This window comes from Dromiciops gliroides, chromosome 1, assembly GCF_019393635.1.
Source record: "Dromiciops gliroides isolate mDroGli1 chromosome 1, mDroGli1.pri, whole genome shotgun sequence".
Lineage (NCBI taxonomy): Eukaryota > Metazoa > Chordata > Mammalia > Microbiotheria > Microbiotheriidae > Dromiciops > Dromiciops gliroides.
Genome location: NC_057861.1, coordinates 30,139,481 through 30,211,569, shown reverse-complemented (window position 1 = coordinate 30,211,569; position 72,089 = coordinate 30,139,481). Strand labels below are relative to the sequence as shown.

Genomic DNA, 72,089 nt, shown 5'->3' with positions numbered 1-72,089 from the left:
CCAGGGTCATACGGCTAGTAAGTGTCAGGTGTCTGAGACCGGATTTGAACTCAGGTCCTTCTGAATCCAGGGCCAGTGCTTTATCCACTGAGCCACCTAGCTGCCCCAGGGAAGTTAATTATTAACAAGCTTGAGTGTATCGAGAGGATGGCAGCCAAGAAAATGAGGGATCTAGGAAGCATTGCACACATAATGGTTGATGGAATTAGGGACACAGTTTGCAGAATGGAAGATCTAAGGAAGACACGACTGTTTTAAAATAACTAAATTACTATGTAGGATGCATAATCATGCAGAAGAACGAGTAGATTTGTTCTAAATTGCCCCAAAGGACAGAAGAGGGACCAAGAAATCACTTAACTCCTGTCTGCCTTAGTTTCCTCCTCTGTAAGATGGGGATAATAAGAGCACTTGCCTCATAAGGTTCTTGTGAGGCTAAAATGAGATGATACTTTGTAAAGTTTTCTATATAAATACCAGCTATAGTTATGGAAAGTATCTGACAGTGCTAATGATAATTGATGACTTTCATATATTTATTTATTTGTTCAATATGAGCCTGTTTTTATTACTGTTTAAAAAATGGGAGTGGATATGTTTAACATAGTTATGGGGTTTTTTTCAACTGAAAATTCATAGGGGTCCTCTGATTTTAGGGGTGGACTCAGAGCATAAAAACAGGACTGTATAAAGTATTGAAAAGACATTGTGAAATTATATATTTTTTCAATCATGTACCTATCCACAGCTTACTACACTAGAGACTTTGGGGAATTTCCATTTGGGTGATGTCTGGGACTCTCTTATGGTTAAGATAAGTTATCTCTCTCCCATTGGAAAGTGATTTGTCCAAGGTCACACAGCTAATAAGTATCTGAGGCCACATTTGAACTCAGATTAAACTGCCTTTAATCTAAAAATGGTTTCCCCTAGACTAACAATATTTAAGGGCAACTAAGTGGTGCAGTGGATAGAGTGCCAGACCTGGAGTCAGGAAAACTCATCTTCCTGAGTTCAAATCTGACCTCAGACACTTATCAGCTGTGTGACCCTGGGAAAGTCAGTTAAACCCATTTGCCTCAGTTCCTCATCTGTAAAACGAGCTGGAGAAAGAAACAGGAAACCACTCCAGGATCTTTCACAATAAAACTCCAAATGGAGTCGCAAAGAATCAGACACAGCTGAAATGACTAAATAACAATAACTAAAATCATATTTAAGGGAGCAGAAAGATACTGTTCTAGCCTGGTACCCTTTCTCAGATAGGAGAGGAGTGGCTAGCCTTTGGCCCTAAGTTCCTGCTTTTCCTCCTGGCAGGAATCAAAATCTTCCTTAAAGATAACTAAAAGTTGGGGGCAACTAGGTGGTACAGTGGATAAAACATTTGGATTCAGGAGGACCTAAGTTCAAATCTGGCCTCAGACACTTGACATTTACTAGCTGTGTGACCCTGGGCAAGTCCCTTAACCCTCATTGCCCCACAAAAACAAAAAAAGATAACTAAAGGTAACATACTCTAGAGATAGTTGCTTCCCTTCAAGATTCATTTACACACACCCATTAGGACACACATAATCTACATGGGGAAAACAGCATGTGCATGTGCACGCGTGCACACACACACACACACACACACACACACACACACACACACACCCCGCCAACACACCCCTGCACAAGATAGCAAAGTTTTGCAGGAAAAAAAAATAAACAAACGAGCATTCAGAAGATATTGAAGAACCCAATCACCAAACACAAGTGCTTAAATGTGAGACATTTCAACTGAAGAGTAAGTTAGAAAAACAGATAAGGCAAAAGCCCACGTTTAAAAAGAAAAGTAACAAGTAACTCGTTGGATACATTTGAATTGTTAAAAGGTATTCAAAAGGAAACTGCTGCATTGAAACTATCTCTTAGGATACTGAAACTCTGCTTGTTTCTCAGGCCTCAAAGAGGGGCTGAGAAAAAGATGCTAGAAGAAAAACTGAAAAGCCACAGCTCTGGTAGAGTCTCAAAAAGGGCTGTTGTGAATTTATAACCTCAACTCACTTAAAGATGTAACAACCAATTGGACTCTTGACAATTAGACCTATCTAATCTATAAACAGTTTAAATGATGATGGTGCAGCAGTGGTTACTCCTTCAATGATGTGTAATTTATTGTTCAATTCTATGTAATGTGTTGTACTTTTTGAATGTTGTGCTTTATCAATGCATTGTTTTTTGTGGGGCAATGGGGGTTAAGTGACTTGCCCAGGGTCACACAGCTAGTAAGTGTCAAGTATCTGAGGCCGGATTTGAACCCAGGTACTCCTGAATCTAGGGCCGGTGCTTTATCTGCTGCACCACCTAGCCGCCCCCAATGCATTTTTTAAATAAACAATTATTGTAGTCATTTTAAAAAGATTGGATCTCTGTATCTCACTCAGGCTTCACTCATGGACCTGGGTGGGGTGGGGTTCCTGTTGAGTCTGACTCTTCATGACCCCATTTGGAGTTTTCTTGGCAAAGATACTGGAGTTGTTTGTCATTTCCTTCTTCAGCTCATTTTCCAGATAAGGAAACTGAAGCAAAAAAGGGTTAAGTGATTTTCCTGTGACCATCCAGTTAGTAAGTGGCTGAGACCATATTTGAATTCAGGAAGATGAGTCTTCCTGATTTCAAGCCCAGCACTCGATCCATTGTGCTGTCTAGCTGCCTGAAAATAATCTAAGGATATATCAAATCTGCCTTAATTTTTTTTTGTGAGGGTTAAGTGACTTGCCTAAGGTCACACAGCTAGTAAGTGTAAAGTGTCTGAGGCCGGATTTGAACTCAGGTCCTCCTGACTCCAGGGCTGGTGCTCTATCCACTGTGCCACCTAGCTGCCCAAATCTGCCTTAATATTAACATTACTACTTAAAATAATGTTGCTACTAAATATAGATCGTTGTTGTTTGGTCTGTGTTGTTTGGGGTCATCTTGGCAAAGGTACTGGAGTGATTTTGCCATTTCCTTCTCCAGCTCATTTTACAAGTGAGGAAACTGAGGCAAACAGGGTTAAGCGATGGAGTTACACAGTTAATAAGTGTCTGAGGCTGGGTTTGAACTCAGATTTTGCTGACTCCAAGCCCAGAACACTGGTGTGTGTGTGTGTGTGTGTGTGTGTGTGTGTAGGGGGTATTTTATCAACGACCCACGTGGTTCTATGATGACGTATAGACTAGGAAAGCAGACTTTTAAGAGTGGTAGCTTGAGAGAAGCTGACAAAATAGTTTCCTTTGAAAAGAATGTTATCTTAAAAATAAAAGAAATGAGGGGCAGTTAGGTGGTGCAGTAGATAAAGCACCGGCCCTGGATTCAGGAGGACCTGAGTTCAAATCCGGCTTCAGACATTCAGCATTTAACTAGCTATATGACCTTGGTTAAGTCACTTAACCCTCATTGCTCCACACAAAAAAATAATAAAATAAAGGAAATGGAGAGAGATACTTTTTGGAGGAAGTTGTGTTCAGTTTTAGCCCATGAAGAAAATGTAAAGGAAGAGAGTTTATTTCATCTCCTGAGGGTCATTGAATAGTATAATACATAATTTTCAGACAAGTGAAGAAGAGTCAACTTTGGCAACATGGAGGGGGTGGAGGTAATTGGATCTGTGATGTTGGCCATAACCAAAGTGTAAGTGATTACAGACGTATGATGGGGGGGAGGGGCAGAAGGGGCTAGCCCCTGAGCCCAGTCCTCATGAGCATGTAAGAACCCTGATGCAGTTCACTACAGGTAAGGTGCTAGGGATGCTGCTTCTTGATACTTTCGGTAACTGTTGCAGACCGCTAACCATATGGAAAAGCATCTTTGCAATTGCTGAGTCCCAGTTGATTCAAAAGGTATGAATTCCAGAGCTTTCCCTCTGATGAGTATTTGCTCTTTATCCTGTATGTAGCTTGTTTGTACATTCCTGTTTGCTTGTTGTCCCATCGTATTTTTGAGCTCCTTGAGAGCAGGCACTATCTTTTGCTTTCTTTGTATGCCCAGCTTTTAGCAAAGTGCCTGGTGCATGTTGTTGTATCATCGTTTCACTAGACTCCCAATGTTCATGACCCCATTTGGGGTTTTCTTGGCAGAGATAATGGAGTGGTTTTCGATTTCTTTCTCCAGGCCATTTTACAGATGAGGAAACTGAGGCAAACAGGGTTAAGTGACTTGCCCAGGGTCATACAGATAGTAAGTGTCTGAGGCCAGATTTGAACTCGGGAAGAGAAGCCCTCCTGATTCTAGGTCCATTGCCTACCCTAGCTTCCTGGTGCATAGTAAGCACTTAATAAATGAGTATTTATTGAATCAATGAATGACTATTTGGCCTTGTCCTCTTCCTTTGGTTTGACCCTTCTTTTCCTGTGACTTCTTCTGGCTGATAGCATCCAGGAAAAAAAAATACACAAGGAAAGAGACTTCAGGTTCTCTCCTCTTGAGGCCAATATATATATGGTCCATGAATATGAGCCTCGTGTTTTTTGCCTGCTCTTTCATTTTTTTAGTGAAGAATATTAATCTGTTGACTACAACCTTGAGAGTTTCTAAAAGTCAGGAGATTGAGCCACCTGCGATTCTGGAAGCGTGGGAGTGGAGTCCATGCCAGATTTTGTGCCAGACCACCTATGACACCTCAGGTAGTGCCTTTCAGGACCAGCCTAGCTATAGCTGAGTCAAGGCCTCATTCAGCAGCAATGCCACATTTTTATTTATACTTGGTGGTATCAAGGCTAAGTAAAAAATACACTAACTTTGAACCCATTCTCCCCAGTTGGAGAAAGTGTGTTTCTGAGGTGTTGTATTTCTATTTCTTGCTATATCTTTGAAGTAAATATCCCTTTGCAAAAGCTAATTGATATTAGTTGGTTAAATGGAATTGGCATTTAACAATGTGGGGAACACACCCAGAATAGGGACTCAAGCTAATAGTTTTAGAGAAAAAGCCAATTTACTACTCCTCAATGGTACCTCTAGAATACTAAAGGGGAGCTATAGCTGACATTGTCTTGAGAGAATGAGGTCAGAGACTACTTGCAGCATAAATGTTTATGTTCATTATAGAATCCATTTGTTAATAAATTATATGTATGGGGGCAGCTAGGTGGCACAGTGGATAAAGTACCTACCCTGGATTCAGGAGGACCTGAGTTCAAATCTGGCCTCAGACACTTGACACTTACTAGCTGTGTGACCCTGGGCAAGTCACTTAATAATAATTAATAATAATAATAAATTATATGTATTCAGCAATTTTATTATTTATTTAAGAATAATTTAATAGTTACTACTGAGAAAGTAGGTTTTTCTAGTTCATCAATCAATCAATAGACATTAAGCAGCAAAGTGGACTCCAGGCCTGGAGTCAAGAAGACCTGAGTTCAAATCCAGCCTCAGACACTTACTAGTTGTGTGACCCCCTCAAACAAGTCACTTTACCCTGTTTGTCTCAGTTTCCTTATCTGTAAAAATGATCTGGAGAGGGCAGCTAGATGGATGGCGCAGTGGGTGCTGGTCTTGGAGTCAGGAGTACCTGAGTTCAAATCCAGCCTCAGACACTTAACACTCACTAACTGTGTGACCCTGGGCAAGTCACTTAACCCCAATTGCCTCACAAAAAAAAAAAAAGATCTGGAGGAGGAAATGGCAAACCACTCCAGTATCTCTGCTGAGAAAACCCCAAACAGGGTCACAAAGGAGTCAGAAAAAACTGAGACAACAAAAACAACAAAATACTCTGTTAAGCACTGTGCTAATTAAACTCTGAGGATACAAAGAAAGGCAAAAATAATCCCTACCCTCAAGAAGGCTTACATTGTAGTGGATAAATGCATAAAAGATACTTATATCATGGGTGCAAGATAATGAGAAGAGAAAGGGAGGGAGGGAGGGAGGGAGGGAGGGAGCGGGAGGGAAATTGATTTGGGAAGACTGCCTATAGTTGAAAACTACCCTTACATGTAACTGGAAAAAATAAAATAAATGTTTGTTTCTAAAAAAAAAAAAAGAACTGATGCAGTATGGGTAGGGAAAAACTTGAGGCAGGCAGATCAAGTAGGCGTTTATTGCAATAATCTAGGCAAGAGGTGACCAGGACCTGAACAAGGGTGGTGGCTGTGTGAATGGAGAAGAGGGGATGTGTGTGAGAGATGGTGTGAAAATAGAAACAAGATTAGGTAGCAGATTGCATATGTGGAGCAAGTGCGAGTGTGAGTGAGGAGTTGAGGATGACACCAAGACTTTGAAACCGGGTGACTGGCAAAATGGCAGTGCCTTCCAAAGTAATAGATAATTCAAAAGACTGGAGGGCTTTAGGAGGGAAAAATAATGAGCTTGTTATCATTATGTTATGGTATCCATGCAACTTATGCAGCCCTAACCTTTCTCCTGAGCTGTGGGCTTATAGCTTCAATTGCCTACTGTACACCTTGAGCAGGATGCCCCATAAACATCATAAACTCATTGTGTCCAAAACTGAACTCACTGTCTTTCTTCCTACCTTTCCTATGACTGTTGAGAGCAGTGACATCTTCCCAGGCTCACACCAGGCTCACAATCCGAGTGTTTTTCTTGACTCTTCCCTTTATCCTATCCCCCATATCTCATCTGTTGCCAAGCCCTATTGATTCTACCTTTATAAAATCTCTCATAAATGTCCCCTTTTCTCCTCTGACACTGCCACCATCCTGGTGCATGCTCTTAGCATGTCATACCTGGATTCTTGAAATAGCCTTCAAATCAGTCTCCTGGTCTCATCCCATTCCAGTCCATGCTCCATTCTGCTGTCAAATGACTTTCCTAAAGCACAGTTCTAACCATGTTACCCTCCTAGTGAATACATCCCAGTGATTCCCTATTACTTCCAGAATAAAATCTCAAATCCTCTGTCTGGCTTGTAAAGCCTCCATGCCCTGCCCCCTTCTTACCTTTCCAGTCTTCTTACACCTTCCTCCCCTCCATACACTCTCCAATCCAGCTACACTGGCCTTTTTTTTTTTTGGTAGGGCAATGAGGGTTAAGTGACTTGCCCAGGGTCACACAGCTAGTACGTGTCAAGTGTCTGAGGCCATATTTGAACTCAGGTTCTCCTGAATCCAGGGCCAGTGCTTTATCCACTGGGCCACTTGGCTGCCCCCTCTCTTGCCTGTTTCTTGCACAAACACTCTATCTCCCAACTCCAGGCATTTTTAAGGGCTTGCCCTCATGCCTAAAATTCTCCTCCCTGAATTCCTTCAAGATCCAGTTAAAATCCTACCATCTGAAAGAAGCCTTTCCTGTTCTTCCTTCACATTAGTGACCTCCTTCTGAGGATGACTTAATTTATCTTGTATGTATTTGTTTGCTTGTTGGTCTCCCTCATTAGACTGTGAGCAACTTTAGAGCAGGAACTCTTATTTTGCCTTTCTTTGTATCCCCAGCATTTAACATAGTTCCTGGCACACAGTAGGTTCTTAAAAATGCTTGTTAACTTGATATGTTGAGTGCCAGATGCCTATGGGACTTTCAAGTTGAGAGGTCCAACATTCAACATTTGTTTTTATAAGATTTCTAGTTTCAAATTTTTCTCCCTCCCTCCCTTCCCTCTCCTGCCCCAAGACAGCAAGTAATCTGATATAGGTTATATATGTACAATCACATTAAACATATTTCTGCATTAGTCATGCTGTGAAAGAAGAATCAGAGCAAAAAGAAAAAACCTCAAAAAAGAAAAAAAAATAACAACAAAAACAATAGAAATTGTATGGTTCAATCTGCATCTAGATTCCACAGTTCTTTTTTTTTTCTTTTCAGGATTTAGAGAGCATTTTCCATGAGTCCTTTGGGACTATCTTGGACCATGGTATTACTGAGAATAATCAAGTCTATCACAGTTGATCAACATGTAATGTTGTTGATACTGTGTACAATGTTCTCCTGGTTCTGCCAATCTCACTCAGCAACAGTTCATGTAAGTCCTTCCAGGTTTCTCTGAAATCTGCCTGCACATCATTTCTTATAGCACAATAGTATTCCATTACATTCATATACCACAACTTGTTAAGCCATTCCCCAACTGATGGGCAACCCCTCAATTTCCAATTCCTTGCCACCACAAAAAGAGCAGCTATCAATATTTTTGTACATGTGGGTCCTTTTCCCTTTTTTATGACTGTTGGTTTCTACCCCTGCTTCACCTGAAGCACAATAGGTTTTACTCTAATTCCTTATTTTAACTCTGGATGAATCTTTTTATTTCAAACATGTTTCTTGAAAATGACAAATTGTTGGATTGTTTTCTAATACATTCTGTCACCCTTTTTCATTTTATGTGTAAATTCATCTCATTTGTGTCCACTGTTATGATTGTTAATTGTATATTTCCTCTTATACTCTTTCTTCCCTTTCCCCTCCCTTCCTTCCTCTTTACAAAGAAAAATAGAGTTGTGAGAGATGAGTGTGCTCAGTGCTAGTGATTTTTAATTCATGTGAGTTGCTTCTGTTCTCTTTCCCCTCTTCTCTTCCTTTTGTCCCAATCCTGATCACAGGTTCTTTTCTTTCTTTTTAATCCTCTCTTCACAATCTACCCATTGAAGTGTGAATTTGTTTTACTTATGACTAATTCCTCCCTGCATCTGTTTTTTTTTTGGGAGGGGAGGCAATTGGGGTTAAGTGACTTGCCCAGGGTCACACAGCTAGTAAGTGTCGAATATCTGATGCCGAATTTGAACTCAGGTCCTCCTGAATCCAGAGTCAGTGCTCTATCCACTGCCCCACCTAGCTGCCTCCCCCGCCCCCCCCCCACATCTATTCTTCCTCCTAATCCCTGCTCTTTCCTCTCTCTGTTCCTGCCTGTTTCCCTATTAAGTTTAATGCTGTCTTTTCTGAGGATCATTCAAGTAATTATAGCCTACATCATTGGTAGGCTAGCCACCTGGTGATGTCTTTGGCCATGGCATTCCATTAAACAGCTTTCAGTCCTTCAAGGTTCCCTTTTGTTTCTGCAATGATGGTGGCCACGGGGTAGGAAAGGGGGCAACAGATACTAAGAATCACACAGTTTTTAGGTCATCCATAAACTTCAATATGACAGCTAGATGGTGTGGTGGATAGGGCACTGGGCTTGGAATCAGGTAGATTCATGTTTATGAGTTCAAATCCAGCCTCAGATATTTACTAATGTGACCCTGGGCAAGTTGCTTAACCCCATTTGCCTCAGTTTCCTCATTTGTAAAATGAGCTAGAGAAGAAAATGGCAAACCACTCCAGTATCTTTGCAAAGAAAATCCCAAATGAAGTCACGGAGAGTCAGATACGACTGAAATGATTCAACAACAACAAAACCCTAAATATGAGATCCTTGTCCTACAACCAATGACTTGACATATCACTGGAGGAGCTGGACAATGTGAACTTTGATGTCATTGCTATGGATCCAGAGACACCTAAGACACAAACACAAAAGAAGAAAATAGCCCCATAACTAAGCAGAACCTCAAATGAAACTATAGATTGGCCAGAAGAGGGGAAATGAAGCTGATCACATTGCCCTTCCAGCTCAATGGGTTCCAGTACTTCCCTATTGCCTCCAGGTTCAAATATAAAATCCTGTTCTTAGCCCTTCATAACCTGGCACCTCTTCACTTTTCTAATCTCCTCATACTTTATTCCACTTATTCTGATTGTACTTGTAGTTGCTCAGACACATCATGCCATTTCCCACCTTTATGTCTCCACATTGGCTGTCCTTCATGCCTAGAATGTATCCCCCACACTTAGACCTCTTGGCTCCCCTGGTGTCTGTCAAGAATCAGTTCAAGGGAGCACAGTGGATAAAGCACTGGCCCTGGATTCAAGAGGACCTGAGTTCAAATCCGACCTCAGACACTTGACACTAACTAGCTGTGTGACCTTGGGCAAATCCCTTAACCCTCATTGCCCCACAAAAAATAGAGAAAAAAGAAACATCCCCCCCCCACACACACACACATTAGGACACCGAAGGTTTCTATCCAATATTAGAAAGATTTTTAAAATGATTTTTTTGTTAATAAGATAAATGACCATCAGGTAGTTCTACATAAAGCCATTTACATATTAGTCTTTATATTACAGTAGTCCACCCTACATTTGATTTTCCTATAATTAAGGAGAAGAATTTAATACATCTCAATTAACATAATACGATATATATATAGATTTAAACATGATTTATAGGCCCTACAAAATGGAAAGGCAACTTCAGGGAATATGGCCACTTTGGGGTACAGAGAAATGCAGCTTCTGGATTCTGTAAGGGCTTGGGGCCCAGAAGAGAGCTGCACACACCACAGGGGAAATTCATGAGGACTCTAGGAGGGGAGAAAAGCTCTTCCATCCAACCTAGATGAGTCACCCCTTTGCCATATGTGCTCTCTAGGCTTGAGACCACTTTCTCTTGGATTTTGGGGGGAATATCTTTCTACAATCTCTTCTCATGTTATCATTTCAGTGAATGCCCCCTTTAAAAATCTGGTTGGGTAAGAGCACACCTCTGTGGAGACTTCATTGGGGAGCACACCATTTTGTCAGCTGGTGGGTACCAGAGAAACTATTCCTACTCCTCAGGATTACTTTAGAACTAGAGGAGACCTAGTCTGGGGTATGCAGGAGACTAGCACCTCTAGTTTGAGGGATTGTTGAGTTCTTTTTAGGGCTGCTTGTCCACCTTTGGTGTCCACCTGATTCACCCAACTCCTATCTGTGGCTCCAAGAAGCTGTAGCATGTACGTCAAGGTACACTGTCTTGGCAGATAGCCAGGCCTCAAATAGGCCTTTGACAGGACTCAAACCCATTGGTGAGCTGGGGGATATATGACCCAAGAATGTGAAGATGTTTCCTGGTGGAATGGGTAGATAAGAACAATTTGTTCCAATGACCATCGAAGGCAGCTAAAGCAGATGCTGTGGAATACTGAGAGCTTGGGAAGACATCCAAGACCCCAAGGTCGCCCACTGCATCCCAGGCCATTGTCTTGATGTTTGTCCTATGACTCTGAAAGAGACAATGAGGCTGATGACCTTGTGGAACTCTACCTCATCCAATCCAATTTACACCCAAGTCAAGACTTCACCCTGCAATGTCATTGGTCCTCTTCAAAAACAAAGGACAAACAACAGTTAGTCATTCTCTGGTATTCCAGACTGGGAGTGACAGCAAATGCTGGAACAGTGGGGCCAGAGAAGGTGTGATAAATGCAAAGCTACGAGCTTATAAAAGCTCTCCAAATGGAGTGTCTTGGAACCTCATCATAATCACATGTGGCACTGAACACTACATTTAGTGCTTGTCTCAAAAATGTGCTAAAGTCTCTAAATAGTTCAGAATTTCTTTCAAAGTGGCGATATAGAAAGAGCAGAAAAAGCCAATCCTATTATTTGTCCCATGAAAGAAAAAAAAAAACATGGTTGAGGGGATCTACAGATCTATTGTTTAGGACTATACATCCCATCCCATAACTATCAATCCATCCCACCCTTCTGACAATCAGCCTTTAGAAAGGCTAGTGTTTGTGCAGAGGGTTTTAAAGGATGGGGGGAATTTCTGTATGTTTCAAAGCAGTGGGGAAAGAAGCAATGAATAAGAAGATAAATCAGAGAGAGAAAGGATTGATCAGATGGGCCAGGGAATGGAGCAAAGAGAGAGAGCCAAGGGTGATGGTGAAATGATTTGAAGCTTAGAATTAGGGAGAGGAAAGCATCTCTTGGAGTTTTTTGAGTAGTGCCTCAGGGTAAGTTCTTGACTTTGACAAAAGTGGAAGGAGGTGTTGCAGTTAGTTTGAGGAGGGAAGAGAGGTTTGAAATAGCATATTAAACCATAGAGATACTCAATAGACTTAAATATAGAAGGCAACAAACTAAAAATTCGAGGAGAATTGAAAGATATTTTTACACCTGTGGCTGGTGGATAAATAATTTTATTTTTTTATTTTTTTATTTTTTTTTAGTGAGGCAATTGGGGTTAAGTGACTTGCCCAGGGTCACACAGCTAGTAAGTGTGTGTTAAGTGTCTGAGGCCGGATTTGAACTCAGGTACTCCTGAATCCAGGGCCGGTGCTCTATCCACTGCGCCACCTAGCTGCCCCATGGATAAATAATTTTAAAAATTGCTATCTTTTGCTTTAGTATCACCTTCACTTCCTAATCTCTCCCTCACTCAGAGTCATCTCTTCTAACAAAGAACATAAAAGAAGGAAAGAAAGGACGTTCATCAAAGTAATCAACATATTTGCCGAATCTCACATTGTATTCAGTATTCTACAGTTATAATCTAAAGGATTATGAAGAAGGGAGGGAGGCATCTTTTCATATCTCTTCTTTGGGGAAAGCTTGGTCATCATAATTACACAGGGTTCATTTTCAATTTTTAAAAATTTATTTATTTGTTTACAATGTTGGAGTTACATACACACATGTATACATGCAAACAGCTGTGTGTGTGTGTGTGTGTGTGTGTGTGTGTGTGTGTGTGTGTGTGTGTGTGTATTTTGGAGACAGTCAGGGTTAAGTGACTTGCCCAGGGTCACACAGCTAGTAAGTGTCTGGGGCTAGATTTGAACTCAGGTCTTCCTGACTTCAGGGCCAGTGCTCTATCCACTGCACCACTTAGTTTCTATAGATAGATTAGATAGATAGATAGATAGATAGATAGATAGATAGATAGATAGATAGATAGATAGATAGATAGATAGATGCATATAGGCATACATGCATAGATAGATAGACAGTTAGATAGATGCATATAAGCATAATGCATAGATAGGCAGGTAGTTAGTTAGTTTCCATGGTTCTATTTACTTCATTTTGTATCTGTTCATTTAAGTCTTCCTAGACTTCTTAGAATCCTTCATAACTCATCATTTTTTCCCCAGAACAATAATATCTCTTGTACTAATATCTTATGTACTGCAATATGTTTGGCCTCTGCCCAACCGATGGGCATTTTTTTGTTTGTTTCTTGTTCTTTGGTACCACAAAAAAAATTCTGCTATAAATATTTTGATGTCTACGGTCCTGGTTGTGGAATGTTACATATACTTTTAGATATAATGGCCACATTGGTTGATTTTGCTTAGCTATAGAGGATAAATAGGAAACAATTAACAAAGGGAAGGTACTAGAATTAAGAGGGATTGGGGAGGAAGGCTTCCTGTAGAAGATGAGATTTGGGTTGGGATTTGAAGCCAGAGAGGTCCATTGTCAGAGAAGAGGAGGGAAAGAGGATGGAGGACAGCTGTAGAGAATGCCCAGAGCCAAGAGATGGAGTCTCAGGAAAGAGTTAACCATAGGCAGGTAGCCCCTAAGTGCTGCAGCTTCAGGTGCAAGCTTCACCCTGCACTTTGGAATGTCATTAATACCACTTTTTTACTCTAATCAGTGAAATTGCCTTCCCCCTGCACTGAAAATAATAAATTCATCCCCATCAAATTAATGTTCCTAAGGTGAAGATCTGACCACATCATTGCCCCTATTTGATAAAATCTAATGGTTCCTTGTCACCTCTAAGATTAAATATAAAATACTCTGATATCAAAGCCCTTCACAACCCATCCAACTCCTACCTTTCGAGGTTTCTGATACCTTGTTCCTCCTCTGTGAACCAGTGACACTGGCCTCCTTGCCATCTGCTGAACAAGTTACTAGATCTCCAGATTCCAGACATTTTCGGTGGTTTCCCCCCATGCCTAGAACACATTTCTTCACCATCTCTGCTTGCTGTTCTCCCTCCCACCCCAGCCTCTGTTTCCTTCAAGTTCCAGCTAAAATCCCATTTTCTACTAAGAAACCTTTCCTGATTCCCCTTAATGCTAGTGCCATCCTCTGTTGATGATCTCCAAATGATTATAGAATCTACCTGCCTGATTTGTACATAGTTGTTTGCCTGTTGTCTCCCCCATTAGATTGTAAGCTCCTTGAGGGTAAGGCCTTTCTTTGTACCCTGTGCTTAGCACAGTTCTTTGCGCACTTATTCGTGTTATTGTTCATGTTGTTTCAGCCATGTCCAACCCTTTGTGACTCCTTTTCAGATCTTCTTGGCAAAGACGCTGGAGTGGTTTGCCATTTCCTTCTCCAGCTCATTTGACAGTTGAGGAAACTGAGGCAAGCAAGGTTAAGTGACTTGCCCATCGTCACACAACTAGGATGTATCTGAGGCTGAATTTGAACTCAGGTCTTCCTGACTCCAGGCCAGGAACTCTATCTGATGTGCCACCTAGATGATCCATACTTAATAGTAGAGGCTTAATAAATGCTTGTTGACTGACAGCACAAATAACATGCAAGTGCCCTTAAATTACTGGGAAGAGATCTTGGACAAAAGCAGTTGCCACAGCTTTGCTGACATTGTTGACTGGGTCATTAATGGCAGAGTGCCCATCAAAAATTAGAACGTAAGCTATTTGGGAGTAGGGATTGTTTCATTGTATGCACTGTTAATGCTTATATATGTTAGGATATGCTTCATTTTTTAAAAATAGTATTTTATTTTATTTTTTACAATTATATGTAAAGATAGTTTTCAACATTCATTTTTGTAAGATTGTGAGTTCCAAATTTTACTCCCTCCCTTCCCTCCCCCCTCCCAAAGTCAGCAAACAATGTAATATAGGTTATACAATAGTAGGCTTCTGCCAGTCGTGGACGACCATAGATTAGTGCCTTGAAGAGCCACAGGCCGCTGTGTGGCTGTGCAGTCCTATACGGGAGCCACAGCTCCTGCTGCAATGAGGACATCGGAAAACTGTGCTCTCTGTTGCCCATCAATTCCTGCATCTCATTCGTTTTTCTTCCTCCAGAGCTTGGAGGCCCATCTTAGCTGCTCGCAAGCTGCTCCTGAGTACTGAACTCTGTAACGATTGGAACGATGCCACCTGCTGGAGACTTACTGTAGAAGAGTTCTGCCCATGAAATGAAGGTCTTTGAGGGCAAGACCAGGAGTCTTTTCTTTGGAAAAGGAAGTGACGCGGGCTAGTGGGAGGAGGAAGAGACTGGGGCTCTTTCCTGGGGACTCTGGCGGAGAAGGGAGCGAGAAATGTGCTCTCCCTTTAATAGATAGGAATCTAGGCTTTTCTCTCTTTTTACCAAATTCTTATTCTCCTTAATAAACGCTTAAAAGTCTAACTCTTGCTAAAGCTTATAATTTATTGGCGACCACTCATTAGATATTTTAGACAATTTAGCTAGAATTTTAGCCCTTAACAACTCCATTGGGTGCAGTCCTTGGCCATCTCCTCCCAGCTGCCAGTGTCTATTCCCAGAGCCCTCAAGTCTCGCTTGCATACATCTCTGTAGCGAAGCTGGGGGCATCCAACAGGTCTTTGGCCTGGGGCTAACTCGCCATAGAGTAGGTCTTTAGGAATGCGCCTGTCTTGCATGTGGTGCACATGACTGAGCCAGCGCAGCCATCTTTGTTTCAGTAGTGTGTAGATGCTCGGAAGTTGCACGCATTGGAGCACTTCTGTGTTGGTGATCCTATCTGATCAAGATATGCCAAGGATGTGCCGAAGGCAGCGCATGTGGAAGCTGTTAAGCTTCTTTTCTTGTCTAGTGTATATAGTCCATGTTTCGCTGCCATACAGTAAGGTATTCAGGACGCATGCTCTACAGAGGGCAAATTTGGTTTGTCTTGTCAGTTTACTGTTTGCCCAGACATGCTTGGCAAGCTTAGACATGTTTGAAGTAGCTTTCCCAATCCTCTGATTGATCTCAGAATCAAGTGACAAATTGTCACTGACAATAGAGCCAAGATACGAGAATTGTCTTACGACATCCAACTGGTAGCTACCGATGTGTATCAATGGAGGCGACATAGCACTCTGACACATGACTTTCGTCTTTTTAAGATTAATGGTTGGGGCAGCTAGGTGGCGCAGTGGATAGAGTACCAGCCTTGGAGTCAGGAGGACCTGAGTTCAAATCCGGCCTCAGACACTTAAGACTTACTAGCTGTGTGATCCTGGGCAAGTCACTTAACCCCAGTTGCCTCACTAAAAAAAAAAAAAAAAAAAAAGATTAATGGTTAGGGGGTGCAGCTAGGTGGCACAATGGATAAAACACCGGCCCTGAATTCAGGATGACCTGAGTTCAAATTCGGCCTCAGACACTTGACACTTACTAGCTGTGTGACCCTGGGCAAGTCACTTAACCCTCATTGCCCAGCCAAAAAAAAAAAAAGATTAATGGTTAGGTCAAAGTCCGTGCAAGGACTTATAACCAGTAACTGCCGCATCCCGTGTTGTATCTACCCCATAAGGAGTAGTTGGAGTGTCCTCTCCAGGGCGCTGGCCTGGGTGGATCAATATGGAAAACAAGCTGTTGCCCAGGCAGCAGGTTTTCCCTCTCCGTGACACTGGTGTATCCAAAGGAGAGGCAGAGCCAGTACAGTTTGGCACCAGTGCCACCGAAGGAGTTGCCAGAAGGATGTGATGTCCAACATCTAACTGCCTAAGGGACTCCGACTCCTGATTTTTCCTTGGGGTTAACTCACGAAGCCTTTCCCATAGATGGGTATAGCCGCAAGGCAGCGGAGGTTTAAAATCAGCGGTTGCCTGCCAAGGCTAACGAGCCCCACCTGCCAGAAGCGACTGGTTTTTTTAAGGCGCCAGTGACTCGCCTTCGCCCCTTCTCCTGTGAGTGGAAACAGTTCTACCATGAGAAGGCCAGGAGTTGGGCTTCAGTTGTCAGAGGCTATTTGAGACGCATGCCATTGGAGCATTTTATAGAGAGAGAGAACTTATCCCCACTCCCACCCCGGCATGACAACCTTTACAATACAATCATGTTAAACATATTTCCACATGAGTCATGTTGTAAAAGAAGAATCCGACTAAAAGGGAAAAACCACAAGAAAGAGGAAACAACAAAAAACCAACAGAAAAGTGAAACTAGTCTGCTTCAATCTGCATTCAGACTCCATAAATTCTTTTTCTGGATGTGGAGAGCATTTTCCATCATGAATCTTCTGGAATTGTCTTGGATCGTTATATTGCTGAGAAGAGCTAAGTCTATCACAATTGATTATCGCACAATGTTGCTGTTTCTGTGTAAAGTGTTCTGGTTCTGCTCACTTCACTCAGAGATGCTTCCTTTAGACAATCTAAATAATATATCACACATTCAGCTTCATCCTGCTTATAATTATTCACCTTCATCCAGTCTGTTTCCTTAAAACAGGCAACAGAGACTGCATTAAGCAATTTCTTTTCATCCTGAACTAGGGCACCTAGGTGGCAAAGTGGATAGAGTGCTGGGTTTGAAGTCAGGGAGACCCATCTTCCTGAATTCAAATCTGGCCTCAGACAATTAATTACTACTGACCTTGGGCAAGTCACTTCACCCTATCTGCCTCTGTTTCCCCATCTGTAAAATGAGCTGGAGAAGAAAACCACTGCAGTATCTCTGCCAAGAAAACCCCAAATGGGATCACAAAGAGTCTGACACAACTGAACAACAATCCACCCTAATCAAGGTTTTGACCTTGTCTGGGATTAATATTTGCCATCATGCCTCTTCCCAGGATCTTTGCTTGATTTCATTGAGCAAATTATTTTATTCTTTGTATTTGTGTTTCCAACTTTTAGCATAATACCTGGGCACATACGAGGTATTTAGTAAATGCTTTTTTTTGGCGGGGCAATGGGGGTTAGGTGAATAAATGCTTTTTGATTGGTTGATTTACATCTGGTGGGAGTGTCATAGCAACTAATGACATCAGTCAATTCTTCCCTTAACTTCTGAAGGGCCTCTCCTGTCAATTAGGAAATTCTTTAACCAAGTTGCAAAAGTCACATGGGGTCCAAAGGGCAAGAACTGGTTGCTCCTGGGAGTTAGCAGAAAGAGGGCAAAGTCATCATCTCATTCCCTTTTATTAATTCTTTATCAAGGAGCAAATTTTTTGGGGTGTCTAGCTTGATATGAATCTGGGAGAAAGCCCTGGTGAGACAGTGGAGTAGGGGAAGGTGGCTATCTTAGCTGAGCAGAGGGAGGTTATTAAGGAGGTCCTAGAGGGCTGGGAGAACCTTTATTGTGCCCTTTCAATGAAGTTGGTGGAATTCTAAAGGATCTACTCCTCTTTCCTCCTCTCCATTGGCAAGGGCCAAGCAAGGGTAAAGAGAAATAAGAGAAGGGGTACAAGACTGGCTTGGGAGCACTTTTTAAAAAAAAAAGGTTCTTGGGAAAAATTTTTTTAAAAATTAAAAAAAGTTCTTGGACTTGGGCTTTCTTTCACATTATTTTTAGAGTCTTCAAGGCTCAAGACTCTTGATGCTTTTGGGTAGCTTCTGCCTACCAACAATAATTATTATTGTTGTTGTTTGGTCCTGTTTGACTCTTTGTGACTCCAATTGGGGTTTTCTCAGCAAAAATATTGAAGCAGTTTTCGATTTCCTTCTCCATCTCATTTTACAGATGGGGAAACTGAGGCAAACACAGTGAAGTGACTTGCCCAGGGTCACACAGCTTGTAAGTGTCTGAATGCAGATTTGAACTCAGGATGATTAGTCTTTCTGACTCCAGGCACAGCACTCTATGAACTATGGCGCCACCTAGCAGCCCAAGCAATAATAATAAAACTAGCATTTCTATCATGCTTTAACTTTCCTCCTATAGGGGAAAAGGAACTATAATGGTACCTCCCTGACTGTAGTTATAGTAGTAGTGAGGATCAAATGGTATAATATTTGTAAAGCACTTTGTAGGGGCAGCTAGATGGCACAGTGGACAAAGCACCGGCTCTGGATTCAGGAGGACCTGAGTTCAAAACCGGCCTCAGACACTTGACACTTACTGGCTGTGTGACCCTGGGCAAGTCACTTAACCCTCATTGCCCCACCAAAAAGCACTTTGTAAATCATACAGGATATCATCACCGCCACCACCATCATCACGGACCAGTCCAAGACCATACTGACTTCAGTCTCAGCGCCATTTAATTGTGGAAGAAAAACTCTGTATTTTGCATTTCATCTAAAGTCTATTAGAGATGACTTGTTGATATTCAAGCATTTCTGTTTAAAGGGAGCTCCAAACTGGAGCTGTTTTCTCCACTAATTGGAATCTCCCCTGACCCAAGTTATATATTCCCTTACATTTTATAATGGCCCAAATCCCCCAAACAAAAATTCAGCATCAAGCTAAGACGAAAGTACAAAATTCAGGCTTAATTTTTTTTATTTGTAACATCAAGGTCAAGGTTTTTCGATTTGCTTAAACAAAACGGCAGCCACATCACGATCGGTGTAGCCTTGGAGAAATGACTGCCCGAAATGAAACCATTTGATCTGGTCAAGTGAACAAAGAGATACTGCCTTTAATTGGATTAACTGAAAAGATATCCCCCACTTGTAGTTTAGTCACCATGATAATTTCAGTTTCAGGGAATCAGGATTCCTTCCTGAACTTGACTCAGTCTTCTATTAAAAAGGAACTAGGTGAGGGGGCAGCTAGGTGGCCCAGTGAATAAAGCACTGGCCCTGGATTCAGAAGGACCTGAGTTCAAATCTGGTCTCAGACACTTGACAAACCCTTACTAGCTGTGTAACCTTGGGCAAGTCACTTAACCCTCATTGCCCTGCCAAAAAACAAACAAACAAAGGAACTAGGTGATGCAGTGGATAGAGTACTGGGCCTGGAGTCAGGAATACCTGAGATCAAATCCAACATCATATATTTCCTAGCCGGGTGACTTTGGCTTAAAAAGAACATAGAACCTCTGGGGATTTTTTTGTTTTTGTTTTTGTTTTTTAGTGAGGCAATTGGGGTTAAGTGACTTGCCCAGGGTCACACAGCTAGTAAGTGTCTGAGGGCAGATTTGAACTCAGGTCCTCCTGACTCCAGGTACTCTATCCACTGCACCACCTAGCTGCCCCAGAACCTCTGTTTCCTAACTATAAAATGGAGATAGTATTGTTGTAAATAAATGCTACAGTATGTGTAAAGTGCCTGACACATAGTAGGTACTACATAAAAGCTATGTTGATGATGGTGGTGGTATTACAAAAACTCATGATTTCAGAGCAGGCCATTGCTGCCTTGACATCTATTAGACCTTGATAGGGTTTTTCACTCTGGTGGGACTAATGGCTTCAGACCCAGACACCACACAATATTATTTCTTAATTTTAAAAAGAGATTTCCAGCCAAGATGGATACTTGAAAGGAAGGAGGCCTATACCTACTCCAGAAAACCAGACAAGTCACAGAATGAATGAGATCTTCTACTGGGAGCTCAATCAAGAAAGCCTCCAATCTTATCCAATGGGAAATTCCCATAAATCTGGGGATAGGAATATGATTGAGGTGCTACTTCCTCATGTCAGAGTTTTCCTAAGGTCTTTCCCTCCCTTCAGGGACCTAAAGAGAATCTGGAACCACATATCTTTTCTCAAAGCTGGAAACCAGAATACCAGGCTCTCTCCTCCTCCAAGCTCTTGCCAATTTGGTCCCTCACATAGAAGTACAGGATTGAGTAATCAAACTCTGCCAGTGAGGAGAGTCTTATGCAAATAGGTTTTAAGCAGAGCTTGTACCTAAAAATTACATCAAGCCAAATAATGATTGAGAAATCCAATGAGAAACTATAGTTAAGTGACTTCCAACCCATAACCACAAAAATTCAGCCAGAAGCCCCCCCGCAATAGAAAAAAAAATTCATTTTCAGTGGAACCAAGAGCTTCCGACCACCTGCCTCCCTTAATATTATTTCTCAATTATTTTTTTTGCAGGGCAATTGGGGTTAAGTGACTTGCCCAGTCTAGTAACTAGTAACTAGTAACTAGTAAGTGTTAAGTGTCTGAGGTTGGATTTGAACTCAGGTCCTCCTGAATCCAGGGCTGGTGCTTTATCCACTGTGCCACCTAGCTGCCCCCATTATTTCTCAATTTTTTTAAAAAAGAAAAAAACCTTAGTGGATATGTTTTTCACTTTTTTTGTGGGGAAATGAGGGTTAAGTGACTTGCCCAGGGTCACACAGCTAGTGAGTGTCAAGTGTCTGAGGCCAGATTTGAACTCAGGTTCTCTTGAATCCAGGGGCTGGTGCTTTATCCACTGTGCCACCTAGCTGCCCTCTAATGGATATGTTTTTACAGTTAGTTTTGCTGAAGAGTTTGGTTTTTTCCTCTCTTTTTTCTTTATAATAAGGGGAGAGAGCTAGAGGTGACATAAAAACAAAAGATGCCAATAATATTTATTTTTTCTCTAATGAGAAAAATGATAGTGTATTACCATACCCATGGCTAAACGAAACCAGGAATGTATCCATGCTGATGTAGCAATAACAAATCAGATACTGACCAGGAGAAGTCATTCATAAAATCCAGTTTACATCATCTAGAGGATGGTTTTGAGCCTGATTTATGGTCCCCACAAAATGGAGGCTGTGATGCTTCCTAGACTGTTGCTGGCAATAGTATTATTAAAAGCACATTTTTGAGCAGGATTCATTCATCTGGGAGGAAGGGTAGGGTAATTGGCACAGACAGCTGCAATCGGTACCAATGGCTGCAATCACACATCATGAGGTTGACTGAGTATTCATAGTTGATTATGACCTATATTGTGAAATGAAAACAATCTAGGAGATTGCATGGGGATGACCAAATGGGATTTATACCAGGAATACAGGGCTGGTTCAATATGAGGGAAAATATTAACAGAATTGATTATGTCAATAACAAAAGCAACAAAAATATTATGATTATATTGGTGCATACAAAAAAAGCTTTTGACAAAATACAACACTCATTTCTATTAAAAAAAAAACTCTTGAAAGCATAGGTATAAATGGATTTGTCCTTAAAATGATAAGAAGCATCTACTGAAAACCAACAGCAAGCATTATTGGTAACAGGAATAAGCTAGAAACCTTCCCAATAAGATCAGGAGGAAAACAGGGATGTCCATCATCACCAAAATCATTCAATATTCTATTAGAAATGATAGCAATAGTAAAAAGAAAAATAAATTGAAGGAACTAGAATGGGCAATGAGGAAATAAAACTATTTCTTTTTACAGATGATATGATAGTGTACTTGGAAAATCCTAGAGAGCAACTAAAATAGTTGAAACAAGAATTTTAGCAAAGTGTCAGGATATAAAATAAACCCACTTAAATCATAAGCATTTCTATAAATCATCAAACAGGCTCTGCAAGAAGAGGTAGCAAGAAATATTTCATTTAAAATAACCATAAATAATATAAAATACCTGGGAGCATAGCTGCTAAGATAAATTCAGGAATTATATGACACATTTATGAAACACTTTTTATACAAATAATGTTAGATTTAAATAATTAGAGAAATATTAATTATTCTTGGGTAGGCAAAGCCAATATAATCAAAATGACAATTCTACCTAAACTATTTTACTTATTCAACCAAAAAGTTATTTATTGAGCTAGAAAAATAATAACAAAATTCATTTGGAAGGTCAAGACTTTCAAAGGAATTAATGGAAAAAAATAAAGGAATGTGGGCAGTACCAGATCTTAAACTGTATTAGAAAGTAGTAATTATTAAAACTATCTGGTACTGGCTAAGAAATAGAATGGTGTATTAGTGGAATAGAGTAGGTATACAATACACAGTATTAAATGATTATTGTAATCTAGTGTTTGATAAACATAAAGATTTAAGTTTTGGGGATAAGAATTCACTATTCGGTAAAAAAAAATTACTGGGGAAACTGGAAAGCAGACTGGCAGAAACTAGGTATATGCCAATATCTTACACCATTTACCAAGATAAGGTCAAAATGGATGCATGACCTAGACACAAAGGGAGATATCATAAGTAAATTAGAAAACAATGCAACATATTAGCTTTCAGATTTACAGAGAGGAGAAGAATTTATGAATAAATAAGAGATAGAGATCATTATGGGATATAAAATGGATAATTTTTATTATGTTAAAATTTTTAAAACTTTGTACATATAAAACCAATATGTTCAAGATTAGAAGGAAAGCAGAAAGTTTTTTGGGGGGTGAATTTTTTTTTTTTTGCGGGGCAATGGGGGTTAAGTGACTTGCCCAGGGTCACACAGCTAGTAAGTGTCAAGTGTCTGAGGCCGGATTTGAACTCAGGTCCTCCTGAATCCAGGACCGGTAATTTATCCACTGCACCACCTAGCTGCCTGGGGTGGGGTGTGTGTGTGTGATTTTATAGACAGTTTCTGGGACAAAGGCCTCATATCTCAAAAAAATAGATAACTGAGTCAAATTTATAAGAACAAGTCATTCCCCAATTGATAAATGGTCAAAGGATATGAACAGGCAGTTTTTGGAAGAAGAAATCAAAGCTATATATAGACATAAGAAAAAAATGTTCTAAATCATTATTGATTAGAGAAATATAAATGAAAACATTGATTTACCATTTCATACCTATCAGATTGGCTAAAATAATAGGAGGTGGAAATGACAAATGTTGGAAGGGATGTGGAAAAACCGTGACACTAATACACTGTTGGTGAAACTGTAAACTGATCCAGCCATTTTAGAGAGCAATCTAGAATTATGCCCATTATGAAACTGATCTACCTTTTGACCCAGCAATACCACTTTTAGGTCTGTTTCCCAAGGTGATCAGGAAAAGGGAAAAGAGCCTATATGTTCTAAAACATTTACAGCAGATCTTTTTATGTGGACAAAGAATTGGAAATGGAGGGGATGCCCGTTAATTGGGGAATGGCTGGACAAGCTGTGGTATATGAATGTAACGGACTACTATTGTGCTATAAGAAATGATGAGCAGGCTGTTTTTAGAAAAACAACAACATAGAAAGACTTGCATGAAATAACGAAGAGTGAGATGAGCAGAACCAAGAGAATGTTGTACACAATAACAGCAATATTGTTAGAAGACTTACTGTGAATGACTAAGCTATTCTGAGTAAAATTATCATTCATATCGACTATCAAAAGCTTATGAAGGGAAATGCTATCCACCTCCAGAGAAAGAACTGATAAATAGGAGAACATATTGTACAGTTTCACATCTATATTTGTATCAGATGCTGGCCTTTGCTAATGTCGGGCTGGGAAGTAAGGAGGGAGACTACTCAGAACTCAAAATGTAACAAAAAAATACAATTCTTTAAAAAAAGAAATTACATGAAGATGAAGTTCTGGGACCTCCCACTCTGGGGGCATTTGGATACTAACATGGGAGAATAATACGGCAGACTTCATAGAGCAAATAATTTCCAGATACAGCCTAGTTTCCAAAAATATCACAGAATATAGTATCTCATTCTCCAAGAGAATCTGGCCCAATTAGTTTAATTCCTGAGTTTGACTCCAGATAAAATCCTATTTATGAAAGGCTCCTTCACAATGCCTTTTATTATTGGTTTTTTTTTTGTTTTTGTTTTTTTGCGGGGCAATGGGGGTTAAGTGACTTGCCCAGGGTCACACAGCTAGTAAGTGTCAAGTGTCTGAGGCTGGATTTGAACTCAGGTCCTCCTGAATCCAGGGCTGGTGCTTTATCCACTGCACCACCTAGCTGCCCCGATGCCTTTTATTATTAAAATACAGAGCTGCTCATTTCAAAAAGCCATCCATGGTTATGGTTGTTATTTTCGTTGATTTGACTTCACTCGTTATCTTTGTTACAAGGGAGGGGTCAGTCTTTGAGTGCGGCAGCAGGAAGGAAGCTGGGTCTCGAGAGGATTGCAGAAACAAAAGTCATCCCAAAAATGTATTTTGGAAAACCCCAGACATTTAAAAACGATTCATCTTGAAACACAGGCATGATTCAATTGCAGGTCCCCAATCTCAGTCATACATACATTGGACCTTGTGGAGAGAGCACTGGCCCTGGAGTCAAGAGGACCTGAGTTCAAATCTCACCTCAGATACTTACTAGCTGTGTGACCCCGGGCAAGTCACTTAACCCCAATTACCTCAAACATCCAGGGCCATTTCCAGTCATCCTGATGCATATCTTGCCACTGGATCCGGATGGCTCTGGAGGAGAGAGTGAGGTTGGTGACTTTGCACAGCCCTCCCTCACTTAAATCCAATTCAGGGCAAGTCATGACATCACCTGATGCCATGGTCCTCTTCTAGAATGAAGGACAAACAACAACAACAATACTCATCTCAAAAATCATTAGGGTGGTCAGTATTTCTTTTTTTTTTTTTTTGCGGGGCAATGGGGGTTAAGTGACTTGCCCAGGGTCACACAGCTAGTAAGTGTCAAGTGTCTGAGGCCAGATTTGAACCCAGGTACTCCTGAATCCAAGGCTGGTGCTTTATCCACTGCGCCACCTAGCTGCCCCTGGCGGTCAGTATTTCTTGAAACATAGTGCTGTCCAAAGGAAAGATAAGACTTGGAGCTGGAAGCAATCTTAGAAACCATCAATCCAATTCCCTTCCCCACCTCCCATCTCCATTTTGCAGGTGAAAAAATTGTAGCCATAAAAGGCAAAATGATTTGCCTTTGGTCACACAGCTAAGTGTCTGAGTCAGGATTTGAATTTAAGTCCTCCTGCCCCTAAGCCCAGCATTCTATCCAATATGTCACACTGACAATACAGGTTGGGGGCAGCTAGGTGGCACAGTGGATAGAGCACCGGCCCTGGAGTCAGGAGTACCTGAGTTCAAATCCGGCCTCAGACACTTAACATTTACTAGCTGTGTGACCCTGGGCAAGTCACTTAATCCCAATTGCCTCACTAAAAAAACAAACAAAAAGACAATACAGGTTGGAAAACCCATGCTACTCTCAACCCTGGTGCAAAGAAACCTTACAGGAGGGATCTTGAGAACAGATGGCGTTTGGGACTATGTATCTTCCTCACCCTTCAAGTAGTTAGCCTTCAGGAAGGCTTTGTGTGGAAGGAGTCTCATTTTTATCTTAGGGATATTTGGGCTTTTCTATATTGTAGTAAATCTTATTGGCACAGAGGCACAAGATATTGAAGGCACAGAGGGAGGGTTTCTAGATCTTAAAAACAACACACTCTCTTTTTCACAGATGTGTATATAATACTGAGCTGGAGAAACCCAATGGGAAGGCCTTTTGATTTGAGGTCTTCTAAGAACAAGCCACCAGAGGCTTTACTGGAAATACTGAGAAGAAACTTGAACACTTGGCGACTCTATTTTTATTTTTATTTGTTTGTTTGTTTTGCAGGGCAATGAAGGTAAAGTGACTTGTCCAGGGTCACACAGCTAGTAAGTGTCAAGTGTGTGAGGTCAAATTTGAACTCAGGTCCTCTTGAATCCAGGGCCAATGCTTCATCCACTGTGCCACCTAGCTGCCCCTGACTTGACAGACTCTAGAACTAACTTAGAACAGGCAGATGCCTGGAGACAGTCTCTCCCCATCCCCCACCCCCACCCCCAGACCCATCCCCACCCCCGATCTTGCCCAAGCTTGGGATGATGAGACCTGGAATTCTGAAAAAAGTATAGATCATGCTACTTACTAATGAGGAACCAAAAGGAGGCAGCATGCATTGGAAAGAGCATTGATTGTGGAGTCAGTGGACATAGGTTCAAATCTCACCTCAGAAATCTGTGTGACCTTGGACAAGTCATTTAACAATTGTGAGCCTTAGTTTCCCCATCTGTAAAATGAAAGGATTCGACTAGATGTCCTCTGAGATTCCTTCTCACTCTGGGTCTGTCATCCATTAGGTTGTGAGCTCCTTGAGAGCAGGGACTATCTTTTGCCTCTCTTTCATCACCACTTAGCACTTGTGCATGGCACTGCGTAGGAGCTTAGTAAATATTTGTCGACTGACTCACTGACTGATTCTACAACCCTCTGAAGAAAACATAGGTCATACCACTTAGCACAGATTCAGTCCTTAGAAAGTGCGCCCAGGGGCAGCTAGGTGGTGCAGTGGATAAAGCACCGGCTCTGGATTCAGGAGGAACTGAGTTCAAATTCGGCCTCAGACACTTGACACTTACTAGCTGTGTGACCCTGGGCAAGTCACTTAACCCTCATTGCCCCACAAAAAAAAGAATGAAAGAAAGAAAGAAAGAAAGAAAGTGTGCCCAATTTAGAATCACAGGATCTGGCTTGGTCACTTACTACTTGTGTGATCTTAAGTTACTTTAACTCCCCAGACCTCAGTTTCCTGGTCCATAAAATGGAGAGCTTGGACTAGATAACTTCAGAGTTTCCCATCCCTTTCAATTTTTTTTGCGGGACAATGAGGGTTAAGTGACTTGCCCAGGGTCACGCAGCTAGTAAGTGTCAAGTGTCTGAGGCTAGATTTGAACTCGGGTCCTCCTGAATCCAAGGCCAGTGCTTTATCCACTGCGCCACCTAGATGCCCCCATCCCTTTCAATTTGATTTGATTCAACAATTCAAGTAGCATTTATTAAGCACGTGGTGCTCTTCTAGGCACTGGGGATGCAAGGACAAACATGAAAACTGTCCCTGCCCTCAAGAAGGTTATAGTCTACTGAAGGAAACAATATGCATATGGCGATGTAAGACTAAACATATACAAAGTCATATTAGTGGGTGAGGACTAACAACTGAGGGTGCATGGGGCTATTATCAAGAGAGGTCTCCTTGAGGAGGTGACATCTGGATTAAATCTTGAAGAAATCTAAGGTGCTACAAGAGGCAGAGAAAGCATCCTACATGTTAGGGACAGCCTGTCCAAAGATAGAAGACAGAGTGGCTTCTTCAGAACAGCAAGAAGCTCAGTATGGCTGGAATGTGAGAGCAGATGAGAGTAATGAGAAGTTAAGTTTTGGGGCAGCTAGGTGGTACAGGAGATAGAGCACCAGCCATGGAGTCTGGAGGACCTGAGTTCAAATATCACCTCAGACTCTCACTAGTTGTGTCACCCTGGGCAAGTCACTTTACCTTGATTGCTCTGAGAGAGAGAGAGACAGACAGACAGACAGACAGACACAGAGAGAGACGGACAGACAGACACAGAAGTGGTTCCCATGGAATGGTTGGAGAACACTTTGGGAGTTCATGATGATAGTCTATGACTTAAGCTGTAAGTAATTGTAAGAATATTATGAGTAGTATATTAAATTACTTTGGGGGCTCTCAACCCATTTTTGTTTTTTTTATAAAAAAAGGGGTGCATGGAACAAAAAAATAATGGAAACCACTGTCCTAGAGGGAAATGACAAGATCAGAGCCATACTTTAAGAATCTCAAATTGTCAAATGTATAGATAGATTGGAGTGGAGACTGGAGGCAGGGAGACCAATGGAGAGGCTATCGGTGTAGTCCAGGGAAGTGGTGATGAGGGTCTAAAGGAGGTGGGGTGACTATGGGAGAGGAGAGATGGTTACTTCCTGCTCATTTCCAAATGATGCCTCCTGACCATCCTCTTCATCACCATTCTATCAAACTTAGATTCTGCCTGTGGAATTCTGGGCTCAGGGGAACTTTTGCCTGATTTTGCCTGGAGCCGGGCTACTTACTGCCTGTCCATTTCCATCCCATGCCACAGCATGTGCATACCCCTCCCCTTCCTGCTCCCGATTTGTGTTGTCTTCCTAATTAGAATGTAAGTTCCTCAAGAGCCATCTTTTTTTCCCTGGTATTTGTATCCCTAGCACTTAGCACACAGTAAGTGTTTCTCCCTCCATTCATTCTGGAGATGGAATCAAAGGACAGTTTCTAACTCTATGAGCTCTTTAGACTTACATCTTTCACACTCTGTGCTGGTTACCACTATTATTCGTACATAATAAAAAGAAAAGTGTTCACCTTTGGGGCACATTTAACCTTTCCCCAAACATTTTCATTTATAGAGTCTTATTTTATCCTCAAAAGGTCTCTTTGGATTGGCAGGGCAGGTCTTCGTTATAATTTCCCAGATGAGGAAACTGAGGCACTAAATCTAAGTGCCTTGGCCATGGGGAGTCAGTCACCTTTCTAGAGGGATCTCGAACTTTCAAACCAGAGTTCTTTCTCCTAGGCCAGGCTGCTTCCTCCCTATACCTGCAGAGCTTCAAGGCAAGAAAGGCAGTATCCATACCCCAAGACTGGACCTCTCAGATCTCTTCCTCCCAGAAGTTAAAGAAGGTTAAAGATGAAAGGAGCCAATTTTAGTGGCTCTGGGGCTCCAAATATGTGTATGGGGCAGGGTTCTTGAAACCAGTGTACTTCCCATTCTGCTTGGGAAAATGATCACGGATCTTCCACCGGCAGCAACTGGGTAGGATGGAGAAGCTGGCCATGTCCTCAGAGCCAAAGCGCCAATCGATGTAGCGCTTGTAGGCACAGTGACGGAGCTGGTTGTTCAGGGCATCTGCATCCAGCTCCAGCAAGGGCTCTTGGTAGAGCAAAATGAAGCGCAGTGTGGACCTGGAGAGGACCAGCTCCTCAAATAGGGCTGAGGTGGTGATGCAGGGACCCTGCTCCCTCCGACAGCAGAGTTCCTCTATGAACTTCCTGCTTTCTGGGAGTTGGGATGGGCGGCAGTGTCCGCAGCGGCACCACTTGGGCTTTGCCTGGGATGAACGACTTGGCTCTTCTTTAAGAAGCTGCATTTCTTCTGCAGATACAGGACTGAGGCTGGCATCAGGATGTGGTGGTGGGGACAGCTTAGCCAAGTCTGTGAAATCTCTTCGGGGTCTCTGCAGAAGGCAAATTTCCAGATTTATTAGAAATGAATCTCTCTCTATATCTCTATATCTATATCTCTATACACACATATTTATGTATATATGTATATATATATCTATACACACACACACACACACATATATATATATATATATATATATACATACATACATACACACACACACACACACACACAACTCAAGACCCTACCTCAAGTCTCTCCCCATTCCAGCCTATCTCCCACTCAGCTTCCAGGGTGATTTTTCTAAAGTGTAGGTCTGACTATGTCACCTCCTTATTCTATGAACCTCAATGGCTCCCTATCACCTTCAGGATCAAAAACAAACTTCCATGATTGGCATTTCAAGCTCTTCATAATCAGGCTTCTCCCTTTCCATCTGCCTTACCTACAATCTAGTTCTAGTTCTAGTCAGTCACATTTGCTTAAAGATGTTTCCCCCAATGCTTCTTGTACTGGTTGTTCCCAATGCTTGGAATGCATCCCTCCTCACCTCTACCTCTTAATTTTCCTTTGAAGGTTCCAATAAAATCCTACCTTCTGTAGCAGGCTTTTCCCAGTCCCCCGACTTCTAAAGCCTTCCTCTTCCAATTGATTACCTCTCATCTACTCCACATTTATCTTGTATGTGCCCAATTCTTTTCAAGTTGCCTCTTTTCATTAAAATGGAAGCTTCCTGAGGCCAGGGATTGTTTTTTGCATAGTGTCTAGCACACTGACACACTGATTTTACCTTTCAGGGCTCTAGGTGACTCTCTAAGATGATAAGTTGCTGATAAAGTACCTGCCTACACTGGTGGAAGAAGATACCTACACAAGTCTATTCCTAATCTTATTCACCAGACTGGGGATACGAATACAAAAAATGGAAAAACCCTCTGCTTTAGAGAAAGTTACATTCTAATTATACATTTGTTGTCATTCAGTCGTTTTCAGTCGTGTCTGACTCTTCTTGACCCCGTTTGGGGTTTTCTTGGCAAAGACATTAGAGTGGCTCTAATTATGCATACATATACATATATGAATATATATACACACATATATATATATGTACATATGTATACATATGTCTGTGTGTTTATGTACTAAGTATATCTTTTCAGACCAGACCTGTGATTTCATTGCCAGAAGGTGTTTCTGAGGAAACCCCCTCTACCAATTCAGAGGAGAAGCTTCTCCATCACTGGGTCTTAGAGAATTGTCTCAAGCTGTGAGAGGTTAAGTGTCTGCTGTCCAGGGTCACACAGCCAGTTTTTTTTTTTTTTAGTGAGGCAATTGGGGTTAAGTGACTTGCCCAGGGTCACATAGCTACTAAGTGTTAAGTGTCTGAGGCTGGATTTGAACTCAGGTCCTCCTGACTCAGCAGTATTGGGAAATTGGAAGTGGTAAGATGTGGGCAGGGCAATTGGGAGAAGGATGGTAGCACCACTGATAGTGTAGGAAAGCTCCAACATGAGGAGAGGGCCTCTGAGGGCAGGACAATGCGTCTTTTTTTTTTTTTAAGTGAGGCAATTGGGGTTAAGTGACTTGCCCAGGGTCACACAGCTAGTAAGTGTTAAGTGTCTGAGGCCGGATTTGAACTCAGGTCCTCCTGACTCCAGGGCCGGTGCTCTATCCACTGCGCCACCTAGCCGCCCCCATGCGTCTTTTCTTTGGCGTCAGGAAGTGACATTGGCTTGTGGGAGGAAGAAGGGGGAGGCTGGCGCTCTGACTCGCTCTCTTTCGTGTAGACTCTGGTGGAGAGCGGAGCTAGGAATGCTCTCTCCCTTTAATAGACAGATGAATCAGGCCTTTCTCTCTCTCTTTACCAAAATCTTATTCTTCTTAATAAATGCTTAAAAGTCTAACTCTTGCTGAAGCTTATAATTTATTGGCGACCACTCATTAGATATTTTAGACGGTATAGCTAGAATTTTAGCACCTTACAATAGAAATAGGGAAGTTAGAAGGAAAGGCAGGGTTAGGGAAGAAGGGAGTGCTTTTTTGTACATAGGATCAGAGGCTTAGAGATGGAGGGGACCTCAGAAACCAACTAGTCCAGCTGCCTCATTTTACAGATGAAGAAACTGAGGCACAGAGGGGTTCAGTTCCTGGCCCAGGCTCTCACAACTAGTGAGTATCTAACTTTGAACTTCCTAATTCCAAGTTTAATGCTTTATCTAATATGCCACAGAAAGTGCTGTCAAGAAATACAGATGGACCCGTTCAACGAAGATCAACTCAAACAAAAATTATTAATGTCCTAATGGTAAAGACAATCTGTTTTTGCCAAGCAAGACTTCCCCACAAAGCACACACCCATACTTACATTCATCTAGTTCTAGACAACTTTATAACTATTTTTGGTGGAGGGAAAAGTAAACGCTAACATTTCTATAGTTGTCTAAGGTTTGCAAAGCACTTTACATATCCAGGGTGTCTCAAAAGTCTTAGTACAGGTTTATGGTTTCAAAAGCTTAAAACTTCTTTTCCTTGTCTGATGAAAGCCAATAAGCCAATCCCTAAGCACCATAAATACAAATGGTTTCACTTACTGGAACCTCTTCACCTTTCACTTCTTGCAAACTTTTCCCCAACAACTGTTTGTCCACCATCTGAATGTTGGGCTCATCCACAAAGGACACATACTTTAGAGTCTAGAAAAAAATAAAGAGAAGATAAAATGACTTCTTAATAATGATGATCTTGTAGTATAACAACATTATTTAAGGGAGGGAAGGAAGGGAGGGAGGAAAGGAAAGGAAAGGACAGGAAAGGAAAGGAAAGGAAAGGAAAGGAAAGGAAAGGAAAGGAAAGGAAAGGAAAGGAAAGGAAAGGAAAGGAAAAGGAAAGGAAAGGAAAGGAAAGGAAAGGAAAGGAAAGGAAAGGAAAGGAAAGGAAAGGAAAGGAAAGGAAAGGAAAGGAAAGGAAAGGAAAGGAAAGGAAAGGAAAAGGGAAGGGAGGGAAGGGAAGGGAAGAAGGGAAAGGAGGGAAGAAAGGAAGGAGGGAGGGAGGGAAGGAAGGAAGGAAGGAAAGAAAAGGGAAGGAGCAATGGAGGAGAGGAGAGGAGAGGAAAGGAAAGGAGGGAGGGAGCAAGGAAATAAGCATTTATTAAGTGTCTACTAAGTGCCAGGCAGTGTGCTAAGTAAAGTTTTACAAATAATGTTTCATTATTTAGGGGGGAGTATTATCTCTATCTTAACCTGGCAAAGGGCTCAGAGCAAAATAAGCCCTTGATAAATGATTGATTGATTGATTATCTGTCATAAACTGGGGCCCACTAGGGGTTAATTATTTTTGTCAATTCCACTTCAGCCATGAGCCAGAAATGGAACCCAGATCCCCTCTCAATCACAGAAATCTCCCACTGTACCACACTTTTGGAAGATCTCCTCCTTATGACCTAAATTAGCTTCATTCTCATGTATCCCTTAAAAACTTCTGAAATCATTTGTATTTTTTCAGCTACCAGTAATTTCTAATGTGAATAGTTCCAAAAGACTCACATATAGCAAAATAAAATATTATAAAATAAGTAGAACATTATAATATACTATAATAATAACAATATTACTATATTGTAAAATAAGACAAGAAACCTAAGTAATTTCATCTTATTTGGGGTCATAAACAAGTGGGGATTTTTGCACTGAAGATGAATGTCTCACAGTTTTTTTAAAGTGTGTACAATAGACAATGAATTGTGCATGGAGCAGCCTTGTAATGGAAAAGACAGCTATATTCTTGGGTGTTTGAAAAACAAAGCCATGCTCTGTCTGGGCTTTTTAAAGTTCCAGTTATATGGCTGTGAATAAGGAGAATAATGAAATTTCAAGCTGAAGGCTTGAATAGTAATTCTCTGGGCACTCATCCATGACTAGGGCTCAATGTGGCTGATTCTTGGCCAGTCGGCCCTTGACCAAATGACATAATCAGTGAAGTTTGTTGTCTCTGCCCCTTCATTCCCCATTTTGTTGTGATGAGGGGATTTCTTTTAAAGCCATAGCAGAGTCCTAAAAGAAAGTTGGCTGAGATCAGAAGAATAGTCTCCTGGCAATGGAGTGAAATTCAATGGCCCACAAAGGGGGTAGAACTCATACCTTGGGGACCATCAGCCTAGTACCTACTGACTTGATTTATTACTTTTTTTACTGAGTTGATCAATATCCAACATTATATTGACATTTGCATCATTAAGGGAAAGATGGCATCTGTCCCTTACCGGTTTGGGCTCCTCAATAGTCTCACACTTCTTCCTGTAGTAGTACTCGTTGACCCCACAGGGCTCACAGACTGGACAGCATCGATAAACATGAGATCGGCAACAGGTGCTTGAATATGTATCAATGAGAAAATCGATGAACACTGTGGCCTAGGGAATATGTAAAGAGGTTTGAGCTCTTCTTTTACGAAATAATCTTTGAACGTCTAGAAAATCAATTTGTGTAGCCGAGAGAGGGCTAGCCTTGGAATCAGGAAGACCTAGTTTTAAGTCCTCCCTCCAACTCTTACTAGCTGTAAATTCTCAGTGTCCCATGCAGCTCCCTATAACTACAGTCATTGTTTTGTAATAGTATTTTTATTTGCATGTAAAGATAGTTTTCAAAATTCATTTTTAAAAGATTTTGAGTTGCAAAATTTTTTCCTCCCCCCCCAAGATGGCATTCAATCTGATATAGGTTACATATGTGTAATCATGTTAAACATATTTCCACATGAGTCATGTTGTGAGAGAAGTAACAGGATAAAAGGAAAAACCATGGTAAAAAAAAAAAAACCACACACACAAAGAGTGAAAACAGTATGCTTTGATCTGACTTCAGACTCCATAGTTCTTTTTCTGGTTGTCAATAGCATTTTCTATCATGGGTCTTCTGGAATTGTCTTGGATTGTTGTGTTGCTGAGAAGTGCTAAGTCTATCATAGTTGATCATCATATAATGTTGCTGTTATTATCTACAACTATAATCTTAGCAAATTTAAGAGAAGTTGTTAATCTCCATTGGTGAAGGGAGTTTGTACACCCCTGTTTCCTAAACTGATGAGATCACGAACAAAACAAATCAAAGCATTAAAAAAGCACCACCAAGGGGCAGCTAGGTGGCACAGTGGATAGAGCACCGACCCTGGATTCAGGAGGACCTGAGTTCAAATTCGACCTCAGACACTTAACAATTACTAGCTGTGTGACCCTAGGCAAGTCACTTAACCCCAATTGCCTCACCAAAAAAACAAAAACAAAAACAAAAAAACCACACCACCTTATAGAAATGAGATACTTAGGAGCAGCTAGGTCAAATCTGGCCTCAGACACTTGACACTTACTAGCTGTGTGACCCTGGGCAAGTCACTTAACCCTCATTGCCCCTCAAAAAAGAAAAAGAAAAAGAAAAAAAAAAGAAATGAGATACTTACCAAACCAAAATAGGAGAGAGTTGAGCCGATATACACGACCATTTGGATAAAGTCAAATTTTCCTCCCTCAAACAAAATGGGACATATTAACTTAAACTTCAGAATGCAAGCAGTCACATGCTGACATTGTAACTGTCATTGATGGATGGCAGGGTGGAGATGCCTATTACATGGCAGAAATAAGGCATTGTGATTTGAGAGGCTCTTCTGATGGTGAGTACAATAAAATGGTGGCCACACTTCCTTTGATTAACGCTTGCCTACTGTTCATAAGCTCTGTTCCTGCATTCTACCTTAGGGTTGACCTTTGGTGTCTTCTGACCATAGCTGAACCCTCTAAAAATGGCTGAAGACTATTCCAGAATGATTACTTTTCAGTTAGAAGGTGAAGTTTCCAAGCTGGCTTCCTTTGGATCTAATAGCAAATGTCAGGAAGCATCTGTCTGGACAAATTCCTACTCATGTTTTTGTGGGGCTCTCAAAATCACAGAAGCATCGATCTAAAGTGGGAGTGTGGGGGCAGCTAGGTGGTGCAGTGGATAAAGCACCGGCCCTGGATTCAGGAGGACCTGAGTTCAAATCCAGCCTCAGACACTTGACACTTACTAGCTGTGTGACCCTGGGCAAGTCACTTAAACCTCACTGCCCCGCAAAAATTAAAAAAAAAAAAAAGTAAAAGTAAAGTGGGAGTGCTCTTCCTGAGGGCCAGGGACAGATTTTAGAAGGCCATGAACTTGGAATTTTTAATACTTTTATCATTATTATTCTTTTTTTAAAAAAATGAAAAGTTCTGAATTCTAAATTCTAACCCTCTCTCCCTTCCTCCCCTCCCTGAGAGGTAAGCAGTCAGATATGGGTTATACATGTGTGGCTGCCTACATTTCAATATTATTGTCATCTTCTATAATTTTAGGTACTTTATTTTACGTTTGTTGTTGTTCAGTCATTTTTCAGTTATGTCTGACTCTTTGTGACCCCATTTGAGGTTTTTCTTGGCAAAGATACTGACATGGTTTGCCATTCCTTTCTCTAGCTCATTTTCCAGATGAGGAAACTGAGGCAAACAGGGTTAAGTGACTTGCCCAGGGTCACACAGCTAGTAAGTGTCTGAGGCTGGCTTTGAACTCATGAAGATGAGTCTTCCTGATTTTAAACCCAGTACTCTATGCACTTCGCCATTTGGCTGCCCTAACCATAGGTCTGTTCCTTATCTATTGTGTGCCAATCATTGAGGATATAGAGAGAAATGCAAGACAGCACTTACTTTCAAGGAGCCCCATTCACATTAAATTACTGGTAAATAGGAAACACCTTTAACAAGAGTCCTTTGATGTAAATAAATAATAATCACCATCAGCTGAGTCTCTTAATGTGAATGCTAGCATTTTCCTGCTATTCCTACTGTAATTTTCAATTGACCTGTTCATAGACAGGACATTTCTTCCTCCTTGATCATTCTTCTACCTTCAAAATGCCAGGCAGCTAGGTGGTGCAGTGGATAAAGCACTGGCCCTGGAGTCAGGAGGACATGAGTTCAAATTCTAGCCTCAGACATTTTGAACTACTGTGTGACCCTGGGAAAGTTACTTAACCCTGATTGCCTCAAACATCTGGGGCCACCTCCAGTTGTCCTGATGTATATCTTGCCCCTGGAACCAGATGCCTCTGGAGGAGAGAGTGAGGTTGGTGACTTTGCACAGCCCCACTGCCCCTCCACACTTAAATCCAAATCACTACAAGTCATGACATCACCTCCCCATCTCTTTGAGAATGAGGGACAAACAACAACCTTCAAAATAAAAGGTACCTCCTCTGGCCCAGATTTACAGAGACCCTTCATTCCCCTGAGCAGTTTCAGGGATAATTGGGCACAGGGGTCGATGGTGGAGAGATGCTTACTGTGCCAAAGACCAGAATGTCAAAGCGGATTCCAAAAGCTTTGATCAGATTTCGTTTTTCTATATTTCCTTCCATATAATATCTGGCAAATCTGTAAGAGAGGAAGAATACACTGTTAGCAAAATATGAAAATTCTATTGAAGGGGGCAGCTAAATGGTGCAGTGGGTAGAGCACCGGCCCTGGATTCAGGAGGACCTGAGTTCAAATCCAGCCTCAGACACTTAACACTTACTAGCTGTGTGACCCTGGGCAAGTCACTTAACCCCAATTGCCTCACTAAAAAAAAAAAATTCTATTGATGAGGGGGGAAAGTCTGTCCTGCCTTGTTACATGCAAATTTCAAGCTAGAAGTAGTCTTAGTGGCCAACTAGACCAATTCCTTCATTTTACAGATGGGGAAACTGAGGCCCAGAGAGGTTAAATGACAGACTCCAAGCCAGCAAAGTGCAAGTCCTGGCGTGCACTGAAGGCTAAGGACTTTGGACACAGCCTTGGGGTCTGAAGATTGTTGGTCAGCAGCCTGGCAGCAGAGGAGGAACTTTCCAGCCAATGAAACCCTTTAATGACATCTGCTAAGTAAGAGTGGGATGCGGGGTGGGGGGAGGTGGAGAGGAAGATCCTCTTTAGTGGTAGCTGGAGGTCAAGTGGACAGAGCCCTGGGCCTGGAGTTAGGAAGATCTGAGTTCAAATCCAGTCTCAGACACTTATTAACTCTATGTGACCCTGGGCAAATCACTTACCCTCAGCTTGCTAAATTCCTTTAATTCTTAAATAGGGATAATAATAGACAATAATGGATCCTTTCCCACTCAGCTGCTTTCCTGGTCCTCCTGATCTCCAGAAACGTGTCACTCCCAAAGAGGAAACCAACTCCAAGGCTCGAAATCCTCAGCAAGTGCTGCTCCTGGGGTGTCTCTCTGTCTCTCTCTGTCTCTCTGTCTCTGTCTCTGTCTCTGTCTCTCTCTGTCTCAATGGAGAGGATGGGAAGGAGGGGAGGGGGCAGTGTGGACACCTGGGAACTCCTTCCTAAGCCTCCAGCATTTAAGGAAGGAGCCTAGAGAATCCTCATCACTTCCCACTTTGGCTGCTTTCCTGGACTTTGTCATTTCCAGAAACACATCATTCTGCAAGATGAAATCACAGCTCAGACACACCCTTGCTCAGATCATTTCCCACCCTGGCTACCCAACTCCGGAAATTTCCCCTCTCTTTTCAAGATCATGGTGAGCTCCTAGGGAACAGGGACAGTCTTTTGTTTTTCTTTGTAGCCCGAGTCCTTAGCATGGTGCCCAGCACATAGTAGGTGCTTAAAATGAGTTCATATAGGGAGATCACGAGAAATATACCCTCTGCTGGTATACAGAAAGAGAAAACTGAGAAACTTTGTTCTCCCTTCAGCTGTCACAAGGTCCCTTTACAACTTAGACTAAATCATGTGTTTGTGGCAGTCTGTAGTCAAGTGCGGCCCAATTTAAAATTCATTTCCTCTTTTTCTGTAATGATATGATCTATGTTCTCTAGCCCAGGGACTTATTTTTCTTGGCCCTACAAGAAATAAACACTATTCTTTTCTTTTGGTCCACCAGATTCATACCCTCTGAATAGATCAAGACCTGGCTTTGCCCATATAATAGTTATTGTGTGGGTAGGCTGTGAAATTTTGCTTTCAAGGGCCAGAGCATAAACACTTCTGTTTCTCTCTCTCTCTCTCTCTCTCTCTCTCTCTCTCTCTCTCTCTCTCTCTCTCTCTCTCTCTCTCTCTCTCTCTCTCTCTCTCTCTCCCTCTCTCCAATCTCCTCCTCTCCCTTCCATCTTCCCCTCAATTTTTCTCCTTTCTCTTCTTCCTCTTTCCCTCTACTTTCTCTCTCTCCTCTAATTTTCTTTTTCTCTCTCCCCACCCTCTTCTTCTTTCTCTTTCTCCCTACCTTTTCTTCTTGATCTTTCTCTATTTCCAACTCTCTCCCTGTTTCTTCTCCCTTCCCTCTCTCCATTTCTCTCCATCTTCTCTCTTACTCTCCTCTCTCTCTCTATTTCCTCTCTCACTCACTCCATCTCTTCTTTCATATTTCATACTCTCTCTATCTCTCTATATCCTCTCTCTGTATCTCATCTTGCTCTCTCTACATCTCTCACTACCTCTCTCCATCTCCTTTCTCACTCCCTCCATTTACCTTTTCATATTGTCTCTCACTTGTTCCACCTTTCTTTTCATACCCTCTCTCCATCTCTCTCCATCTTCCTTTATTCTCTCTCCCTCTCTTTCTCTTTCTATCTCTGTCTCCATCTCCTCTCTCATTTTCTCAATCTTTCATTCCATGTGTTCTTTTTTTTGGGGGGTGAGGCAATTGGGGTTAAGTGACTTGCCCAGAGTCACACAGCTAGTAAGTGTCAAGTGTCTGAGGCCGGATTTGAACTCAGGTCCTCCTGAATCCAGGGCCGGTGCTCTATCCACTGTGCCACCTAGCTGCCCCTCCATGTGTTCTTTCACTCTTTTCTCTCCACCTCTCTTCTTTTATATCCTCTCTCTTTTTCCATATCTCTCCAAGTAATAAGAGTTTCTGAATCCTATATCTCTGGGTCCTAAGCACTTTATAGAAATGAGAATATCTGAAGGGAAAGAGGGAAGAATTTGGAGGTGAGGTAAAGTATCACACGGGAGCCATAAGCCAAGAATCTTGGGTAGAAGATAATAAAGCACATGACTCTCTCTCTCTCTCTCTCTCTCTCTCTCTCTCTCCCTCCCTCCCTCCCTCCCTCCTCTCAATCCACTTACCCTCTTTCTTCTTTCTCCTCTTTTTCTCCCTCTTTCCCCCTCTCAGTCCAGTCCATTTTCCTTCTTTCCTCTCTCCCTCTTTCTTCTTTCTCCCCTTCTCTCCTGTCTTCCCCCTCTCAGTCCACTTTCCTTCTTTCTTCTCTTCCTGTCTCTTCCTCCTCACATCTTCCATCTCCCTCCCCCTTCCTCTCTGTCTCTCTACTCCCTGAGGATTTGGGGGAAAGCTTTTAAACTTTATATTTCTTCCTAAAAATAGCTTTTCAAAAACCTAACTGCCCAATGCATTAGAAAGAAATCTGATGGCTAAAGGTAAGCTGCATTCATTTCAACTAATAAAGCAGACAGAATTTAATAGCATTTTATGATTTTTTAAATTAATGGTTTCAATTATAAATATGTTAGGATGTGGAAATGAATGCAAAGCTAGTTTGGTAACTCCACACATTCTAGTGAAAGACAAATAGAGACTGCTAGTTTTGCCTTAGTCTCTTATTGACATACAAGCTGCTAGAGGAGCAACAAGGGACTGAGCCACAATGTGGGGGAGCAAACCTAGACCCGTCCCCATTACATTTTCTAAATAAATATTTTTATTTAAAGTTTTGAGTTCCAAAATTCTGTCTCTCCTTCCCTCCCTCCCCCTTCCCTGAGGCGGTAAGCAGTCAAATATGGCTTATACACATGCAATTACCTTTTGAGAAAAATCAATAAAGGAAGACACCCCATCTCAAGTATATGACATAACCTGCAGAGTCACACTGTAAGGAGATAGCCAAAAGAATGTAAGCTCCCTGAGGACAGGTATGAGTTAATTTTTGCCTTTGTATTCTCTGCGAGCCAGACACATAGTAGGTACTTAACACAATTTGGATTGAATAAAGTGGCTTTTCCTAACTTGTATGATTGTTTTAAGAAGAACTTTTGGGGGAAATCTTTCAGATGTCACCATTTTCTTTTTCTACAATACTTTCCTCCATCACTTTGTCAGTGAAATACATAATCTAATATTTAATTCTAAGTGAATATCAGTGATATAGCTGTTTCTGTTTTCCAGAGATCACAGCATCACCCTGGAGGCTAATGCTTTCAGGCTCAGCTTGGGGACTCAAAGGATATTTACTAATATCTAATGGCAGATTGCTCCTTATGGTTTCCCAATCTACTTTCTGCTGACCATTAGGCAATGTCTAATCATGCTTACTTTTTTCTGTAATGACCAAAAACTATTCAGCTGGAAGATGTAGCATTAAACACACACACACACACACACACACACACACACACACACACACACACACCACACTGTATGCCTCCCTCCATCTCCTGCCAGTTCACTAATTGTCCTTATTTTAGTGTTTTGAATTACAGAATTTAGAGCTGGAAGGGACTCAGAGATAATCCAGTGTCTCACCCATTTAGCAAGCATTTTTTTTTTGGGGGGTGAGGCAATTGGGGTTAAGTGACTTGCCTAGGGTCACACAGTTAGTAAGTGTTAAATGTCTGAGGCCAGATTTGAACTCAGGTCCTCCTGACTCCAGGGTCAGTGCTCTATCCACTGTGCCACCTAGCTGCCCCTAGTAAGCATTTTTAAGAGGTAAGTTTCTGGCATGTAATTTGTATAGAGAGGTACACAGGTAGAGCTGCTAGGTGGTGCCATAGTTCTGGGCTGGGAGTTGGCAAACTCATCTTCCTAAATTCAAATCTGGCTTCAGACCCTGAGCAAGTCACCTCACCCTGTTTGCCTCAGTTTCCTCATATGTAAAATGAATTGGAAGAGGAAATGGCAAACCACTCCAGTATCTCTGCCAAGAAAACCCCAAATAGGGTCATGGAGAATCGGACACAACTGAAACAACTAAACAACAACAAAAGATACATGGGTAGGTAGATGGATGGATGGATGGAAGGATGGATGGATGGATGGATGGATGGGTAGATGAGTGGATGGAGCATTTATTAAGTATTTACTATAAACCAGGCACCACACTAAGTGTTGGGGATCAATTTAGCATCTTGGTGTACCAGAAAATACTGACAAAATCCAGGAAAGCCAAATGCCTGCTATTAGTGACTTCTTGTAGGGCTTTACCTGAAGTTATAGCCAGGATATAAAGACTCGATGGCGGTCCTGTCATCAAGACGACGGAAACTATACTTTGGACGGCAGGAATGGAACCATGGGTCTAAGTTGCAGTGCCAGTAGATCTCAATGCCCATGATTCCACCCTGGAAACATGAAATGTGAGATAAAATTAAATACTTTAGGGCAAAGGTTTATTTCACTGTCATCAATGCTAGACCATAGCTTTGGTCAAAATGGTCTATGCTCTCCCACAAATGGCCTCAAGGTTTTCTATTATCCATACCTTTGCCCCTCTGTTCTTTTCCTGATGTGTCTTCCATCTTCCTCCCTGATTAGTTGAATTCTAGCCATCCTTTCAGACCCGACTCAAAACTTCCTGAACCTCCCACACACACAAGAAACACAGTCCAGTGACCCTCTCCTTCCAGTGGACTCCACTAGCACTCACTATCTACTCAGTTTATTTAATATCCATTGTTGTCTAATATCATTAGCTACCTTTCTTATTTGTGTATTTCCCATGTTTTCAACTCAATTCTAACATCCTTGAAGGGCAGGGAGTGTGTTTTATTCTCTACATTCTTTGTTCCCTATAGCAAAACTGGCTCCGGATAAAACTAGATGAGCCCTCATTGGGAATGTTATAATGGAATTCTTTTTTGTGGTAGGGTGTGGATCAGGAGACCTCAGAGACTCCTTCCAACTCTGAGATTCTGTGTCTCTGTGATTTAATGTTTGCTGATTGACACCTCACTTGAAGGTTAAAATTAGTTTGAGGTTCCTCAGTAGAACTCCGTTTGGGGCAGCTAGATGGTGCAATGGATAGAGCACCAGCCCTGAATTCAGAAGGACCTGAGTTCAAATCCGGCCTCAGACACTTGACACTTACTAGCTGTGTGACCCTGGGCAAGTCACTTAACCCTCATTGCTCTACCAAAAACAAACAAACAAACAAAACAAAACAGTAGAACTCCGTTTAAACAAAGTGAATTGAACATACATGGCTGAGTATTGGGACAGCTAGGTGGCACCATAGTGGATAGAGTGCCAGGCCTGGTATCAAGACAATTCATTTTCCTGAATTCAAATCTGACTTCAGACATATACTAGCTGTGTGACCCTGGGCAAGTCACTTCACCCTGCTTGCATCAGTTTCCTCACATAGAAAATGAGCTAGAGAAGGAAATGGCAAAGCACTCCAGTATCTTTGCCAAGAAAATCTCAAAAGGGGTCACAGTCAGATACAACTGAAAAACAACTCAACAACAGCAGCAACTGCTCATTGTTTAGAATGAGGATCTTATTTCATGTGTCAGCTCTATATTAGTGGATAAGTTTGTTCAGTCATTTTTCAGTCGTGTCTGACTCTTCATGACCCCATTTGGGGTTTTCTTGGCAAAGACACTGCAGTAGTTCATCATTTCCTTCTCCAGCTCATTTTACCAGTGAGGAAACTTAGGCAAAGAAGGTTAAGTGACTCACACAGGGTCACACAGCTAGGAATTGTCTGAGGCCAGGTTTTTCCTCAGGTCCTCCAGATTCCAGGGCCTGCACTCTGTCCACTATACCATGTAGCTGCAAAGGATCCCAGCTGGACATAGAGGAAGATACTGGCCCCATCAAGCAATCAATAAACATTTATTAGGCACCTACTATATAACAAACACCTATTCTAGGTGCTGGGGATATAAGGCCAAAAGCCAAATAGTCTGTGCCATCATAGAGCTAATGTCCTAATATATCCTAATTCTGGAGAAACTACCAGTCTCCAAATCCCTTAGTTTTTGTATTATAAGGAAAGGATGTGATGTCCAGTCTTAAGAATAAATGGATGTGGGGGGCAGCTAGATGGCGCAGTGGTTAAAGTGCTGGCCCTGGATTCAGGAGTACCTGAGTTCAAATCCAGCCTCAGACACTTAACACTTACTAGCTGTGTGACCCTGGGCAAGTCACTTAACCCCCATTGCCCCGCAAAAAAAAAAAAGAATAAATGGATGTGGGGCAGCTAGGTGTCTCAGTGGATAGAGCACTGGCCCTGGAGTCAGGAGTACTTGAGTTCAAATTCGGCCTCAGACACTTAACACTTACTAGCTGTGTGACCTTGGGCAAGTCACTTAACCCCAACTGCCTCACAAAAAAAAAGAATAAATGGATGGAAGGGCAGCTAGGTGGCACAGTAGATATAGCACTGACCTTGGATTCAGAAGGACCTGAGTTCAAATCCGGCCTCAGACACTTGACACTAGCTGTGTGACCCTGGGCAAGTCACTCAAACCTCATTGCCCCACCAAAAAAACCAAAACCTCTTTTAAGGGTCTTTTAAGGTGAGAAATCCCATGCAGAGGTACCCTTCTTTGCCAAAAAGAAATGGTTTTGCTTACCTGCACAGCCACATCAGAAAAATTTTCCCCTACTTCTTGGAAGATATCTCCTAGCCGGAAGATTGGACACTGAGGATTCTTAGTCTTATGAAATGTACAAGTAATATTGATTCCTGGTAGAATGTTTCTTCTGAAAAAAAAGGAGTTCTAATTTTAGAAGAAGGAAAACAAAACCATTTTCATTAAAAAGTTGCGTTCGCCTCATTTCGGGGGCTGAGGCAGTAACTTAGAACACTTACGTGGTATAATTGTGGCCTGGGAAATCAATGTTGTTCTTTATGAGCAAAGTGAAGTTTTCTGCACTAATTAGGAGAGCTGGCCTGGGAGGAAGAAACAGAATATGGGTAGTAATGACCGTGGACCTACTCCAAATCTCAAAATCTTTGACAAAGTGGCAAAAGGTTTATTTAAGCCATTCCTATGAGGAGCTGAGAGAAGAAGGTTAACGAGATGGTCTCAGTCTGGTAGGGAGATGTGGCAAACACAGAAAGAAACATAATACAAAATGATCTTTGGAAAATCCACAAGAGAAGTCCCAACCAAGTGGTTTATGAGATCTAAGATGAGAAGGATCATTATGGACTGGAGGCATGGGGGATGGTGAAGGGCATATGCTTCAAGGAGAACTAGGTCTGCAAAGAAAATATCTAGAATTGCCTAACGGGATCATGAACTTAGAACTGGAAGGGACCTTAGAAGCCATCTAGTAAACCCCCTTCATTTTACAGATGAAGAAACTGAGGCTCAGGATAGAGGATAGAGAAAATCCTCCTCTCTGTTTCTGACCCCCACCCCAAGAGGTAAGACAATATTCCCTTTCAGGGACCAGGTTCTAGCTCTATGGATTTTTGCCCCCTAAAGTCTTGTGGAATTGTAGAGTTTAGGATTTTTTTTATGGGGCAATGAGGGTCAAGTGACTTGCCCAAGGTCACACAGCTAGTAAGTGTCAAGTGTCTGAGGCTGAATTTGAACTCAGGTCCTCCTGAATCCAGGGTTGGTGCTCTATCCACTGTGCCACCTAGCTGCCCCATAGAGTTTAGGATTGATTGATTTGCCAAAAAATCTTTAAAATCCTATACAAAAGGGTTCTACTTAAAGTGTTTGGAGTAGGGTGTTTTCTCTCATCTTCTTGACATTTCATGGATTCCATTTAACCCTATGTGCTGCCAGTCAGTTACCCCTATCGCTCAAGATAAACATAAACAAAAGTTCTGCTGGGCATACTTACTTAATCATTCAATAAGTCTCCACTTATATGAGAGAATAAGATTTAAGTAGAACTGTGTGCCTGGGATTATGGGTACCAAATATCCAGATGGAAGCTGAAAATTTTCAGTCAAAAATATGGTTGTTTGGGATTTCAAAGGTGCCTGGCAGACAGTCAAGAAGTAGCAAAGAGCTAATTGGTGAACACTTGATTTAAATGTGTTACCTGAGAATTCTCAATGCATTGAAAATTATTGCTATTTCAGAGGTATTTCAGAGTTATGAATCTCAGCTACAGTCTTTGAAATCAGGGGATGTTGCATTAGTTTTAATAACAATGGCAGAATGAGAGCTTCCCTTTAACTGACTCATTACGAAGAATGAAAAATCATTTGTAAAATAAATTGTAGTTTACAATGCCAAAAAGAATTGTAGAGCTCAGCCTTTTTTTTTTTTTTTGCGGGGCAATGAGAGTTAAGTGACTTGCCCAGGGTCACACAGCTAGTAAGTGTCAAGTGTCTGAGGCTGGATTTGAACTCAGGTCCTCCTGAATCCAGGGCCGGTGCTTTATCCACTTTGCCACCTAGCTTCCCCGAAGCGCAACCTTTTAAGGGACTACCAGGGATTGGTGCGACTATTCTTCCTTGAGCCAAGGCCAATCACCCCTTCCCATTCAAAAAAGAAAACAGCTTCACATTCAATGAAGGGATGCAGTGTGTAGAATCATCTTTAAAGTTAAACATTTCATTCTCTGTCCCCAGTATTCTGTAATGACATCCTGGGTTTCCTGGGTTTCTTGGGTTGGGGGTTAAGAAAGGTCAGAGACCAACTCCCTACCTCTGTCTTCTCAGATGTTTTCCTCAGGAGAATGAAATTTTCCCTAAACCCCAACCACCACCACCACCATCACCATTGTACAGGTATGAATGGGTAACTCCCTGTCTATTAGTTATCCTGTACTCCTTTGACATGACCATCTCTTAATAACTGAGTCTAGAGCCTTTGATCTACTTTTTCTCTGTGATGGTAGAGCACAGTGATCTGATACCCAGAGAGCTGATGATGGAGGAAATAAGTAGTAGGTGAGGCAGTCTAATTGGTACCCAGGAAGCTGTTGGTAGAGAGCAGGGATGTGACTGCTGGATAATAAGAGAGAAGAGGCAGTGTGCATTAACTGGAGAGTGGGATGGAGCATTTGGCCTGTGGCACTAAGGGTGGTCTTGTCTCTTTGGATTTATGCTTTCCACTTTTTTTGTTTGTTTGTTTGTTTGCAAGGCAGTGGGGGTTAAGTGACTTGCCCAGGGTCACACAGCTAGTAAGTGTCAAGTGTCTGAGGCCAGATTTGAACTCAGATACTCCTGAATCCAGGGCCATGCTTTATCCACTGTGCCACCTAGCTGCCCCCACTTTCCACTCTTATATTAGGTTCCCCCATAATCTGACTTTGGCTCTACTTGGAATCTTACAGAGTACTCCAAAGAGGTTATGGTTATGTCCCATGCCCACAGAATAGAAAGGAATCCAGTGGCCACATCCCCCAGAGTCATCTCTTCTCCCAATTGATCCAATTTCCAATGTGGACTTAAGGCTACTCGTCATCTTGGGTACCCTCCTTTGGACACCAGGGTCACACAGCTACTAAGGGTAAGGCAGGATTTGAATCCAGGTCTTCCTGATTCTAGGTCTAGTGCTTTATCTATTACATTCCAGTGGCTCTACCTTTCCTGGGTTCCACCTTTTGTGTTAAGCAGCCTCTGGGTTAGCACTAGTATAACACTAGCTGTGCCTATGTGGAAGTCTCGTCTATATATTAGCTGCCTACATACTGCCACAGCTTTACCTGATCCCCTCCCCCAAATCAGACATGACCTTAGGTTCTTTTTTGTCACTGCAGGCATAGATTCAAGTGACTGGGTGATTCATTCATTCATTTGTTCACTCAACAAACGTTGATCAAGCACCGACTGTGTACCAGAGAATCCCCAGAGTTGGGAGGGATCATCTACAACAACCTGTATTTTACAATTCATCTGTTAAGATACTGGGAAAGGTGGAAGCGGATAATATTTCTTACTTACCGAGGAGCATCTCTTTCTGGTTCTACGGGGCACCAGGCAGAGACCTCACAGGTCTTGTAAGTTGCATTGTACTGCACGCATTTTCCCGTCTGAATTCCTGCAAAGGATCTCTTATGTATCATGCAACCCAACTCCCCTGTCTTAGATTGAGACATAATGAAGTTATTGAGAAAATCTTCTCTAGAGAGTCCCCATTAAGCCTAAACAGAAACACACATCAACTAGTCCAAGGAAGACCAAAAAATGCCTTTCCGTGGAGCAGTAGAAACATGAAAAGGATGAAAGTCTGTCTCGGCTCTCCTTCTACATGGCTGCCCAATCCTATTCTGTCTCCTTTGCTGGACCATCACCCATAACCCACTTTGGGTGTACTCAAAGGCTCTGTCCCAGGCCCTTCTCCCTATACCCACTCTTTCTGCTCCAGAGGTTCTTTTATTGCTGTTTTGGGGGTAATTGTATCAGGAGCTCTGTGTGTTTAATGTCTTTCTTCCGCCATCTTGGCTCTGCTCCTCTATATCCCTTCTTTCATGATCTCATCTGTTTCCATGAATTCAATGACTATCTCTATGAAGATAACTCCAAAGCTATATACCCAGCCCATGACTTCTTCCTGATTTGTGGTCGTACATCACCAAATGCCTATTGGCCATTTTCATCTGGAGGCTCCATAGGCATGTAAAACTCTACTTGTCCTAAACAGAACTCATCATCTACACACACACACACACACACACACACACGTCTAAACCTGGCATCTTTCAAATTTCTTTTGGCCCTACCCTCTTTCCAGTCACACAGGAGAAACATTGTCCCAACAAGTATGAAAAGAACTGCCACTGAGCAGTGTCAAGAAAATCCAAGGAAGAAAGAGTATCCAGATGGAGAGATTGGCCAACAATGTCAGCTGCTGCAGAGAGGTCATTAGGAGGAGAACTGCAGTAATGATATCATTGGTGACCTTGGAGAGAGCAGCCTCAATTGAGTCTTGGACTTGGGGAGTCAAATTGCAAGGGGGCTGAGGAGCGAGAGGTGAGAAAGTGGAGGCAGTGAGTGTATGTGGTGTCTTCTAGGAGCTTAGCTATGAAAAAGGAGTTTGTCATAAGGAGGCAATACCAAGGTGAAGTGAAAGTCTTTTTTAAGGATGGAAAAGATTGGGGCATGATTCTAGGCATCAGGGAAGGAGCCAGAAGATAAGGAGAGATGGCTGATGATTGTGAAGGCAATCTACCACAGGGAATGTGATAGGATCAAAGGCACAAGGAGAAGGGTTAGTGTTGGCAAGGAGAAGGGTCACCTCTTCATCAGAGACTGAAACAGAGTACAAAGTGGGGCAGGGGCGCGGAAAGGATAGTGAGGTGATTCAAAGTGTGCACTTGGCAAGGAAAAGGAGTCAGAGAGTCAGAATCAGGGGGACCAATTAGGAGGCAACTGCCTACAGTAACCATGTCACCACCTTGTTCACAGAGGTCTAATGACTCTCTCTTGTCTCTAGGTTAACATACAAACTTCTCTTTCTGGCATTTAAAGCCCATTCATGGTCTGACTCCAGCTACTTCTCCAGGCTTCTCATACATCACTCCCCTTCATGTATTCTATGTTCCAACCAAATTGTTTTACTTGCTACAGGCACAGCGCCTAACACGTTGTAAGTATTTGTTGTTTGTCCTTCATTATTATTATTATTTTTTTTTTAGTGAGGCAATTGGGGTTAAGTGACTTGCCCAGGGTCACACAGCTAGTAAGTGTTAAGTGTCTGAGGCCGGATTTGAACTCAGGTCCTCCTGACTCCAGGGCTGGTGCTTTACCACGGCGCCACCTAGCTGTGTCCTTCATTATTGAAGAAAGTGGACGATGACACTGGGGTGATGTCATGAGTTGCACTGAATTGGATTTAAGTGAGGAAGAGCTGTGCAAGGTCACCAGCCTCACTCCTTCCTCCAGAGCCCTCTGGGTCCAGTGGTGAGATATAAATTAGGATGACTGGAGATGGCCCAGGATGTTTAAGGCAATTGGGGTTAAGTGACTTGCCTAGGGTCACACAGCTAGTAAGTGTATGAGGTCAGATTTGAACTCAGGTCCTCCCGACTTCAGAGCCAGTGCTCTATCCACTGCACCACCTAGCTGACCATCATAGGTGCTTAATAAACACTTGATTGATTGATTGATATATGGCATCTATCTCTATTCCTTGGCATAAACCATCCCACTATTTCTGTAATACTTCCTACTTTTAGAATCCCTTGTTTTCTTTCCTTCCTTCCTTCCTTCCTTCCTTCCTTCCTTCCTTCCTTCCTTCCTTCCTTCCTTCCTTCCTTCCCTCCCTCCCTCATTCCCTCCCTCATTCCCTCTCTCCCTCTCTCCCTTTTTCTTCCTTCCTTTCCCTTTCTTTTTGTTTTGTGTAAATGTTGGGGCTTTGCATTTTTATTAACATTTTCCTCTCATGTGGTTTACATCTATTTATATAATCTACGTAATTGAAACAACACAAACAAAAACACATCCTTACCAACTTATTAAAATCAAATTATTAATAAAAAGCCACCTCTTATATTTGAACCCCAACTGTTAATTATACCTCCCTTAGCCCCCATTACTCTATATCTACTTTATTTTTTATTTTTATTTTTGCAGGGCAATGAGGGTTAAGTCACTTGCCCAGGGTCACATAGCTGGTAAGTTTCAAGTGTCTGAGACTGGATTTGAACTCAGGTCCTCCTGAATTCAGGACTAGTGATTTATCCACTGCATCACCTAGCTGCCCCCCCATATCTACTTTAAATATAGATTTTTTTTCTTTACTTGGGCACATGTTGTTTTCTTCAATAGAATGTAAGCTCTTTGAGGGCAGGGACTACTGACAAATACCCCAATATAAAGAAGCAACCCCTCAATCGTCCCTTTCTTCAAGGAGCTTTCCTTGACGGCATCTAGTTTAACAATAATTTAAGAATTTAACAAATTCTTATTGATTGATTGTTCATTTGAGCTTCTTCTAAAGAAAGCTCCCTGAGGTCTGGCAGTGTTTAGGAGTATTTTCTAGTGTATTGTACATTGCCCAGGTCAGTTAGGATGCTCATTCTGGTGATGGGAATGATGTGCTGCCTAGTTTTACCACAAGAGGGGGGAAAAGATGAATGTGGACTTTGCTATAGGCTGTTTCCTGAGGAGTCATTGGACGGATGGTGGTGATAAGTGATGGAAGGAAGGAAACAAGCGTTTATTAGGCACCTACTAAGTGCTTTACAAATATGATCTCATTTGATCCTCACAACAACCCTGGGAGGGAGGCAAGTGCTATTATCTTCTCCATTTTATAGTTGAAGAAACTGAGGTTAAGTGACTTGCCCAGGGTTACACAGCTAGTAAGTATCTGAGGCTGGATTTAAACTGAGGGCTTTCTGCCTCCAGGCTCAGAGCTCTACCCACAGAACCACCTAAGACAAGGCACCTGGCTCCTGCCAGAGGCTCAGATATTCTGGGAACAGTATCTTAAGACCCCTTAGCACAGTATTTCCCAATACTGACCCAAGGCTCAGGCCACTGACCGGAATACAAAAATAACCAGGCCATAAGGTGCTCCAGCTCCTCCCTCAGGCTCCTGACTGTAGACAAGCAGGGTAACCAACATTAGCCCAGGAAAGCCGTGTTCAGCTGAATCAAGGTTGTACCCTCCTGGAATATCTTTTCCCTGTCCTGAATGTCCTTCCTTGGCTACGGCTAAGTAAATCTTTTGTTAACTGCGCAATGTTCCATTGGCATCTCATTTCATTCCAATATTTAACCTAAACCACCAGGGGACTGACTGGTTTGGATCACTTATGTAATTGGGACGGGGAGACAAGTGTCGGCTTCTCACCCAGAACTCAGCTTTCCATCACACAGTCTCAGGAACTTAAAAGAACAGATACCTTTGCTCAGTGGGTCCTTCTTCCCTTTTTTACACCCCCGGTCAGTGGAACAGAGAGTCCTGCGGGTAGGGTACTGCAGAGGAAAGGACGGGACAAAATGGAGTGAGAAACCATGCTGAATTTAAAAAGTCATGGTACTAACCTTGTTAGGGATGGGGGGGGGGGTTCTTTTATCTCTCAGTTTCCTCATCTGTTAAATGGGGATGATTTTACAGAACCTCAGAGATGAAAGAAACCTCAGGGGCGATCCAGGCCAACTTGTACCCAATTAGAATTCATTCTCCCAACCTACCTGGGGAGCAGATATATTTTTTTGGTATCACCTGTCACACAGAGTTGTTGCGTAAGGAAAGTACTTTATAAGTCTTAAAATGATAGAGACATGAGCCCTTATTACGTTAAAAAAAGGGATGTCAGTCACCATGGGGCTTTATTCAGCATAGCCAGAGAGAAACCATTTGGTAGGGAGGGGGAGGTCTGGTCTAAAAAAAAAAAAAGATTCCACTGGCTTGAGGACTGAACAAGGGAGAATGGATCAAAGACTGAGCATCTCAGTGAAAGAATCAGCAGGGGATGCAGGTAGGACACCAGCCAGCAGCCTTAGCTGGCCTGAGATAATGAGGTCGGACCTGAGCTTTGTCCAGCAGAAAGGGGGAGACTTTGTTGTTTAGTCCATTAGTTGTGTCCAACTCTTCAAGACCCCTTTTGGGGTTTTGTGGCAGATACTGAAAGGGTTTGTCATGTCCTTCTCCAGCTCATTTTACATATAAGGAAACTGAGGCAAACAGGGTAAAGCAACTTGCCAAGGGTCACATAGCTAGTAAGTGAGGCCACATTTGAACTCAGGTCTTTCTGACTTCAAGGCTGGACCTTTATCCACCTTGCCACCTAGCTTTTCCCTGGGCAGCCAGAGAGACATGCAAGTGAGTTATTTAATATCTTTTTTTTGCGGGTCAATGAGGATTAAGCGACTTGCCACCTAGCTGCCCCTGAATTATTTAATCTTAATTAAAAGGTTTTCTGGGAAGGGCTTTTGGAGGTAGGATGGGCATTCACTTGTGCAAATTTTTTTTCCAGGGCAATAAGGGTTAAGTGACTTGCTCAGGGTCATACAGCAAGTAAGTGTCAAGTGTTTGAGGCCAGATTTGAACTCAGGACCTCCTGAATCCAGGGCCGGTGTTTCATCCACTGTGCCACCTAGCTACCCCAGCTTGTGCAAATTAATGTTTTTTTATGTTTTCCTCTTCATTCATTGAGAGCCTAGCAATGAATTATCCATTTCCATATGCTTGACCTTAATACAAGTCTGTTAGACTGAAAGAGATTTGAGTCTATACTTTGTAATTTTTCTGTAGAAAAAGGAGGTCCTTTGGCATGATAGAGACAGCACCAGAATATGAGTCAGAAGAGCTGGGTTTGAATCCTATCTCTGCCACTTGCCATTATCCATGTCCCTGATCCGTAAAATGAGGGGCTTGGATGAGATGACTTCTAAGACTCTACCATCATGCAAAAAAAAAAAAAAAAAGCTACCATCCCAAGTCCTGGGTTCAAATTCTGACTTATTGCCCTTGTGACCTTGGGTAAGTCATATGACTCCTCTCAGGTTTCTGTTTCCTCATGTGTAAAATACAGGGGACGGAATGTAAGCTGGTTGCAAGTAGGGATTTTTTCATTCTTTGTACTTCTATACCCAGTGCCTGGCACAACATGCTTGTTGATTGACTGACTGATTGACCAAATGACTACTCAAATTTCCTTCCTGCTCTCTTCATTATTCTAATCAGCATGCATCTAGGTTGCCCTCCCCACCATGGACCACCAACATGGGCTCAGGGAAAGCAACCTCATTTCAACAGTAACCTGAGCAAAGTTTAATGAGGGAAGTAAATTTAGCCCATGATGCATTCTAAAAGAAATTCTACAGGCAACTAGGTGATACAGTGAATAAAGCACCAGCCCTGGATTCAGGAGTACCTGAGTTTAAATCTGGCCTCAGACACTTGACACTTACTAGCTGTGTGACCCTGGGCAAGTCACTTAACCCTCATTGCCCTGGAAAAAAAGAAATTCCAAGATTCCCCAACTCTAAAATTAATAACAAAAAATTATAGTATCCAAAGACTTCAAGCTAGAAGGAACTTTGGAAGTCCCATTTCACAGATGAAGAAAATCAGCTCCTGAGAGGTTAAATGATTTGCCTAAAGTTACTTAGGGTGGCAAATAGCCAAGCCAGAATTAGAATCCAGGTCCCATGACTAAATTCCTTGCGCTTAACTCTGCACCACACATTTCTTCACTGTCAGCTATTTAGGCTGCAGGGCTCATAAGTTCATGAGCAGGATGCAAAGTGAAATGAGCAGAATCAGGAGAACATTGTACACAGTAACAGCAATATTGTATAATGATCAACTGTGAATGACAGCCATTCTAAGCAAATACAATGATCCAAGACAATTACAATGACGGAAAATGTAACTACCTCTAGAGAAAGAACTGATGGACAATGAATGCAGATTGAAGCAGACTATTTTCACTTTATTTTTTTGTGGTTTTCCCCCTTTCCGTCTTTTCCTTCTTTCACAACTTGACTAATATGGAAATATGTTTTAGATGGTTGCACATATATAACCTATATCAAATTGCTTCCCGTTTTAGGAAGAGACGAGGGGAAGGAGAAAAATTTGGAACTCAACGTTTTGTAAAAATGAATCTTTAAAATTGTCTTTGGAACTCAACATTTTGTAAAACGGAATCTTTAAAAAATGCCTTTACGTATAATTAGAAAGAATAAAATACTACCCAAAATTGGACAAAAACCTCAACTAGGTCCTTCAATTCTAAATCCCACACCCTTTCTGGTACTAATCCTGCCACTAATTATTTGCACGATCTTGGACTTAGACCCTCTGAACCTTGGCTCTCTTCTATATAAAATTGGGAAAATAATGCCTGCCTCATATGGTTAGTAGGAGGTTCAAAGGAAATAATGCAGGGTCTGTAAAAGCCATTTATAAAAGGATTTGTCTGTATAAGAGGCTATTACATTTCCTGCTGGTGATGAGAGATGGAGCGTGGGTCGCCATGCCAACAGGAAATAAATTCCAGCTTGCAAAAAGTACAGTTGCCAGGAATAAGGACCCACTTGGGGGGATGTTTCACAGTCCTTGGTGCTTCTGGGCTCAGGGATGTGCTTTCCTCTCTGGGGTCCAGCAATTATTTACCATGCTTACCAGAAATCTCTTTTATAGACTGACTCCTAAGCCTCTCTCACCTCAGGAGTGCCTTGGCAAATCAATACACAGCTCTTGCCAAAACAAGGATTGGAGCCCAAAAAGAGCCATGTGGCTTAGCTTGGCTTCGAAGCTGGAAGAGTCTCTGCTGGGAACTGAGGGAGGGAGGAAGTATTCAATGGAAGTGGCTGCCCACTTCGTCAGGAAGGTGGGGGCGGGAGACATGGAGAGAAGGAACGGTGAGCCAAGAGGAATGCCTGCGACCGACTGAGGTAGGAGAGTCAGAGGGAATGTCTGTTTGGCCGTGGGCTTGGAGAAAAAGATGCTCAGGGCTGTGGCTCCGTTAGGAAACGCAGGCCATGTGACCAGAGTGGGCACCTGCATCTCTATTCATAGTTGATAATAGCGGGCATTTAGATAGCACTTTGGGGGCACCTGGATGAGACAGTGGATTGAGTGCTGGGCTGAGAGTCAGGAAGACTCATCTTCCTGAGTTCAAATCTGGCCTCAGATACTTACTAGCTGTGTGACCCTGGGTATTTTGCCTCAGTTTCCTCATCTGTAAAATGAGCTGGAGAAAAAAAAAAGCAAACCACTCCAGTATCTCTGCCAAGAAAACTCCAAATGGGGTCAAGGAGAGTCTGACTCAACAACAACACACAGCATTTTAAGGTTTTCAAATTGCTTTATGAATATTATCTCAGTTGACCCTAGCAAATAGGAGCTGATGTTGTTTGAGGAGGAACCAAGTCCCCCTCCTCCCCAAATGTCTTCCATTGTTGCAGTTAAGCTGCCACATCAAATTCAACTAGGTTATTTACAGATCAGGAAACTGAGGCACAGAGAGTTTAAGTAACCTATCCATAGTTCACAGCTCATGTGGTGTCTGAGGGATGATTCAAACCTAGGTCTTCCTCATTCCAAGTCCAGCACTCTATCCACTGGGCCATGATTTCTTTGGGTTGAGGCATCATCTCCAGAAGACCATTGTTAAAATTCACTTACATTAAAAGGCTATTTACCTCCAGATAGAGAACTGGTGATCTGAGAGTACAGATTGAAGCACTTATTTCCTTCCTTTATTTTCTTTGCTTAAAAAAACCATGACTAATGTGGAAATGTTTTGCATGACTTCACATGTATAATGGGAACCATATTTTTTGTCCTCTCAATAGATGGGGGAGGGGTTTAAGGGAGGGGGAAACTTTGAAACTGAAACCAAAACCAATTTTTAAAAATTTTACTTACATTGCCTGTGATAGGGAATGAATGGGGAAAGAGAACATTAGCGTGGATTAGTGTGTATCATCCTATATGAATCCAGTGAGACTCCTATATGGGCTATTTGTGCCCAACCTGTGGTAGAGCCTTCTGGGCTCATATGGGTCTGATGAGTCAGACACACTGTACCTTGACCCCAACATAGTGGTGCCATTTTGGTCTTCTTCGAGAACAAAGAACAATAGCCAAACACATTAGAATTCTATAATGTTTAAATGATGAGCAGGGGGCAGCTAGGTGGCACAGCGGATAAAGCATTGGCCCTAGATTCAGGAGGACCTGAGTTCAAATCCGGCCTCAGACATGTGACACTTGCTAGCTGTGTGACCCTGAGCAAGTCACTTAACCCTCATTACCCCACAAAATATAAAAATTTTAAAAAATAAATTAGAACTTGTTAACTTGTCAAGCCCAAAGAAGGGCTGACAATAATCACCCATAACATCACTCAAAGAATCACGTGAAGAAGGTAGTGTGAGTTTTATTGTTCTCCATCTTAAAGATGAGCAACCTGAGACTTTGAGTGGTTGCAGCTACCCATTAGCCACTGTCCCAGTCAAACTGGCCTTTTCATTGTCTCCCATAACTCATCATTTCCTAGGCTACCCCTCAGGCCTGGAATACATTCCTTCCTTACCACTTACCCAGGATCACACAGCTAGTAAGTGTCAAGTGCTTAAGGCGGGATTTGAACTCAGGTCCTCCTGAATCTAGGGCCAGTGCTTTATCCACTGCACCACCTAGCTGCTCCCTCAAGTGCTGCTTCTTCTTTTTTTTTTGGGGGGGGCAGGCAATGGGGGTTAAGTGACTTGCCCAGGGTCACACAGCCAGTAAGTGTCACATGTCTGAGGCCAGACTTGAACTCAGGTACTCCTGAATTCAGGGCAGGCGCTCTAACCACTGAGCCATCTAGCTGCCCCTCAAGTGCTGCTTCTTACAGGAAGCTTCTTCTCATCTCCCAGCTGCTAGTACCTCTCCTTAGAAATTATCTTGTCTTCTTTTTATATTTTTATATCTAATTTTTCTTTTCATATTTTCATTTTTTATATGTTATATTCGATATTTGATTTTCTATATATGTGTTGTTTCCCCCTAGGAGAATGTAGACAAGCAGAGCATGCTTCATGTTTTTTGTTTGTATCCCCACTGCTTAATACAGTGCCTGGCACATAGTAGGCACTTACTAAATGTTGAACAAATACATTGAATGAACAATCACATAGTTATCTAAGGCAAGATTCAACCCCAAATCTCCTGCCTTTAAGGCAAGTGTTCTATCCGCTATTCTGGATACAGAGCATGTACCAAAAATTGTTACTACAAGTAGGGGATAAGGGAAATAGGAAGAGAAGGAAAGAAACTTCAAAAGGACTGGCTTTGGAAACATAGAAAGTAGGTCTGAATTATGGCTCTGCTACTGATGAACTGTGTAACTTGGGCAATTCTCTTAGTTTCTCTGAGACCTTGGTTATTAGTATGTCCAATGGGTATAATAAACAATATCTTTACTGGCCAAACTATAGGGCTTTTGTGGGGATCAAATAAGAATGGACAGAAAGGTGGCTGAGTAGATAAAGCACTGGCCCTGAAGTTGGAAGGACCTGAATTCAAATGTTACCTCAGACACTTACTAGCTGTGTGACCCTGGGCAAGTCACTTAACTTTGATTGCCTTAAACATCCAGGGCCATCTCCAATTGTCCTGGTGTATATCTTGCCACTGGACCCAGATGGCTCTGGAGGAGAGAGTGATGTTGGTGCCTTGCACATCCCTCCCTCACTTAAATCCAATTTACTACCTGATGTCATGGTCCTCTTGGAGAATGAAGAACAAACAACTTTATAAATGAGAAAAAACCTCATTCTACCATTTTGCCTTGGTTCAATATGTGACCATGGACAAGTTGCTAAGCATCTCTGAGCCTCACTTTAATGTTGTAAAAATCCACCCCCTCCACTCCATAAATTACTTTGTATTTAATTATCTGTGCCCATACCCCCAGTAGAATGAAAACCACTTGAGGGCAGGGACTTTTCCCATTTTTGTCTTTGTATACAGTGTCTTATATATATTAGGTGCCTATTAAATGTTTGCCGAATCCATGAAATAGGGTTAATAAGACTGATGTTGGCCATCCCAGCAATGTTACAGAAAAAATGTGTTGTCAAACTTAATGCAAATCAAGAAATGTAATTCGAGTTGGGAACTGGGAAGGACTTTAATGATCCCCTTATCCAACCTTTCATTTTACAGATTGTGGAAACTGAGACCCAGAAAAGCAAAGCAACTGCTCTGTGGTCACAAGGGCCAGGCTGTAAAAAGGAAAACTGTCAAGGACAAGGACAAGGACAAGTAGGGAATGTTCCAGAGTCCCTTTTGATTCTGGATTGAGTGATGTATCTCTGCTACGGGTGGCAGAGTCAGGATTTGAACCCATGTCCTTTAATTCCAAAGCCAGGGCTCCATTTATTTCAGCACATTGAACAATTAGGGGACAGAGGAATGGACTCTGAAAAACTGGCTGCTAGACCTGGCTCTGCTGATAACTAGTCATGCCACCTTGAGAAGGTCACAGACACTTTGTGCTTTAATTTCCTCACCTACAAAATGGGGGTGAGAATGCCAGCTCTGTTTCTGGGTCGCTAGGTGGCGCCGCAGTGCATAAAAGCACCTAGTCCAAAGTCAGAAAGTCATCTTTCTGAATTCAAATCTGGCCTCTGACACTTAGTAGCTGGGTGACCCTGGGCAAGTCACTTAACCCTGTTTGTGGAAAGGGAGGGATAACATTTGGAACCCAAACTTTTTTTCAGGGCAATGAGGGTTAAGTGACTTGCCCAGGGTCACACAGCTAGCTAGTTAAGTGTCAAGTGTCTGAGGCTGGATTTGAACTCAGGTTCTCGTGAATCCGAGGCCAGTGCTTTATTCACTGCGCCACCTAGCTGCCCTTCGAACTTTTTTTAAATGAATGTTTAAAAAATGTCTTTCTGTGTAACTGGAAAAATAAAATACTATTTAAAATAAAAAATAACAAACAAAAAAAAAATCCTGTTTGCTTCAGTTTCCTCCTCAAATGAGCCAGAAAAGGAAATGGCAAACCACTCCAGTATCTTTTCCAAGAAAACCCTAAACAGGGTCATGAAGAGTCAGACCTGACTGAAACAATTGAACAACAACTCCCTCAAAAGCTTGTAGGGAGGGGCAGCTAGGTGGCGCAGTGGATGGAGCACCGGCCCTGGAGTCAGGAGTACCTGAGTTCAGATCCGGCCTCAGACATTTGACACTTACTAGCTGTGTGACCCTGGGCAAGTCACTTAACCCCAATTGCCTCACAAAAAAAAAAAAAGCTTGTAGGGAGGCTCAAATGAGATAATGTTTGTCCAAGTGCCTCGCAAAGTCTAAAGTGGCATCAGAAGCATGGGGCTCAACCAATCAACCAGTTGGCCTTTATGAAACACCTACTGTGTGACAGAGCTGGAATGAGCATTGGGGTACAAAAGAAGGGCAAAAGAGTCTCTGCTTCAAGGTACGATCAAATGAGGAGGTAACATATAAATAACTAGGTCCATATATGACATACAGAGTGGATGAAAAGCAACCTTAGAGAAGAATTTACTATCATCTGGAAGGAGCAGGAAAGTCTTCCTACAAAGGTTGGTTCTTGATCTGAGTCTTGAAGGAAGACAGAGAGTTTAAGAGGCAGGGGTGAAGCAACAGAAAATTGCAGGCATGTATCCACACACCCAGAAATAGTGTAGCTCTGGCCTTTGGAGAAGGAAGAGGGCAAATGTAGTCTGCCAGCTCCTCCCCCTCCACCCTGCCCCCCGACTATAGCACACTTGGACTCGAATAATTAGAGTGGCCGCATCGTAGAGTGAACAGAATTTGGACTTGGGGTTAGGAAGACTTGGGTTCAAATCCTCCATCAGATTCTTACTGTGTGACTCCCGGTAAGATATGTAACCTCTCTGTGCCTCAGTTTCTTCATCTATAAAAATAAGGGGGTTAGCCTAAGCCTGGGAAGACCCTTCCAGCTCTATTCAATGTTCCAGTGATGTAGGAGGACTGGTAGATGCTGGGTTCTTTGCATCTTCAGGATTAACACTCTGGGTCCTTAACAGCAATCCTTAATGTGGCCCAACATTCACTTTGCCCAGTGAATTCCTTCCAGCCTCCAATTACCCTCATCCCCTAGCCTCCAACCTGAAAATGCAACATGCAGAGAGATGTCTCTCCATCGGGCTGTAAGACAGGCCTATGCATGATGTGGCATCTGCCATCCCCACTCCTAAAACTCAGAACACTCCCTTACCTCGGGGCAAAGTTCTTGTGTCTGGCCTTCTGTAGATATGAAGTTAGTCATCACAAAGAATGAGTTTCCCTGGAGAGGAAGGAGAGAGAAGAACACAGGACTTTCAGTGAGATGAATAATCTCCCTCAAATTGATCTTCTCTGTCATATTAGGAGCGCCACTTCTTATGTTCTCTTCCATCTCCATGGCCGGCCCTTTCTTCATCCCCAGGGGCCTCTAAGTAGACTGTCTTGCCTCCTACTCTACTTGAGATTAAGGCCACCCATCATGAAGTCCCTCATCTCATAGAATCATGGGGATCATAGATTTAGAAGGGATCTTGGAGGTCAAGCCCTCATTTTGCTGATGAAGAAATTGAAGCACAGAATTTCTAAGAGATTTTCCCAGGGTCTCACAGCTAGTACTAGTGTCCAAGATATGAATTTGATTCCAAACTCAAAATATCAAAATCCCTTTGTGTCTTCAGGCATCCTGTCCTTTGCTTCAGTCTCTAGGGTGACATTTTTCTTAGTCAAGGTAACATCTCCTCTACCACACACACACACACACACGCACGCACGCACGCACGCACGCACACTACTTTCTTCTGTTGACTGTCCCCTCATATCTCTCCTAGAAGATTGTATCCTCACTTATTCCCTTTCTTTCTCATCTTCAATCTCTCCCTATCTAATGGCTTCTTCCCTCACATACCTTAAAAAAAAAAACCCTCATCTGACATTGGTCTACATCCCCTCAGGCTATGGTCCCAAATCTTCCTGCTCTTCATCTCTAACCTCCTAGGAAGAATTATTTTGCTGTCTCTACTTTGTCAGTAACCATTCACTTCTTAGCCCTGAGTAGAAGCCCTCTGAAGTCCCTTCTGCCTTCTAGGTCTGACCCTATACATCTGTAATTAGGACCCTTACAACTAACAGAACTGCTTTTGTAAAGGTTACCAGAACAGATAGGTGGTGCAGTAGATAGAAAGCTGGGCCTGGAGTCAAGAAGATTAATCTATGGGGCAGCTAGGTGGCACAGTGGATAAAGCACCAGCCTGGATTCAGGAGGACCTGAGTTCAAATCCAGTCTCAGACACTTGACACTTACTAGCTGTGTGACCCTGGGCAAGTCACTTAACCCTCATTACCCCGCAATAATAATAAAAAAAAGACTCATCTACCTAAGTTCAAATCTGGCCTCAGACACTTCCTAACTGTGGGACTGTGGGCAAGTCACTTAACTCTGCCTCAGTTTCCTTATCTGGAAAATGATTTGGAGAAGGAAATGGCAAACCAATATCTTTGCCAAGAAAACCCCAAATGGGGTCATGAAGAGTCAGACTTGAACAACAGCAATAAAAACCCAGAATAGTATGGTGGAACAGAAAGGATGCTGGGTTTTAAAGTAAGAGGATCTATGGTTCCATGACCCCATGATCTGCACGCCAATCCTTGCTCTCCTACTGGTCTGACCTTGGGTAAGTTACTTGGACTCTCTGTCACTTGGAATATCCTGTTGAATTCTGGGTATGACCATTTAAGGACATTGATAAACTGGAAGAGGGTTGACAAGGTGAGAAAGAACCTTAAGTCCGTGACACATGAGGACCAGGGATGAAAAGAACTGGGATGTTTAGCCAGGAGAAGCCTGGGGGGCATTATAACCATCTTCAAGTATCTGAAGATCTGACATGTAGGACCTTTCTCCTTCCTTCCTTCCTTCCTTCCTTCCTTCCTTCCTTCCTTCCTTCCTTCCTTCCTTCCTTCCTTCCTTCCTCCCTCCCTCCTCCCTTCTTCCTTCTCTCCCTCCTTCCCTTATTCCTTCTTTCCTTTCCTCCCTCCTTCTGCTATAGTGAGGCTTCCTTCATGCATGGGTTATGCCAAAAGGCCAATGAGGTGTTCTCCAATGCTCAAAATCTCTGCTTCTCTGGATCATCAATATTCAATCATTTTTCAATAGCCTGTCATTTGCTGGGTACTATCTGCCCATTCTATCTCCATAACATTTCTGGCATTGATTTCCATCTCTCTACCCATATGGCCACTCATCCCTTCTATCTGATTTATTACAGTGGCTTCTTAATTGGTTTCCCAGCTTCTAGACTTTCCTTTCACCAATCCCCCGCACAATTGCTAAATTAATCTTCCTAAGGTACAGATCTGAGCATGTCACTAACCTGCTAAAACAACAAAAAAAAACTGCATGCAGAGCCCTAGTGCCTCTGGATTCAATATGAACCCTTTAGCCTGACATCTGAGGGCTGCTGCAGTTAGCACCAATTTATGCTTGCTAAAAGGCAGCGGGGCACAGGAGATGGGACATTGCTCTCAGAGTCAGGAGGACCTGGATTCAGATTCCATCTCAGATGCCAGTTGTTCAATTCAAGGCAAGTTATTAAACTGTCTTTGTCTCAGTTTCCTTATCTGACCCTGTAGTCAAGGGGACCTGGGTTCAAATCCAACCTCAGACACTTATTAGCTGTGTGACCCTGGGCAAGTCGACTGAATTGCTATTTTCCTCAGTTTCCTCAACTATAAAATGGGAATAACAATAGTGCCTACTTTGCAGCATGATGGTGAGGATCAAAAGAGAGAATATTTGTAAATTGCTTGGCACTGTCCCGGGCATGTATTTGGTCCAAAATAAATGCTTTTTTCCTTTCTTCCTTCTTTTCATCTTTCCTCCCTTTCTTCCTTCCTCCTTTTTGACTTTCTTTCCCTCCTTTCTTTTTCTTTCCATTCTTCTTTCTCTTTTTCTTTCCTCTCTTTCCTTCTCTCCTTCCTTCCTTCCCTCCCTCCTTCTTTTCTTCCTCCCTCCTTTTTTCCTTCCTTCATTTTGTTACCTTCTTCATTTCTCCTTTCCTCCCTCTCTCCTTCCTTCCTTCCCTCCCTCCCTCCTTCTCTTCTTTCTTCCTTCCTTCCTAATGGGGGAGTTTAACTCACTTACCTCTAAGATCCCTACCAGCTCTAAATCTTTGATCCTCCAATACTTTTGGGGAAGGGAAATGAGGGTTAAGTGACTTGCCTAAGGTCACACAGCCAGTAAGTGTCAAGTGTCTGAGGTCGGATTTGAACTCAGGTCCTCCTGAATCCAGGGCTGGTGCTTTATCTACTGCAGCACCACCTCGCTGCCCTCTCCAATACTTTCTAGACTTATTTCACATTATTCCCTTTCACACACTCCATTTTCCAGCCTACCTGGACCATTTTCCCAAGCTCCTTATTCCATCTTATATCTTCCTACATCCTCCCAAGCCTTATGTCTAGAATACCCTCCTTCCTCAATTCTGTCCCCCAATCCTTATTGTCCTTCAAGGTTCAGTTTAGGAATCCTCCTGCCTCCCCCCCCCGCCCCCCCCACACAGGGGCCAGTGTGTACACCCTCCTCAATCCCACTTTATTTACTTAGCTGTGTACCTGTTATACCCTCCCAAGTTCCTCAAAGGTAAGGGCAGTCTTTTTTTTGTCTTTGTATCCCCAGCACCTCATAAGTGCTTTGCACACAGTCAGTGCTTGATGAATGTTATATTGGATTGGATTGAATCGAACATCAGTGGGGCTCACGCATTAGGATCTGGTTCTTGAATCACCCAATTACAGACTTTCAGAGTTAGAAGGGACTTCCCAAACCATTCATTATAGCCTATACCTAACCAGGTACAGACTGGAATCCCTTCTTCTTTTTTTTTTTTTTTAAGTGAGGCAATTGGGGTTAAGTGACTTGCCCAGGGTCACACAGCTAGTGAGTGTTAAGTGTCTGAGGCCAGATTTGAACTCAGGTACTCCTGACTCCAGGGCTGGGGCTTTATCCACTGCGCCATCTAGCCGACCCAACTGGAATCCCTTCTATATCTTTGACCTTGCTTAAAGCCCTCAGGGGTGGGGTGGGGACCCCTAGCCTTTAGAAGCAGCCCTTTCCTCTTTGGGATAGCTTCTGTCTTTCTATATTTCCATTACACATTGGGGGGGAAACTTTCCCTTAGACCAATCCCAAATTTCCCTCTTTGCAGCCTCCAACCATTGTGCCTACCTCTGCCTTTTGGGGCCAATCAGAACAGGTCCAATCCATCTCCAAACACTCGGAGAGAGCCATCAAGTCCCTCCTACACACTCCCCAAGAGTTCTCTTACTCAGGGTAAATAATCCCACTTCCTTCCACTAGGTCCTTATATGGCTTGAACTTGAGGGCCTTCATCATTCTGGTTTCCATCACTCAGATGCTCTCTGGCTAATTAACATCCTCCCTAAAATGTGGTACTCAAAACCAAAACTCTAGATGTGATTTGACCAGGATAGGCCACAGTGGAATTATCTCTTCCCTGGGTCTGGATACCATGTCCCTCGATATGCCCATCAATTTGTATTTGCTTTCCTGTCTATCTCATGCTGGTGACTCACACTGAGTTTATAAGCCATGAAGACACACAGGTTTTTAAAAAATTTAATAATTTAATAAACATTTATTAAATGCCCACTGTATGCCAGGCACTTTACAAATATTATTTCATTTGAGCTTCGCTTCCTGGGAGAGAAGTGCTAATCATTATCCTCATTTTATAGGGGAAAAGACTGAGGTGAAGTGACTTGCCCAGAGTCATACAGCTAGTAAATATCTGAGGTCAGATTTGAACTCATCTTCCTAACTCCAGGTCCAGGGCTCTATCCACTGTACCACTTAGCTGCCCCAGATCTTTTTTGCTGAAATTCAGCTGTAACCATGTCTCTTTCATCTTTTATTTATGAGGTTATTTTTCATGAGGTTTTTTTTTTAACCTTAAGTTAGGATGTCCATGCTCCCACGCCACATGGGAGGGGAGGAGTTCTTGGGAATATGGCAAAGAAAGGTATCTCTCTGCCCTTTACACTCTGGGGCAGGGACACTCACCTGCAAAGGAAATGTGTAATCAGCTGTGTCCAACACTCTCGTCTTGGCATTCCCATCCTTCACCTCTGCTATGCCTTTCACTTTGGTTTGCACTGAGCTGATGAGGGGTTCTTTCCGCTGATACAGTTTGTCACTCACCAGGACCAAGCTAAATGTGGCAAGAAAAAAAAAAGGCCTAAGAGCTTGCTTTTCAAGCCCCTGAACTCATTGTCCTAACCCATCCTTTTTCTTTTTCTTTTTTTTTGGGGGGGGGTGGGCAATGAGGGTTAAGTGACTTGCCCAGGGTTACACAGCTAGTAAGTATCAAGCGTCTGAGGCCGGATTTGAACTCAGGTCCTCCTGAATCCAGGGCCGGTGCTCTATCCACTGCACCACCTAGCTGCCCCCTAACCCATCCTTAATGGATGAAGCCCTGCCTCTGAAAAGAGAGAGGAGGGGAAAAGAAAGGGAGAGAAAGGAAAATTCCAGGCTAGAAAAATGGAATTAAATCCTCTCCTTTTTTAGCCACAAACACTCAGAATCTGTACTGTATGCCACACTGTCATCCAGGCTTTGCCCTAGATACTGCCAGGACACTGGCTAAATATTTTGTTTAGGATTATTGGCAGAGATTGAGAAGAGGATGTATAAGAATAAGCCCCCATCCTGCCCTTGACCAAACCAGGCCCTCTCTATCTAGTTCTGGTCTCCCATCCACCCTGAGTTCCTAGCACAAATCAGAGATAGATAAGAGCATACTCATTGACAGAAGAAATGAATTCAGTTCATCAAGCATTAATTAAGTGCTTCTGTGTGTTGGGTACTGTGCTAGATGCTTAGGCTGAAAAAAAAAATGAAAGGAGCATGCTACAGGAAGGACACCACATGTGCACAAAAATGTCACACACACACACACACATATATGTATGTATACTTTCAAATCATATTAAGTAATTCCAAGTGGGAGAGAGGGTTCATCATAGGAGATCAGGATAGGTTTTCATGTAGGAGGGTGCACCTGAACTGTGTTTTGAAGGAAACTAGAGCAGAAGTGGAAAGGGAATACACTCTGTCCCTCACACTAACTGAGGTCCCTCCTTCCCTCCTTCCCTCCTTCCCTCCCTCCTTCCTTCTTTCCTTCTTCTCTTCCTTCCTTTTCCTTTCCTTCCTCCTCTTCCCCCTGCCCTTTCCTTTCCTCTCCTCCTCCCATTTCCTTCCTTCATTTCCTCTCTCCTTCCTTCCTTTTTTTTTTCTTTCTTTTTTTTTTTTAGTGAGGCAATTGGGATTAAGTGACTTGCCCAGAGTCAGGGTCACACAGCTAGTAAGTGTTATGTGTCTGAGGCTGGATTTGAACTCAGGTACTCCTGACTCCAGGGCTGGTGCTCTATCTACTGCGCCACCTAGCTGCCCCCCTTCCTTCCTTCTTTTCCTTCCTCTCTTCCTCCCTTTCCTTCCTTCCCTTCCTCCTTTCTTCTTTCCTCTCTTTCCTTCCTTCTTCTTTTTCTTACTTCCTTTTATTCCTTCTTTCCTTCCTTCTTCCCATCCTTTCCTTTCTTCATTCCTTCTTTCCTCCTCTTCCTCTCTCCCCCATTTCCTTCCTTCTTCTTTTCCTTACTTCCTTTTCTTCCTTCTTCCCATCCTTTCCTTCCTTCTTTCCTCCTTCCCTTCTTCTCTTCATCCCTTTCCTTCCTCCCTTCCCTCCTTCCTTTCCTTCCTCCTTTCTTCCTTCCTTCCTTCCTTCTTCTCTTCCTTCCTTCCTTTTCTTCCTTCTTCCCATCCTTCTTTCCTTCCTCTCTCCCTCCCTTTCCTTCCTTCCTTTTTCTCTTCCTTCCTTCCTCCCTTGGTTCTTCATTCCTTCCTTCTTCCCTCCCTCTGTCCCAATGCTATTGAAGGAAAAACATGGGCTCCTGAGGACCTTGATATCCTGAGATAAAATGGAAAGAAGGCAAGAACAGGCTTTTTTGAGGCACGAAGAGACAGATCTGCATTCATGGGGAAAGCGGGAGCCTGGGGCCAGGGTGGTACTTCTCTTTCTCTAATTCAGCAGCTGCCCTAAGCACCAGCCTTCCCCAATCTCCTCTTTTTTTCACCAGTTCTCCTTATAAACCTAAAAGCCCTTTAAAAATAAGTTATTACTGGGGCAGCTAGGTGGTGCAGTAGATAGTGCACCAGCCCTAGATTCAGGAGGGCCTGAGTTCAAATCCATCCTCAGACACTTGACACTTACTAGCTGTGTGACCCTGGGCAAGTCACTTAATCCCAATTGCCTCACCAAAAAAAAAAAATGTTATTACAGATGGAAGCCTAAAAGGGACCTCAGAGACCAATTCCCTTATTTTACAAATGAGGAAAGTGAGGCCCAGGGAGATGAAGTAATTTAACTAAGATCCAAGGATCACAGATTTAGAGCTGGAAGGGACTTGGGGACCATTTAGTCCAACCCCCTCATTTTACAAGGGAGGAAACCGAGACCCAGAGAGGTTAAGTGACTTGTCCAAGGTCACACCGGGAGTAAACAATACAGTCAGGATTCTAATCCAGATTGTCTGGTTGCAAAGCAACCATTCTTCTTCCGAGGCTGTTCTGTCTCTTGTTTCTCTGTCACCCTGCTCTGGCTGCCAGAGCAGCTTTCTCTGTCTCCATGGAATTTCCAAGAAGCAGAAAGAGGTATTTGGAGGAGCTAGAACAAGTCAGAGAATCTCAATAGATACTGCAAATATTCCGTGACTGGATAGGAGAGGATCATGGCTTATTCAGGGAGCTTTTTCTCTCTTTTAATAAAAGATGAAAGTTTAAAAAAAATAATAATAATAACAAAAGGGACAGCTAGATGGCGCAGTGGATAGAGCACTGGCCCTAGAGTCAGGAGTACCTGAGTTCAAATCCGGCCTCAGACACTTAACACTTAACTAGCTGTGTGACCCTGGGCAAGTCACTTAACCCCAATTGCCTCACTAAAAAAATAAAAAAACAAATAACAAAAACTTACTTTTTCTTCTTCCCATATCCCCATTAGAAGGAAGGAAGGAAAAGAAAAACAAAGAAACAAAGAAAGAAGAAGCCAGAGGTCCTTTTCAAAAAGTACTGTCAAGAGGAAGAATTTAGGACCAAAGAAGATATATAAAGCAAAACAAAATGTAAAACAGATAATTTTGATTATATAAAATCAAAAAGGTTTTGCACAAACAAAACTACTCTAACCAAGTTTGTAAGGGAAGCAGAAAACTGGGAAAGAATTTTTGAAACAAGTATTTCTGATAAAGGTTTCATTTCTCAAATATATAGAGAACTGAATCAAATTTATAAAAATACAAGTCATTCCCCAATTGGTAAATTGTCAAAGGATATGAACAGGCAGTTTTTGGACATAGAAATCAAAGTTATTTAAAATCATATGAAAAAATGATCACTACTGATCAGAGAAATACAAATGAAAATAACTCTGAGATATCACCTCACATCTATCAGAGCAGCAAATATAACCAAAAAGTAGAATGCAATTCCTTAAAGACAGGGGCTATTTCCCTTTCTCTGTGTGTTTGTATCCTCATAGTTTATGTATCACAGTGATTGTCACAAAGTTGTTGGGGCAACTAGGTGGCACAATGTATAGAGCACTGGCCCTGGAGTCAAGAGGAGCTGAGTTCAAATATCACCTCAGACACTTGCTAGCTGTGTGACCCTGGGCAAGTCACTTAACCCCAATTGCCTTAAAACATCCAGAGCTATCTGCAGTCATCCTATGTATATATTGCCACTGGACCCAGATGGTTCTGGAGGAGAGAGTGAGGTTGGTGACCTTGCACAGCCCTCCCTCAATTAAATCTAATTCAGTGCAAGTCATGACATCACCCTGATGTCATGGTCCTCTTCAAGAACGAAGGACAAACAACGACATAGTTGGCACTCAATTCATGCTAATTAAATTGAATTGAATTATTCCTCCCTCCTAGGCCTATTTCTGGACTCCCCAGTCTGTGTAGCTGGGCTCCTGCTGCTACAGGTTCCCAACATTAACTAGGGAAACAAAATGACCTGGTGAAAAGAGCAGTGGATTTGGCTTCAGATGACGTAGGTTCAAATTCCTGTTCTGCTACTTACTATCTATGTGGCCTTAGAAAGATAAATTGACTTCTCTGAACCTCACTTTTCTCATATGAAAAATAAGAAGGTTGGACTAAGGTCCCTTCCTGTTCTGGATGAGTGATCCTATGACCCCTTGCCCCCTATTGCCACAACTCCACAACACTGGTCTCCAATCCTCCGAGACCTCCTTTTATTTCCTGATGCTTGGACCTGCTCTGATGGGCTTCCCCTCTGGCGATGCTGTCTGTTCTCCTGGTCTGACTGCAGATAAATCATTCATAGGATAGCCTGGGGCTTCCCACTATGACGAGCTGCATTCATAAAGCAGGGAATGGTACCTAGGACACCCTACCTTTGAATAGTGTTACTGGGAGCAATAGAGCTAAAGGTGTTTCCCCCTCCCTAAAAGTGCCCACTTACCCTGTTGAGTAGGTGTATTCTACATATTCCCCCAGGAGTGTGTTGAATGGATGGAGAGATGGAGGGATGGATGGATGGATGGATAGATGGTTAGAACAGATATGATGGATGGATGGATGGATGGATGGATGGATAGATGGTTAGAACAGATATGATGGATGGATGGATGGATGGATGGATAGATGGTTAGAACGGATATGATGGATGGATGGATGGACGGATGGATGGATAGATGGATGGATAGATGGTTAGAACAGATATGATGGATGGATGGATGGATGGATGGATGGATGGATGGATGGATGGATAGATGGTTAGAACAGATATGATGGATGGATGGATGGATGGATAGATGGATGGATAGATGGTTAGAACAGATATGATGGATGGATGGATGGATAGATGGTTAGAACGGATATGATGGATGGATGGATGGATGGATATGATAGATGTAGTAGATGGACATTATGGATGGATACAATAAATAGATACAATGGATGGATGGATAAATGGATTGAATGGGATGGATGGATATGATAGATGGATACAGTGGATTGGCTATGGTGGATGGCTATCAATAGATTTAATGGATAGATGGGTGGGTGGGTGGGTGGGTGGATGACCCATTCTTTCTTAGAAATGCTTGATTTTCATAATCTCTCTGAGCAGAAATTAGAATAAAATAGAAATTTGGAACTAAAAGTTGCCTTAGTGATATCAACCACACCCCCTCATTTTCGAAATGGGAAAAATGAATCCCAGAGAGAAATGAATTCTCCAATCCTCAGCACTAGTTAGTGGAAGAGCTGGAACTATAACCCGCATCACAGACTTCTAGATTTAGAGCTGGAAGGGGCTTCAGAGGCCATTTAATCCAAACCCTGCCCTCTCATTTTACAGAGGAGTAAACTGAGTCACAGGGAGACTTTGCCCAGAGTTCAGATGAGAACCCAGGTCCTCTGACAACAGAACAACATGTCCTTAATCCCACATTCATTCCATTTCACTGGGCAGGTTGATTTCTGTATTGGCTGAAGGCAATCCCAGCAGATGTTGGGAGCCAACTAAAACCACAAGATCCTGGTAGAACTGGAGAGGGGAGTTTTCAAATCTCTTCCCTCCGCCTTGTTTTTCTCCACCTCTTCTCCCAGTGTACTTATACACTGCCCATCAGATTTCAGTCTTCTAAGAACCTAATCACGCTTCCAGATTTCTTAGACAAAGGCATCCCTACCAGCTACTCCGTCCTAGCAGGGCAAGAGACCCCCTGAAAGAACAGGATCCCTTTCCACAGAAACCTGTTGCTTTTGCAATGAACAAAGAGCAAGTGGGACCTTCTGGCAATCTCAACATTCTGCTCGCCCAAGCTTGTCATAAGTTGGCAGAGACTCCCGCTGTTTATCAGTGGAGGGAATCCAGCCTGAAAGCCCTATCTCTCCCATAAATCTTGAGTGTTTTCCAGAATCTTCCCATAATTATATAGTAGCAGCACAGATCTAGACCTAGAAAGGACCCTCAGAAGCCAATTGGTCCAACTCTCTCTTTTTACAGATGAGGAAACTGAGGCCCAGGGGATTTAGTGTCTTTCGGGGTCACATAAGTAATCAGCACCAAAGGTGACTGATATTTGAGCCGAGGTTTTATCCTCGTACCATAGGTGTAGAGCCGGAATGAACCTTCAAGGCTATCTGGTCATTTTTGATAGACGTGGAAACTGAGGCCCAAGAAGCTTCAGAGATTAGTGCCAAGTCACATAGCTAGTAAGTATCAGAGGAGAAATTTGAAGCCAGGCCCTCTGACTCCATAGTTAAAGCTCTTTCTAGTGCCCCAGAGTGTTTTGTTCTGTGGCTTCTTTCTGACTCATCCACGATAAATCAAAAGTGTCATGCCCAAATGCCCACCAAACCTTTTATTGGCAGTCTCTTGGTACCACTCTCTTCCTCCCAAATGATAACGGCCAGTGGAAAGATGGGTGGGGATGGAGTACCACCCACGGTGGAGGGACAGAGAAGAAATGTATTACTTGGGGACAGGGTGGGGTGGAGGGTTAGGGGTGGAGTTGTTAGCCAAAGAAGAAAGTGGTTCTATCTGGCTTACCAAACATAGAGGAAGACTATCAGACAGAGGGTCCATCTTATAGTTCCATAGGTCATGCTTTGCATGCGGATGACCTTGGCTGTCTCATACTTGCATAAATCTCTCCAGCTGCAGCAGGGGCACATGGCTGGTAGCAGGCGTCCTCCGGCTCCTGAGGAAGAGCTCACAGATGGCATTCAGCCCAAGAGGATCAGAAGACAGGGAACATTCTGGTTTTGAAGAGGAGCTCATCACTTTCATTTCCTCCAACCACAGGAAAGGGGAGGCGGAGCTGGGCAAAGGCAGCCCACGTGGTCATAGCTGGGGGGGACGGGGGGGGGGGGGAGGCGGGAAGAAATGGGATAAAAAAGAAAAGGAAGTCTTTCCCTTCCTGACAGGCAAAGTACTCCCCTTCCCCCTCCCACCTTGCCCCAACTCCACCCCCAGAAGTCTGCACAAAGATGGTGTTCAGGGGAATGGCATTTTTGAAATTCCCTCATTCTGCTTTGA

General features: G+C 42.5%; 1 protein-coding gene across 1 annotated transcript; it reads right to left on the bottom strand.

Annotated features, from left to right (window-relative positions):
- Window positions 1-27,318: 27,318 nt before the first annotated feature.
- On the bottom strand, window positions 27,319-71,824 carry LOC122734193 (P2X purinoceptor 7-like). The gene is made up of 13 exons (XM_043974938.1): window positions 71,601-71,824; window positions 65,019-65,166; window positions 60,153-60,221; window positions 51,330-51,402; window positions 47,422-47,518; window positions 44,377-44,457; window positions 44,138-44,267; window positions 41,763-41,899; window positions 36,900-36,990; window positions 35,001-35,066; window positions 33,808-33,957; window positions 32,141-32,242; window positions 27,319-29,598 (listed from the first exon to the last, which is right to left on the bottom strand). Exons 1-13 carry the CDS (start codon window positions 71,774-71,776, stop codon window positions 29,068-29,070), a joined length of 1,851 nt encoding a protein of 616 aa, XP_043830873.1. The 5' UTR covers window positions 71,777-71,824; the 3' UTR covers window positions 27,319-29,067.
- Window positions 71,825-72,089: the final 265 nt, after the last annotated feature.

Bases quoted from the DNA above. Each gene is read 5' to 3' on its own strand.
- LOC122734193 (XM_043974938.1), bottom strand. From the start codon at position 71,776: ATGCCATCTGTGAGCTCTTCCTCAGGAGCCGGAGGACGCCTGCTACCA. The intron at 35,067-36,899 runs GTAAGCATCTCT...ATTTTGTTTGAG, and splicing joins ACATTCTGGTCTTTGGCACA to GGAGGAAAATTTGACTTTAT. The intron at 29,599-32,140 runs GTAAGTGAAACC...TGCCTTCTGCAG, and splicing joins TGAAAGGTGAAGAGGTTCCA to AGACCCCGAAGAGATTTCAC.